This window comes from Phragmites australis, chromosome 8, assembly GCF_958298935.1.
Source record: "Phragmites australis chromosome 8, lpPhrAust1.1, whole genome shotgun sequence".
NCBI lineage: Eukaryota > Viridiplantae > Streptophyta > Magnoliopsida > Poales > Poaceae > Phragmites > Phragmites australis.
Genome location: NC_084928.1, coordinates 25298219 through 25370307, shown reverse-complemented (window position 1 = coordinate 25370307; position 72089 = coordinate 25298219). Strand labels below are relative to the sequence as shown.

The 72089-nt window shown below is 46.4% G+C and overlaps 2 protein-coding genes and 1 pseudogene across 2 annotated transcripts; 2 read left to right on the top strand and 1 right to left on the bottom strand.

Annotated features, from left to right (window-relative positions):
• Positions 1 to 8710: 8710 nt before the first annotated feature.
• On the bottom strand, positions 8711 to 9503 carry LOC133927682 (adenylate isopentenyltransferase 8, chloroplastic-like; annotated as a pseudogene).
• A 33654-nt stretch (positions 9504 to 43157) lies between these two features.
• Positions 43158 to 46918, top strand: LOC133926845 (GDSL esterase/lipase At5g45910-like). The gene is made up of 5 exons (XM_062372982.1): positions 43158 to 43587; positions 44403 to 44618; positions 44719 to 44867; positions 45927 to 46203; positions 46424 to 46918. The coding sequence occupies exons 1-5, from the start codon at positions 43272 to 43274 to the stop codon at positions 46642 to 46644; spliced, it is 1179 nt and encodes a 392-aa protein (XP_062228966.1). The 5' UTR covers positions 43158 to 43271; the 3' UTR covers positions 46645 to 46918.
• A 7595-nt stretch (positions 46919 to 54513) lies between these two features.
• Positions 54514 to 58091, top strand: LOC133926844 (GDSL esterase/lipase At5g45910-like). Its single transcript, XM_062372981.1, has 5 exons — positions 54514 to 55366; positions 55464 to 55679; positions 55805 to 55953; positions 56029 to 56302; positions 57636 to 58091. The coding sequence occupies exons 1-5, from the start codon at positions 54649 to 54651 to the stop codon at positions 57860 to 57862; spliced, it is 1584 nt and encodes a 527-aa protein (XP_062228965.1). The 5' UTR covers positions 54514 to 54648; the 3' UTR covers positions 57863 to 58091.
• Positions 58092 to 72089: the final 13998 nt, after the last annotated feature.

Sequence of the window (72089 nt, the reverse complement as noted above, 5' to 3'; positions counted from 1 at the left end):
CAAATGCAACCAAACTAAATCACCGAGGTCAAATTTTATTTCCTTCCTACCTTTACTTCCAACAATCTTATACTTTTCATTCATGCTCTCTATATTCTTTTTAGTTGTGTCATGCAACTTAAGAATAAACTCAGCACGTTTCTTAGCATCTAAATTAAGTCTTTAGGAGCACGGGGATTAAATCCATACACTACCTGGAACGGACTTACCTTGGTGGTGGAATGTACTGACCTATTGTAAGCAAATTCAATATGTGGTAAGCACTCTTCCCACATCCTCAAATTCTTCTTTAGAACTGCTCGCAACATGGTCGGTAATGTGCGGTTGTTGACCTCTGTTTGACCATCAGTTTGGGGATGACGCGTAGTAGAAAATAGCAGCTTTGTCCCCAATTTATTCCAAAGTGATCTCCAAAAGTGACTAAAAACTTTGTGTCATGATCTGAGATGATAGTATCAGGCACTCCATGTAGTCGAATGATTTCCCTGAAAAACAAATCAGCTATGTTTGTAGCATCATCGCTCTTGTGACAAGGTATAAAATGTGCTATTTTAGAGAATCGATCCACAACTATAAATATGCTATCCCTTTCCCTCATTGTCTTAGGCAATCCTAAAACAAAATCCATGAAAATATCCTCCCAAGGTACACTAGGAACAGGAAGAGGCATGTAAAAGCCATGTGAATTTAAGCGAGACTTAGCTTTATTTCCGCTACTTGCTGATTTTTAGATTCATTCTCAAGCTCTTTTCTCTTATTTTCAGCTATCTCTTGTTCACATTTCACAATTTCGGCAGGGGTTAAAGGTAGAAAAATTATTTTCTTTCCTTTATGCATAAGAGTGTACTTATTACTTCTACCATGATGTGTTACATCAGTACCAAACTCCCATGGTCGTCCTAGCAAAAGAGAGCATGTGTGCATGGGAACTACATCAAAATTTTGCACAATCATGGTATGAACTAATAGAAAAATGCACCCAAGCTGTTTGCATTACCTTCAGCTTACCGCTATTGTTGAACCACTGAATGTGGTATGGATGAGGATGTGTTCTTGTCGACAAGGAAAGTTTCTTGATTAAATCTGAACTTACCAAATTGTTGCAGCTTCCTCCATCAATAATGACTCGAACACGAAAGTCCTTGACTATGAGGAACATCTGAAATAGATTATGGCATTGTAACTGTTCCGCTTGCTCCATTTGAATACTTAACACTCGCTGCACAAAGTGTCCTATAATTTTCCGTAGCAGCTGCACTCAATTCTTCCTCATGGTCGATATCCGTCTTGAGTTTGTCCTCTTTACCTGCAAGGTTAGCTTTAAGAGCATATTCATCCTCAACATCACTAGCACTTACAAATCCACCATCCTCTGTTGCAATGTATGCTCGCTGACTTGGGCAATCCTTCATGACATGACCCATTACCTTGCATCGGTGGCATATAATCCCGGTCGATCGGCCTGTAGAGGCAACCGAAGTAGAGCTCTTGGCTGGACCCTGCACATTTACGGATTTGCTTACTTCGGGAGCGTGTGACGGTGTTGAGGGTATTGCTGAATGCGCCCTACTCGAGAAGGGGGCAGCAGATCGTGAACCTGAATGTGGGGCTATTTTGTCTTGACCCGATGTTGATTTTGAAGAAGTCGAGCTTCCAAAATTGTTCCTTAGCCTCTGTTGTCGTCCCTGCAATTCTTTTTCTGCCAAACACGCAAGTTGGAACAATCTAGGAACACTATCATATTCTTTGTAATCAACTATGTCCTGAATTTCACGCCTTAACTCTCCATAAAAGCGTGCCATTGCAGCCTCTTCATCATCAATAATATCACAATGCAACATAATAATTTGTAGCTCCTGATAATATTCTTCTATGGATCTATCACCTTGGTTTAAGCACTGCAATTTCTTACGCAAATCACATTTAAAAGAGGGTGGAACAAATCTGTTATGCATAGCAACCTTTAAAGCATTACATGTCGTAGGTGCTAATCCATCGATGCAAACTCTATTCTACCATATGATTGCAAAATCTTTAAATTCACTAGTTGCTTGCCTAACTCTATGCACTTCAGGAACCAAATGAGCATTAAACTTCAGTTCGACCGTCATCTCCCAATCTAAATACTTTTCAGCATCATAAGCACCCGCAAAAGATGGTATAGTAAACTTAACCTTAGCAAATGGATCATCATTAACACGTGGGTTATGTTGCTGAAAATCATTACCTCTCATACCTTGACGGTTGAAGTTCAATCGATTCCGTAGTTTTGCATCAAAGGCATCACGTTCTTTCCTTAAAATTTCTTCATCCACGACGGACTCCTCTTGTTCATGAGTTGCAACATGAGGATCCAGTTGACCATTGTTCGGTAGAAGATTAACCAATCAATCAAAGCGTGTATTGAGTATTGCAATGCTTTCATTGAGTCGTTGCAATGCGGTATTGGTTCCCACAAGCTTCTTGTCAATGTTGTTACTAATAGTTTGCCGATGATCATCCAACAATATTGTGAGTTCTTCTCTCAAAACACACTCTTTCGCATCCGATATTTCACCTGCCATGGTTAGTAGTAGACAGAAGATAAAAAAATATATTATTCCTATCAACTACTAGGTGGTGGAGGTGAAGTCACACACTCTCAAGCATCTTACCACGCTCTTGCAAGTGTTCTTACCATACACAACAGTTGGTACAACCGATGGCTGGTTCGTGATATCTTATCGGGTGCGAGTGAGGTAGTTGCACGGGGAGAAACCGTTCTGATCGAGAGAAGGTGTGGCTTGGACAAGCAATATTTAGTACCAAGGAATAGCAATAATTAAAATCAGATTAGTAAAGCTGAATAAAAGTCCACAGTACTCATCACAGTTGCTGGCCCAAACACGTTCCTAGAACTAGCTCAAGCAAGCCGAAAGCTATAACAGACAACAGCACAATGGAACAAAATTCGCAATGCAAACTGATTTCTTTTTTTAATTCTGTCTCTTCTTTTTTTTTACTCTTTGCTTCTTTTCTTTTTTTTTCTTTGCTTCTTGCTTTCTCTTCTTTTCTTTCTTTCTTTTTTTTGCGAATGTGACACAAACTCAAAACTGTTCTACTGCATTTTCTAAGACCAGTGAGATATGTGGGTCACAAACTTTTTTTGTAGAGCAGGGGTATAAAGGTAATAAAAAGATCTGAGAAGATGGACGACTCCAACTAAGTGGTCGGATCTGAGAAGGTGGGCGGAGCGATTGGTTGGACAATGAGTGGATGGTCGGAGTGACTAGTCGGACCCCGAGTGGTTGGTCGGAGTGACTTGTCGGACCCCGAGTGGGTGATCGGAGTGACAGGTGGGTGGTCAGAGTGACTGGTTGGGACTCCGAGTGAGTGGTCGGAGAGAGTGGTCGGGACCCGAGGGGTGGTTAGAGTGACTAGTCAGAGTGAGTGGTCAGGACCCGAGGGGTGGTCGGAGTGACTGGTCAGGACCCCGAGTGGGACAAAAACTCAGCTATAGCAAAGACTCGATGCTAGAAACTAGAACATGATGACTCGACCAGTAACGAGACACCAACGATGGACTCAAACTCAACAATGCAAAAACTGAAAACAAAATTGCGAAAGGCACAAAATGGCTTGGATAGCGGAAAACTAAGATCTAAATTTTTTTTTGTGGGGTAATTTTTTGGACTCTGGGTAAAGGAACTCGACGAAACAAAAGGGATAACTGAGATTACCTAACGGGCAACCGATGCTCTGATACCACATGATGCGCGTTTGCCCGATCTTCCGAAGGTAATATGATAAGTCGATTAGTAGAGTTTTGACGTTGATGATCCAAAGGCTTTGATCAAAACAGATCAAGAACCCTCGCAACCAATACACCACTACTCCATGGTTATCAACCGTGCCAAGATATAGTTGACCTTACCAAGAAGGCTTTTCCTGCAAGCGAATCAAAAACACAATCAAGAACAGGTAATTGCAATCAGAATATTGCTAATTACCAATGAAGTACTTGAGTTTGGGGTTCAACAAACTGATAAACGATGAAACTGTATTAAATAGAATAATCTAAGCTAAAACCCAAGCCTAAACTACGACGGCTACTGTGTATATATAGGGGGACGTGAGGAGGTCGACCTAGGGTTGTGCAATTGTGGAGAGGCGTGCACAACCTGAACTCCGACTCCGACATGATTACAAAACCCAGTAGAGTTCAAAACGGTGATACAGTACCTTATTCCTTTTACTCTGACTAAACTATAAGGAATATTTGGTCAACCTCATATCTATTGAAAAGGGCTCGTCGTAAGCTTTCTAGAATGTCCAAGATTTCCTAAAACGGGCTTTGTATGAGAGAGTTATGCCCGTTTTACTGACGAGCTATCCTGGAACTCGACCTCGACCACGACCATGACCACGACTAGAGCTCAGCCTTGAGTCCGAGTAGACTTGGCCTTCGAGGAGTGACGTCCGAGTAAGATTGTAGTGCTTCTCCCACGTTCCTATACAATAAAAATATCACAAGAATTCAGTAGTAATGCATCCAAGGAAACATAAACAGCAAGGAACGAGTTGACCTGATGGTCTAATTATCGTGCACGTGCTCTTGTAATTGGTCCTTGTATGATTTGAGCATTATTCGTGATATTGATCTTATCCGAAGGAGCCATGGGCCCATCAAAAGCCATATGTAATATTTATACAGACGGCTTTTACTAAAAAGTTGTATGTACTAATGATATTAGTACAGACGGCTCGAAATATATTTATACAGACGGTTTTTTATTAAAAGCCATCTGTACTAATAATATTAGTATAGACGGCTAGGAGTAAAAAGCTATATGTACTAATGCTCTATAACTACCATTTCGTCTCCTCCCCATGGCGCACCAAGTTCTTTCCTTACAACCCTAGCTGCCTTGTCTCCTCCCTGGCTGGCCCTCCTCCCTGACGACTCCTCTACGGCCGGCCTTCCTCCCCGATGGCCCTCCACACTCCCCGGCAACCCTCCTCCCTCCCCAGTGGCCCTCCCCGTGAACTCCCTCCTCAGTGGCTCCTCCACCCCCGGCAACCCTCATTCCTCCTAGGTGGCTCCCTGGACGGCCCCCTCCCCAACAACCTACCTCCCCAATCCTCTCTTCTTCATGCACTCTCAAGTGTTTTGTTGTGAGTTTTTCCTCTCCCTTCCTCTGGACAGTAAGTGGCTTGCAGATTATTGCTCTGGACAGTAAGTGACTTGTAGATTATTGTACTAAGGTTGGGCATAATATCTAAGTACAATAAGGTATAGTCCTATGTATGCTAGCCCTGGATACCTGTGTTGGTGATATGATCTAATATTTACTTGTGCAATGAGGAACATATGTAGTTGGCTATCAAAGGGCTATCTATTTTGTTTCCTGGTTGATTACTGTTGTGATTCAGAGGCAGTTTGCTATGTTGTTTCTGAATGCTTATATTGAGTTAGCCCTTTAGCTTTGCTAGTCTCTGTCTTTGGCTATTTTGGTTCAGTTTGTACAGTCTTTTGGTCACAACAGTATTATCCAGGGAGATATTTGAACTGTGTCCAGGATATACTTACTAGTTGAGGATTTAGATAATTGCTCGATCGATGATGTGTTCAACTAGAAATTTAGGGGCCAGGACATCTAATGTCTTGGGGATAATTGTCGGGAAATAAACTGAGAGCAATTTTGATACATGTTCTGTTCTTACTATCAGCTCTTTGAAGTACACATGATGTCTATAATTATCATTGTTGTGTTACAGTTCTTTTATTTCCATATCATGTGTAAAGATATCTCTATGTTCTGCTCTTCTCATTATGCTTGTGGAATATTTTTCATGCTCATGTTATCGCAATTTGAACAACAATCCAGTGATGCATGTGTGTATTGGAAATTTTCTGGTTTTGTGAAAACTGGACTGTTATGCTGTTTTTTTCTTTCTGATTTGCAGTGTGCTCTGTTATGCTATCTTTTCTACATCAAGTAGACCATGTGACGCTACCTTCTAATTCCTTAAGCAAATTGTAGAAAATCCACATGTTGTATACCATTTAGATGCAAATACACTAAGTCATTGCAATACACATGTTGTAGAAAATGACTTGTTTCAGTGCTTTCTAAGAACATTGTGTCTTTCTACAGGGGTATTGTCATCACAATACATATCAGTGCCACATAGTGGCTTAGATTTCCTTGTCAACTTTATTCTAGTTTTGTTTAATGTATTCACTCCCTTTTTATCACATCGTTTGCTTCCAGAAGATGCTTGACTTGCTTGTCAAACTAGCTAACTTCTACTTGAGTCTTGCCTCCACCTCAATGGAAATTGTAGAAATATTATTAACATGGGTAATCACCTAATGGAGGGTTTAAAATCTATGTACACCATAACCCATAATAGCCAAATTGTGCGGGCTTGTTGTATATGCCTGAAAAACATATCCTTTGTTCAGTAATTTAGCATTTGTAAGCTTACAGACTTAAGCCATATTTAAAGGAGACTTGAGAAACCCATATGTAATACCCTACCATCAAATAACTTAAGAAATAAATCTAAACCAGAGCTGCATGATCTGCAAGCAATAGTGCCATATCATATGCTATCAAATATCCCCAAGTGTGATTTTGCAATGAGAGGAGACTTATGGTGTGCTAATTGTAACAATTTAACTTGTGCGGGTTTTATTTGCAACGAAGACTGGTCCCTATGTGTGTGCATATGCAATTTTCCCAAAGGTTAATATCTATCAATATGTTATTATGATTGATTGGTACTAACTAAATATGAATGTACAAAGTATGGTGGCTGTAATTTTTTATACTATTAATATTTGTCATTCTATCTCTTGACATGCATGATAGGTTTTCCATGTGTATGTTGGTTTGATTTTATTTTTCTGAATCACAAAAAAGATGTATACGCACATGCCTGTGTTGTGGCTTTCGATTCCTATTTGTCTGATGTGTTGATGATTAAGAAGAAGCTAATGGAGATTCACCTAATGAGGGTGTTTTTCATACGATGCTTGTAGTATTCCAATTGAAGAAGTATTCCAAAATGACCATTTTATTCTAGCACTCTCTGTATGAGGTGAGGCTGATTTACAATGGAGTATCTAGATACAGAGAGTAAGGACTGATTGTGTACGGTCTAGTGTTGTCTTCTTGCTATTGTATGTGTTGTACGAGATGCTATTTAATGAACAATGTCAGTTCAATTTACCTTACTGAATATCAATTTTACTTGCCTTGCCTGATAGTTTCATGTATCATCACTTCATATTTTTTATGTCATTTAACAAACACAGTGGGCACGAAAACGCAGCAACAAAAAAAGGAAAATCGACATTTTTTCTGATCTTGAGTTGTTCACAAATAATTTTTTATTTTTCTTTTATTTGTCATTTATTTTTCTCACCTTAGAAGCACTAGAATAGGAATTATTGTACAATTTTGGTCAAGTTTGATATAAGGAGTGGCGGCTATAGACACAAACGCACGTTCCGAAAACTGTGCAAAAACTTCTGGGAGTGAGAACTCAATCTTCCAAGGTTTTTTGGCCTCAAAAAATTATCTGAACCCGACAAAGTCGGGGAGTATCGGATGTAACTTTTTCTATAGATGTTCGTAGAAAAAAAACATCGAAATTGGAGTCTGTATGCAAAAGTTATGCCCGTTTTGTCAAAGACACTCCGGGTCACCTATTCCAATAACACTTTATCGTATAGTGTAAAGTAAACTAGTTCAGGTCGTACAACTTGTGCAGTATACTCTGGCTTACAAAACTATACTCCCCATATTTAATAGAGTTATAAAATCCCAAATTGTTTTGTCTATGGCTAGGATGCTACCTTAGCATGCAGGAGTCTGGTGTTTTTTTTGCCATACAATTATGATAATATGAACAATTCATTCTGATACCTAGTTTCAATATCAATAGAACACATTCGCTCTTTACCTGAGACCAAAATTACCTAAATGGAGGAACAATTTACGACAGGGTTGGTGAAGCAATTAAACGGCAAAATTAGTTTAGTTTCATATTCACATTAGGTACGCACCACCATGGTCCAAAACAACAGCATGGACCTATCAGAGTTAATGACACTGGATGAGTTGATGCATCTACTAAACATAATCTATTATCAAGTTTGAGCAACAAATCTGAATAAATCCAGCCCACCCATCATTGACACTATGGGCAAACTCACTTGTGTCTAGCAGCAAGTCTAGAGGCTCTCACCTCACATTCCCATGCCCAAAACTGAGTGTCCAGTTATAACTTTGGCATATGAACTGATGATTAGGATTTGAAAGAGACTTCAATCTCCAGTGAATAATGGCAAGCATGATGTTAAGGTACATAAAGCTATATCGAGCACTGGGAGTAATACATAGGATACAGTCATGGTAAGTAGAAGGTTTTCATAGCATATACTTATACAAGTCAAAAAGAGGTACTGAAAATATCCATGCATACTACGATCAATATAATAACACTCTAGATACTGATATGCAACCTAATCTATGTGTATTAATAACTCAACTCACAAGAGCAGCCAACCTAGACATCAGCTATCCAAAAACTCATTTATAGTAGTAAGTGCAGGACCACTCACATCACGTTCCCATGCTATGGCCTTCGCAGTATAGTTTGATCCAGTGAGATGCGCGCATATGGTTTCTGTGGCATAAAGGGAGCAAACAGGCCAACCTCAAACATTAGCAATATGTTGAATCTTTGCAGTCTGTGCTTTTGCAAGGGCATGCATATTAGCTTTCATCTCATTGATGCAAACACATAGTCTCTTGCGTCTGGCAAAATATTCACTTAGTTCCGACACACCGACTGCCCTAGCTAGCCCGATGTCCTCGGCAAGCTTGCGAATGGACATAGAATCAAAAAATTATTTGAGTTCCTCCACCAAACTAGCATCAACCATATCTTCAACATGGCGGTTGAGATATTCCTTAAGAACTAACTCATGAGCATGGAGCCATAGGAGGCAACTTTGGAACCTTAAAGTTGGATGATACCTCATGATTGCAAAAGGATCAACAAGGGAGGGATCAAAATTATCAACAAGGAATCCATGGATCAGTGAGTTTGATCCACCTACAAGAACCGGTACATGACCACGCCTTACAATAGACCTTGTAGTAATGGTTATAATAGAGTGGAAGAAAGATACAGGAAAATCGTTGGTAATTGCTGAAATAGCCCCCAATAAGGTGATGAGGAATACCACATTGATCATTTAGATGGATCTTGTTGGTTGCGATGTCAAGCCCAGCATAGATTTGCATCTTGTCGGCATTCACCACTTCGCCACTAATCACCTTGGATACATCAATTGATAGCTTCGTCTTACCCGTGCCCGTAGCACCCATGATCACCACTAGTTTAATCATCAACATCTGGGGGATGTAGTCGGGGGAAAGAGAGTGTAGGGTAAACTAGGAAGAGGAAGGGGTAAGTGCTTCGATCGCTGTTGTCGGAGGGTGATCTCCTCAAGCGGGGATCCGGAAGGAGCCCCTTTGAGATTCAGCCGAGGGGATGATTCTGAACCCGCTTCGTAGGTGAAATAAATGGGAGTAAATGAGATGCAGGTGGAGGTGGAATGATCGGATGCATGAAGGAGTAAATGCTCAGGGGATTTTTAGATAGGTTCAGGCCGCACTAAGCGTAATACCCTACACCTGTGTGTATGCTATAAATGCTTTGAGAATGTCTCTCTGAGGATCTCTCGTGTTACAAGAATATTTTTTAAGTCTAGAGCTTTGTGCTCCATGCTCTTCGAGACTCGTCGATGTGTTCTGTGCTTTGGTGTTAGTCTGGTTGTTGGTTGTCTGTCTAATCCTCGATCTCCTGATGTCCCTCTTCTCCGGGGAGCCCGCCCTGCTTATATACCCGTCAGGGCAGTAGCGTGCCCAGAAAGAATGACGCGACTTCCAAGACACCATAAATGGAAAGCAACCATCATGGGCTGCCACGCGAGGTGACGGGGAGGGTTGAAAACGCACCCCCGTCCGGTCTTGTTCGTCATCATTTGGCTTTTCGGCGAGTGCCCCGGGGAGGGCCCACTGGGCAGCCACTGAGCAGCCCACGTGCCCGCCCGGTCAGAGCAGGCCTAACACAGTAGGGCGACAGGCGGTGTGCCTCGGGCTCTGCAACATTATCCCGAGGTACGCCGGATGACGCACGATGGGACCTGAGCATTAAATGTCCCCACGCCTCCCTGCCAGGCCGTGACAGGGACTGATAGCAGGCGTGGGGGGAGTGGTTGGAAGTGACAGGCCATGCGCCCTCTTAAATGCAGCATCGGTCCCCTCACCAGCAGACACCTCACCGCTGAGCCCCTGTGGGGACCACCGACGAAGGACTTCTCAGGCCCTCGGGGAACTGTGAGTGCTCGGGGGCTACTATTCGCAGCCCCGAGCACTCTCTCCCAGATATGCCCTCTCTTGGTCCTCGGGGAACTGAGTGCTCGGGGGCCAAAATTCACGACCCCGAGCACTCTCTCCCAGAACTGACTTCCCTTGGGTCCTCGGGGGACTCGGGTGCTCGAGGGCCGCTGTTCGCAGCCCCGAGCACTCTCTTCCGGAACTTAGCTTTTCTTGTTATCGGGGAACTTAGATGCTCGGGGACCAGTATGTATGGCCCCGAGCACCCTCTTCCCGGTACTTGGTCTTCTTGGGTCATCGGGGAACTCGAGTACTCGGAGACTACTATTCATGGCCCCGAGCACCCTATCCCGGAACTTGGTCTTCTCGGACCTCAGGGAGATAGCCCCCAAGGGAGGGCGCCACGTGGCACTCTACTATTCTGGCCTCGGGACTCAGGGACCCCCGGTTCCTGTGTCACCGACAGCAGCCCCTGGGCCCATTGGTAGGCGATGGCCCAGAGACTACGAATGGGGCCCTCATCTTCATCGAGGCCGATCCCAGCACCGATGCCACATGGCCTATTCTCAGGAGCTGGTCTCTCTGGCCCAGGCTTTTGGTTCGGCCCAGCGGGGAACCGAAGGGACGCGTGTCCTCCCAGCTTTTGAGGCACGTGATAACGAGGCGGGCGGCACGCATGTCGACTGCGTAGATCGAGGATAGTGTGCCTGGCAACCGCACGAATCGAGGGAGATTCGCCTGGCACCTACGCCGAATGAGGAAATGCGCCTCGCCGAATGCACCGCGGAAAGCGCCGTTTGAAATCCCCAGGATATAAAAAAGAGAGGGGAGCGAACCGTTGCCCCCTTACACCATTCTTGCGATCATTGCCTTTGCTTTGTTCTTCCTTGCGCTTGAGAGCTCTCGCCCTTCCTTTGGCCCGTAGCGCATTCTCTCCCCCACCCTTTCCGGCACAGTCCCCACCCCCGAAAAATGTCGAGGGCAGGAAGCAGCCACCGAGACAAGTGCTCCGACAGTGTGCTACCGGAGTCATGCATCGTCAATGAGGAGGGGGCAGAGAAAGTCTGCAAGCTCATGGTGCCTGACGGCCAGCGGGAGGCATCGGTGGTGTCGCCGGTGAGCTTCCCGCCCACCACGGACCAGCCGGCGCGCATCGTCATCTTCGCCTCCTTCGTCACTGCCGGGCTGGTGACGCCCTTCTCCACCTTCTTCCTCCAAGTGCTGGACACCTTCAGCATCCAACTCGTCCACCTGAGTCTGAACTCAGTGGTGATCTTGGCCATCTATGCGCACTTCTGCGAAATGTTCGTGGGAGTGTGTCGGAGAGTGAACTCCTGTCGCAGGGATCCCGAGAGACCCCTTTTTAAAGATTCGACCAGGGGGATGATCCTGAACGAGCTCTTCGGGGAAATAAATGAAAACAGAAATAAATGCAGCGGCTGGTGGTGGGGGAAGATCGACCTAGTGCAAAAGAGATAGATGCACCGGGGTTTAGACAGGTTCGGGCCGCACGGGGGCGTAACACCTTACTCCTGTGTGAGTGCAATATCTTTCCTTGAAGGGAATTCTTCAAGGATGTGCCTGGTTACAAGGGTGTGTTGTCTACAGAGAGCTTGAGGCTCCCGTGTTCTAGCTCTGCTCGAGCTTGTCTGCGATGTTCTTGTTCTATCGTGTTCGTCGCGCTTCTTCTATGTCTCCTGTTTATGCTGTCTTGCCTGACGTGTTCTTTATGTGTTCTCCATCCTTTCCTTTTATAGGCGCGCCGACCTCGACTTATCCTGAATGGGAACGAGGGGGCGCGAGTGCCAAGGTGCCACGGAGAAATGTGCCATCATTCCGTCTTGGCGAAGTGACAGGGGCGGTGGAAAAATGCGGCGTGCATCCGACCACCCGCCACTGTGGATGTCCTCCAGCGCCATTAAGAGGGCCCACCGGGCAGCCATAGAGGTGCCCGGTGCGCCCACCCTGTCTTGTTTTTCTGCCGGGGCAGGGTGGCAGGCGGAGCGCTTCGATTCTGGCAACGTTATCCCGAGGCACCCGGATGAAACGGGACGGGACCCGTGCATTTAATGGACCCATGCCCCCCTGCCAAAGCATGGCAGGGTCTGACACTAAGGCGTGGGTAGCTGAGAATGTCAGGATGTCAGGATGTCAGGCCGCGCGTGACTATTGAATGCGGTATTGGACCTTTGACTGGCTGACACCCCGCCGATGGGACCCTTCGGGTCGTCGGGCGATCTTGCGTGAACCTTCGGGGAACCAGGCGCTCGGGGGCTGCCACGTGCAGCCCCGAGCACCCTCTCCCGAGCACTTCGGTGAGACCTTCGGGGAACCGAGTCCTCGAGGGCTGCCACGTGCAGCCCCGAGCACTCCGGTGAGACCTTCGGGGAACTGAGTCCTCGGGGGCTGCCACGTGCAGCCCCGAGCACCCTCTCCCGAGCACTTTCTTCCTGGTACTTGAACTCTGCGGGTCATCGGAGGACTGGGGTGCTCGGAAACCGGAGGTTGCGGCCCAGAGCGCCTTCTCCCGGAACTTAAGTTCTTCTCATCGTGTAGGGGGTCCTCGCGGGATGGTGACACGTGGCGGATGGTCGGCCCGGTCTCGTGACTCAGGGACCCCTGGTTCCTGATACACCAACAGAGTGCCACTGTCGGTGGCCTTATTCTGGCATTTCTTCGTTTTGAAACCGGCCGGGAAGAAGAGAGGATCCTCCAGCGTGGACGTCACCGGCTGCTGCAACTTTCGGCTGCGGGACGGGCACGACGAGCTGTACATTCTGCAAGTGCTGCAGAGCAAGTGGGAGGACTGGCGCCGCGACTAGGTCTACGTCGATGTCAGCCCCCACGATCGCCTCACGCTACCCGAGACGGCGGCGGAGCTCCACAGGCCGATCTGGGAGGTGTTCCCTACGGAGGACGAGCGCATGCGCCCGGTGCTGAACCGCATCGATGATCTCCACCGGGTGGGGCTGACCTCGGTGATGGTTGTAGCCGACTACCTGTGTCGTCATCTGGCGCCCCTGCGGGAGCAGGCCCACCCCTCCTGGATGTACACGGGTCCGAATGACATCACGAGGACCCACATCGGCGTGGAAGGGGACCTGGAGGAGGGAGCGCTGGAGACCCTGCTAAGGGTGGTGACCGGCGTTGAGGACCTCACCCGGGCGGTCCTGCCCTGAGAGGAGCTAGCACTCTGCGCGGATGCGAGCCGGGTGGCACTGCAAGCGACGCTACCGGAGTTCGACGCCCAGGGCCTGGTGGACCGTCTGAGGCGCTAGAACCCCGGGACGATACAAATCCCCGGGGTGGACAAAGAGGCAGGTGGCGCGAAGCAGACCGACGGCAGGGACGTCGCGGGCGACAGGCTGCAGGCCCGCAGCAGGGACGCCGCGGGGGGCAGGCAGCAGGCCAGCCGTAGAGACACTGCAGGTGACAGCCATCAGGCCGAAGGCAGGGGCGCCACCGGCAACGGAGCGGAGGCCCCAGGGGACAAGGGGAAACGCCCCCGGTCGTACGTGCCCCAGCCGTCGTCCTCATCGTCGCCGTCACCTCCACGACAACGGCCAGCGGCGGGCGGCGCGAAGGAGGGAGGCCGGGGCGGCCAATCATTGGGCGCGGAATCCGGGACGGAGGCCAGGTCCAGGGCGCAGGAGCCCGAGGACCAGGGCCGGGCCGGCGGAGCAACAGCTGGCGCCCAAGCTGACCCACCGCCGGAGGCAGGCTCCACGGCGGCCCCTCAATGGCCCGGGGGCCAGAGCCCTCCGCCGAAGAGAAGAAAGGCGGATCCCGAGCCAAAGCTGCAGGGCCCAGACTTCATAATCCCCGAGTCCCAGTGGTAGTACCGCGGACCGAAGTCCACGTAAGTTCTTTCTCTGTCTCGAGCATGTTTGCACGGATACTAGTTTGGGTACTAACTTTTTTTATTTTCAGGCCGCCGAAGAACCCCGCTGGAGGCCAGAGGCAGCCAGAGGAGCCGAGGTCGGCTCCCGCTCCGAGGCCGAGCGCGCCGGTGGAACCAGAGCCGCAGGCGCCGCCCTGCCCTGAGCCGAGGGCAGCGGCCGCACCCGAGCAGCCAGCGCAATCCAAGCCAGCCCCGAGCACTACGAGGGCGGAGCAAGTGGCCGCGGTGGAGGTGGTCGCGGCGAGGGCGGCGCCGGCGTGGTAGTCATCGGGGACCCTGAGCACCTCTGCAAAGAGGGCTCGCAGGGGACCCAGCACCCGGACGACGTCAAGCCACGCCCCGGAACCCCTTCCAGATGTGCTCAGAAGAGCCCGAGAGGTTATCGAGCGGCTTGAAGCGGCCGTGGCGATGGAGCGAGCCGAGCTCGACAAGGACTGCGCCACCCTCGTTGAAGAGAGGGGGGGACTGAAAGAGGTCGGCAGGCTCCTGGAGGCCCGTATCGCCTCGGCCCACGCAACCCACGAGAGGTCGATGCGTGCGGTGGCCGAGGAGCGGGAGGCGTTGGAGGTGGCGCGCGACGAGCCTGTCACCACGCAGGAGAAGGCCAGCCGCATGGAGTGGCAGGCGACCGAGCGCGACCAGGCTTCGCGGAGGCGGGCCGCGGAGCTGCTCGCTCGGGAGCGGCTGCTCCTTGCTCGGGAAGAGGTGGTCGACAAGCGCGAGAAGTCCGTGCAGTCCGCCTAGGCAGACTTAGCCCGCTAGAACGACGAGTTCGAGCGTGGCTGCACCGAAGTCCTTCGTCGGGAGGAGGACGTCGAGATCACGGCGACGGCTCAGGATGCCTAGGAGGAGCAGATTGCACGGCGCAAGGCGGAGGCCGCCTCGGCATCATCAGCCATCAATGCCCGGGAGGAGCAGGCCACCAAGTGGGAGGCCGAGCTGGCTGCCCAGGAGCAGGCCATCGCAGCCTTGGTCAAGCAGGTGAAGCAAGCACAAGCTGAGGCCACGGCCGCCAGTGGCGTCCCGGCCAGCGCAGCCGAGGGTACCAGCCTATAGGAACGGCTGCAGATCGCGAAGGATGAGCTCGAGACCGTCGTGGCTGAGCAGACCAATGTGAAGCTGATGATGCGAGATATCCTTTGTCAAGCGCGGAAGTCCATGAGGGTTGCCAGGCTCGGGCGCGTCCACGTGGGTGAGCAAGGGCTTGACAAAGAGACAATCGGCCACCTCGCCCTCGGCTTCCAAGAGATCGCCTAGCGCCTCAAGGCTCTCCCAAGGGCTGTGCAGAAGTTTGCGTCCTGGGAGGGGCGTACTCCAGCCCAGGCAGTGACCGAGCATGTCCTCGCCTGCTACCGCAGCCGAGACCCCGCCTTCTCGCTGGAGCCGGTCCAGCAGGGAGTGGTCGAGGCCGAGGAAGCGGCCAACCGGGAAGCTGTTTGGGACATCGCTGTCGAGGTGGCGGCGTGCTTTACGCGGGAGCCACCGCCGGAACCGAGCAGCGGCAGCAGCAGCGACGCGTCCTCGCCCCTGTCGGAGCCTGCCGATTAGATTAGATTTTTTGTTTTTTGAATGTTGTAAATATGAGAGTGATCCCCTCCGAAATGGTTCTTTTTTTAAATATAATAGAAGCCTTTCTTCGGGATCGAAACTCCACTGTGCTTGTATTGATGTCGTTTACTTTTCGCTTGATGTCCCGAGGAGTACTTAGCCGAACCAAGACTGGCCTTCCTTCCCCGAGAGTGAATTCGCCCCAACCACTCATTGTCTGAGTAGTGGGACCACCCGAGCGTTCAGCCCCCAAGCCCTCGCGAGTCCGCAGCAGCTAAGTCAAGAGACAAAGGCACGAATTTCCTTGCTTGGGAGATAAGTCCAACCAGCACAAAGCACGCCACAACCAGTGAACGCTTTTCCATTATGCGACCTTTCAAACAAGCAGACGGGAGACACGTGCGGGTGGAAATGCGACCAAGAGTCCCCATGGTTTGGTGGTATCTGGGGTAGGACTGACCAGACCGAGCAGCGACAGCCCACCCCTGGGGTCTAGGCGGTCCTGACCATTCTTTGCTCAAGTGGTAGGATTACCCGAGAACCCCAGAGACTCGGTAGTGCCCGGGGTAGTGCCAAGCCGACCGAACACCATGGCCACCATAAAGGACTTCGATCAGCCATCGCTGTCTGTACGGTACACCTGACTACTATCTGTTTATGTCGTTCCAGAAAAAGCGAGCACGTGGGGCAGGGTTTTGTGCGAGAGGAGACCATCTCGCCGAACAGATTAGAATGCGAGGGTCCCGAGGATAACTTGGGAACAATAGTTTATTGCGTATGGAAATTCATATGACTTTAGTCACTCATCGGACAGCTGTCAGCCTTTCGGCCGACCGATCCAGGAGGTGTACGCGCCCCAAGCTTGGGGTACCCGGGAACTTGGTTCCCTTGTACGGAGTGCCCGGGCACTGGAGAGCAAGTGAGAGAGCCAGGGGCTAGGCGGTCCCCACCACTCAGCTCGAGTGGTAGGATTACCCGAGGACCCCATAGGCTCGAGCAGCGCCCTGGCACTGAGGCCCTTGCGGTCAGGCTGCTTTATTCTTGATCATTGATCTGTAAGTATAAGAAAATAGGAAAAGACTCTTTGTTTGGTGCGCTCTGTCAGTGTGGTACTCATTATAGACTGCTCTCATTTTTGACCCGAGACCTCTCGAATACCTGGACCGGCGAAGTGTACAGACAGAGGCATAACCAAGAGGTCCAATGGTTCGGTGGCGCCCAGGGTAGGACTGGCCAGACCGAGCACCGACAGCCCGGCCCTGGGGTCTAGACGGTCCCGATCACTCTTTGCTCAAGCAGTAGGATTACCCGAGAACCCTAGAGGCTCAGTGATGCTCGGGGCACTGCCATGCAACCGGACACCACAGCCTCCACAACAGACTTTAGTTAGCAGCAACTTCCTGCGCGCGTACCGACCGAGATTCATTTTTATCAACAGGAACAATGAGAGAGCGTGTTTCTCTCGCACAATTGAACATCTCACCAAACAGATTAAACATATGGATTCCAGAGAAAGAACTCGAAATAAGAGAGTATATTGACAATTTTGTACAGAAGTGTTAACTTACATGGTTGGTGGCAGCCCCCGGGTAACTTGGGAAGGGGGGACCCCCGGCCTGGTTGGCCCGAGCACAAACATGTCTGCTTAGGGATAGAATTTGCGCAGATGCTCAACATTCCACACATTTAGGAGTGGCTTCCCATCCTCCGCGGCCAGTCGAAACAAGCCTTATCGCGGGACACCGATCACGGTAAAGGGGCCTTCCCACATAGGGGACAGTTTATTCTTTCCTTCGCGCGATTGATCATGTAGGAGAACTAGATCCCCAACCTCGAGTGACCGGGCCCGGATGTGACACTGATGATAACGCCGTGAGCTCTGCTGGTATCTGGCTGCTCGGACGGCGGCTCGGCGCCAGCGCTCCTCCAAGTAATCGACGTTGTCGCGTCTTCGCTGTTCGTGTTTGGCTTCGGACTAGGCATTCACCCGAGGTGAGCCAAGAGTGAGCTTGGAGGGGAGGACCGCCTCAGCGCCGTAGACGAGGAAGAAAGGAGTCTCCCCGGTGGCGCAGCTTGGCGTGGTCCAGTTGGCCCATAACACAGTAGGCAGCTCGTTGATCCACCCTTTCCCGTGCTTTGCGAGCACGTCATAGGTCCGGGTTTTGAGCCCCTTCAGTATCTCAGCATTTGCACGCTCGACCTGCCCATTGCCCCGAGGATGAGCGACAGAGGCAAAGCAGAGCTTGATGCCGAGGTCCTCGCAGTAGTCCCCGAACAGGGCACTTGTAAACTGAGTGCCATTATCGGTGATGATTCTGTTCGGGACGCCGAAGCAACTTGTGATACCACAGATGAATTGAAGCGCCGTGTTCTTGGTAACCTTGATAACTGGGACCGCCTCCGGCCACTTGGTGAACTTGTCGATGGCGATGTAGAGGTACTCATAGCCCCCAATTGCTCGGGGGAATAGACTCAGGATATCCAGCCCCCAGACTGCGAAGGGTCATGACAGGGGGATGGTATGGAGAGACTGAGCTAGCTGGTGAATCTGCTTTGCGTGGAACTGGCACGCCCTGCAGCGCCGAACCAACTTGGAAGCGTCCTGGAGAGCTGTAGGCCAGTAGAAACCTTGTTGAAAGGCCTTCCCGACCAGCGTGAGGAACGATGCATGGCCACCGCACTCGCCCTTGTGGATCTCAGTGAAGAGCACACCGCCTTCTGCCCGGGTGATACATTTCAGGAGGACACCGTCCGTGCCGCGCCGATAGAGATCCCCATCTACTATGGCATAGCGTTTGGACTGCCGTGCAATCCTCTCGGCAGAGGCATCATCCCCGGGACGGATATATTCTTTTAAGTACCCTCAGATCTCGTAGATCCACGAGGCATCTTGAGAACCGCCAGCAAGCGTAGCGCAATCATTGGGCGGCGGCACCCTGACGGGACTTCCCACTGAGGGCACCGCCTGGGTTCCCTCCACTAGGCTCAAGGGTTCCCCTTTGTCCTGGTCGGCAGGCAGGACGGAAGGCCGTGTGAGCCTTTCTTCAAAGGCTCCGGTAGGGACGAGCGCCCGGGAAGAGGCCAGGTGAGAGAGGTCATCGACTAGAGCGTTGTTGCGGCGAGATATGTACCACAGCTCCAGGCCATCGAAGTGCCTCTCCAGCCTCCTGACTTCCGCCACGTACGCTGTCATCTGAGGATCCGTGCATTAGTATTCCTTGGATACTTGGTTGACCACCAGTTGGGAGTCTCCCTTGACCAGCAGGTGATGAATCCCGAGGCCCGCCGCGGCTCAGAGGCCAGCGTTGAGGCCCTCATACTCCGCTATGTTGTTGGTTGCTCGAAAATGCAGCTGCACGACGTACCGGAGTATTTCACCCGTTGGGAAGGTGAGAACCACTCCAGCCCCCGTGCCTTTCAGTGTGAGGGAGCCGTCGAAGTGCATGACCCAGTACCTGGGCGCATCATGCCCAGGGAATGCGGAGATCTCTTCGTGGTCGATCTCGGGGACTGGCGTCCACTGCGCCACAAAGTCAGACAGGGCCTGGCTTCTGATTGCCTGGCAGCTGACGAAGTGCAGATCAAACTCTGCCAGCTCCACTGCCCACTTGATGATGCACTCAATGCCTTCTCGGTTCCGAAGGATCGGTCCAGTGGATACGTAGTAACCATCAAGACCTTGTGCGCCTGGAAGTAGTGGCGCAGCTTCCGATAAGCAACGAGCACGGCATAAAGCATCTACTGGGCTTGGGGATACCTTGTTTTGGTATCTCGGAGGACTTCACTGACGAAGTACACCGGTCGCTGTATGCGGCGGGCCCGGACAGTGGCTTCACCTGAGGGCTTGGCACAGCCCCCGAGCTCGGCGCAATGGTCGGGGCCGGCCGAGTGCTCAGGCTCGACTCCCTGGTCAGGAGGAGCCGAGTGCTCGGTCTCGACTCCCTGGTCGAGAGGAGCCACGAGAACTAAAGGCTGCTCAGGGGCGGCTGGGAGCTGGGACCCAGCACCTTGCCCCGAGCACTCGTCACGCTCCACCACCAGCACCATGCTCACGGCCTGAGGAGTGACCGAGACGTAAAGCAATAAAGGTTCGCCCTCGGAGGGGACCACCAGTACGGGTGGTGAGGTAAGGTACTTCTTCAAGTCTTGGAAGGCCTGCTCGGCATCTGGTGTCCAGTAAAAGTGACCGGTCTTCTTCAGGAGTTTGAAGAGTGGGAGCCCTCGCTCCCTGAGCTTGGAGATAAAGCACCCCAGGGCCGCCATGCAGCCGGCGAGACGCTGGACTTCCTTGAGTTGAGCCAGGGGTCGCATCTATTCGATGGCCCGGATCTTCTCTAGATTGGCCTCGATTCCTCGATTAGAGACCAAGAGACCAAGGAGCTTGCCCACGGGCACCCCGAAGACGCACTTCTCGGGGTTGAGCTTCAAGCGGGTAGTGCGGAGACTGTTGAAAGTCTCAGCTAAATCTTAAAGCAAGGTGGCGCGGTCTCGGGACTTGACCACGAGATCGTCGATGTAAGCCTCGACGTTGCGGCCAACCTGCGAATCAAGAGTAATGCGCACGGCTCGCTGGAATGATGACCCAGCGTTGAGCAAACCAAAAGGCATTGAAACATAATAATAGGTCCCCACCGGGGTAGTAAAAGAAGTTTTTTCCACGTCCTGTACGGCCATGCGGATTTGATGATAACCCGAATTTGCATCTAAAAAATATAAAAGATCACATCCCGCAATGGCATCTACAATTTGATCTATGCGGGGTAAAAGAATAGGATCTTTCGGACAAGCCTTGTTTAAGTCGGTGTAGTCGACACACATGCGAAGCTTGCCATTGACCTTCGGGACGATGACTGGGTTTGCCAGCCACTCTGGGTGGAGGATATCTCGAATGAAGCCGGTGTCAAGGAGCTTGCTGACTTGCTCCCGGATGAATTCCTGGTGCTCGGGCGCCTGTCGCCGGACCTTCTGCCTCACCGGCCGTGCATCAGGGCGCACAGCAAGGTGGTGCTCGATCACCTCCCTAGGGATCCCGGGCATATCGGACAGCTGCCATGCAAACACGTTGACGTTAGCCCAGAGGAAGGCAACGAGCGTGCTTTCCTATTTGTCACCCAGGTCACCACTGATCCGGACGACCTGGGAAGCGTCTTCGCCCACCGCGACCTCTTTCGTAGGAACGGAGGTGTCGGCGGCGAGTTGGGGTTTGGATGAAGAGGGTCCCAGGCCCCCTGGGTGTCCTTCGACCTCAGCCCGAGTAGAGACCAAGGCCGAGTATAGCTGCTCGGCGCAAGAGACGGCGCTGCCAGTCTCGACGGGCACGGAGATGGGGCCTGCAGGGCCCGGCATCTTAACCGTGAGGTAGGCATAGTGCGTGACCACCATGAACCGAGCGAGCGCCGGGCACCCGAGTATGGCATTATAGGGGAGAGGGACCTCTGCGACATCTTAGATGACGTTCTCCGTCCGAAATTTGTCCCAGCTCCCGAATGTTACGGGCAGCTCGACCTGCCCAAGGGGCAGGGTATGCCCTGGTGTCACCCCATAGAAGAGGAGCGATGGCTTTAGGTGCCTGGACGGCACCTGCAGCTTCTCGAAGGCTGCCTGGGAGAGGAGGTTAAGGCCTGCACCCCCATCAATCAGTACTCTGCTGTCCTTTACATTGCAGATAGTGAGGGACACTACCAGGGGTAGTCGCCCCATGCCTGCAGTACTCGCGGGGTGGTCCGCCAAACTGAACGTGATCGGGGTGTCCGACCACTTCAGGGGCCTTGCGGCCTCCGTGCTCGGGGTCGCCGAGCACACCTCGCGCCGCATGGTTTTGACCCAGCGACGGGAGGAGGGCGTGTACACGCCCCCGTCGATGAAGGCGACAAAGTGCTAGGACTCCTGGAACCTGAGCTCTTGATTCTCGGGGGCGGCCCTGTCATCACCGCCCCTGCGGCGTTCCTCACGCTCCTTCTGGCGCCGCTCGACAAGGCCCTTGACCAAGCGACACTCCGTGAGGTTATGCCACTCAGTCTGGTGAATCTCGCACCACTTTCCCGGCTCGGGCTTCGCCGGAGCGGGAGCCCTTGGGGGAGCAGGAGCCCTCGGGGGAGCTGGAGCCCTCCCAGGAGCGGGCCTTCTGTTGGCAGCCGCTCGGCGTGCTGGCCTACGGTCAAGGCCCTCTGCCGGCCTACGGGCAAGACCCTCCGCCGGTACAATCGGGGCAGCATCACACCTTCTTTTCTTTTTCTTTTCCCACCTATCAAAGCGGGAAGAACCTGGTTGGTCGGCAGCGGGTTGCTCAGGGCGCGGGACATGCCAAGCCCAAGCCCCTGCCGCCTTCGTGCAGTTGTCGGCCAACGCGAAAAGCTCCACGGTGGTTTCGACCTCGTGCGTACCTAGCTTTTCGAGCATCCGCACGTCGCGGACGCCCTGCCGGAATGCAACAATGATGGCATGGGGGGTTATCCACGGGATGGTGTTGCGGACTTGGCTGAAGCGCTGCAGCGTCTCCCCCTCCTGTTGGTTTACGGCGTGGAGGTCGCACTCCAGGCCGAGGCGCGTGAAAGTACCCTGAAAATTAGCCACGAACTGGTGGCAGAGATCATCCCAAGAACTAATATATCCTGGGGGTAAGTTCATAAGCCATGAACGGGCAGAGCCCCTCAAAGCTACATGGAAATAATTGGCCATCACCTTTTCACTGCCACCCGCCGCTTGGACGGCGGTGGTGTAAATCTGGAGGAACTCGACGGGGTCGATGGACCTGTCGTACTTTTTTGGCAGTTCTAGCCTGAACTTCGTGGGCCAGTTCACCCGGCAGAGCTCACTGGTGAAGGCGTGGCAGCCCGTGCCGTACCCTGCGGTGCGGGCAGCGCCCATGGGAGGCGAAAAAGCTACAGAGGAAGCCTGGTCCTCTGCCTCGGCCTCATGCCGGGACTCCCGATGGCGCTCGAGGGTGACGCGCGCATCTTTGGCAGCCCTCCGCTCGTTTAGGTGCAAGCGGAGGTCCTGAGCTCCGGTTGTGGCTAGGGAGGCGGCACTCCGCCTGGAGGCCCCCCGGCCAGTTCTACCGCCACCCAAAGATGGACCGGCTTTGGTTGCGCCGCGGTGGGAGGTGGCACAGGAGCTTTCGGCCAGCACCTGCCGGTGAGCTGTGCCCACCAAGGCGGCCACCTCTTGAAGCCAGCGGCCTTCTGGGGCTTCCCCCGCTGCCTGGACAGGCGGGTGCCTGAGGAGTGCTTGCGCAGCGAGCAACGCACTCCCAGGACTGGCGTCGCCGAAGGTGAGCCTGCGCCGTAACGGCGCCCGACGCTGTCCGAACGTGGATCTCACGGCAGGAGTGTCTGCTACTTGCTGAGGGTTAGGCGGCCCGCCTGCAACGGTGGAGGCGGCCCTGCTGGCCCAGTGCCATTGTCCCCATGAGAGGGGAGTGCTGTACGGGCGGACCGTGGCTGCTGCTGTTAAGGAGCAACAGACACTGGGGCCTCCTGAGCGACGGGCTCCACTTTCTTCGCTGGAACTGGAGCTGGTGCGTTGGAGACGATGTCCACCTGCCATCTTTTCTGCAGAGAACAAAACAAATTCAGGGATCCAACCTCCCTACCTAGCGCGCCAGCTGTCGGAGGGTGAACTCCTCAAGCGGGGATCCGGAGGGACCCCCTTTGAGATTCGGCCGGAGGGATAATTCTGAACCCGCTTCGTAGGTGAAATAAATGGGAGTAAATGAGATGCAGGTGGAGGTGGAATGATCGGATGCAGGAAGGAGTAAATGCTCATGGGATTTTTAGACAGGTTCGGGCCGCACTGAGCATAATATCCTACTCCTGTGTGTATGCTATAAATGCTTTGAGAATGTCTCTCTGAGGATCTCTCATGTTACAAGAATATTTGTCTAAGTTTATAGCTTCGTGCTCCTTGTTCTTCGTGACTCGTCGATGTGTTCTGTGCTTCGATGTTGGTCTGGTCGTTGGTTGTCTGTCTAAGACTCGATCTCTCGATGTCCCTCTTCTCCGGGGAGCCCGCCCCGCTTATATACCCGTCGGGGCGGTAGCGTGCCCAGAAAGGATGGCGCGAGTTCCAAGATACCATAAATGGAAAGCAACCATCATGGGCTGCCGCGCGAGGTGACGGGGAGGGTTGAAAACGCGCCCCCGTCCGGTCTTGTTCGTCATCATTCGGCTTTTCGACGAGTGCCCCGGGGAGGGCCCACCGGGCAGCCACTGAGCAGCCCCGCGTGCCCGCCCGGTCAGAGCAGGCCTGACACAGCAGGGCGGCAGGCGGTGTGCCTCGGGCTCAGCGATGTTATCCCGAGGCGTGTCGGATGACGCGCGATGGAACCCGTGCATTAAATATCCCCACGCCTCCCTGCCAGGCCATGGTAGGGACTGACAGCAGGCATGGGGGGAGTAGTTGGAAGTGACAGGCCATGCGCCCTCTTAAATGCAGCATCGGGCCTCTCACCAGCTGACACCTCACCGTTGAGCCCCTATGGGGACCGTCGACGAAGGACTTCTCAGGCCCTCGGGGAACTGTGAGTGCTCGGGGGCTACTATTCGCAGCCCCGAGCACTCTCTCCTGGATACACCCTCTCTTGGTCCTCGGGGAACCGAGTGCTCGGGGGCCACAGTTCACGGCCCCGAGCACTCTCTCCCGGAACTGACTTCCCTTGGGTCCTCGGGGGACTCAGGTGCTCGGGGGTCGCTGTTCGCAGCCCCGAGCACTCTCTTCTGGAACTTGGCTTTTCTTGTTATCGGGGAACAGTGGTCCCCGAGCACCCTCTTCCTGGTACTTGGTCTTCTCGGGTCATCGGGGAACTCGGGTACTCGGGAACCACTGTTTATGGCCCTGAGCACCCTCTCCCGGAACTTGGTCTTCTTGGACCTCGGGGAGATAACCCCCGAGGGAGGACGCCACGTGGCACTCTGGTGTTCTGGCCTCGGGACTCGGGGACCCCTGGTTCCTGTGTCACCGACAGCTGTGAACCCTAGGTCTATTGGCCCATGTTATACCAGCCCATGTTATCAAATCCACCCATGTTCTGCCACACATTCGCATGGCAGGCATCCATAGTGAGTGGGTACATTTACTGACCTAATATCTGCAGATATGTCAGCTAATTTCTTTATGTTTTCCGTAGATGCAACGACTAACATGAGGTTAGAAATAAATAAAAATATATAGGTATGTGTGTGAGTTAGCTGATATTTAATGCAAAATGCTTTATTTGCAACTTTAAACTAGAAAAAATAGATAGATTTCCGTTCTATTCATTTATAAACAACTTGTTCAACATTAATATTGTTTAGCCATGCCCTTTCACTTGAGATGGCAAATAAAACTAACTTTACCAACTGGTCACCTGCAAAGCGCGAGCATCAGTTAGTTATTGTATGTGCATTTGCAAAAAATAGTAAAGTAGTTTACATACTTTTAATGTGAGAATGTACATGGTTTGTTATATTCTAATTTATTAAAAAACAAGTAAAGTGTTTTCTTTCCTAAAGTCACCCAAATCTAAAACCTAATTTCAAAATCTAATTTCAAAAAATGTTCAAACTTCTTCTCTCTTGGGCCAGCCCAGCTCGCTCCAGCCAATCCTAACTCCACCTCCCTCTCCTTATCTTCTACCTCCTCTCGCCTATGCAAGTCCTACACATACGCACGCGTGACCGTGAAGCACGGAGCACGCCATTTTCGCATCCGACCACCGCTGCCACATCATCACCACACCACCGCCCATGTCACTATGCCCCACCACCCACCTTTACCACTCCTTTACTGACGCAGACTGCCGGTCACCGCACACGCCACAGCGGTGATGACCCATACGCGAGGCCCCTACTCCCTCCTCCTGCCTATAAAATTGAATTTTAGGAAGCTCCCCGGCCATCCCAAAGCTCACCCAACTCCACTACCTTCCCATCGAGCCTCTGTCATCTAGTTTCTCTCCCTTAGCTCTCTTACATAACTTTGGCCGCCTGGCCGATCTCCCTCTCCGGCCACACCCTCGGCAGGGTGAGCACCTGGTGAGAGCCTCCAAAAACTCTTACCCTCTCCTCTCTATTGAAGAAATTTTTACCCATCCTTTTTTCTGACATATGGCAAAAGAAGGATGGACCACCAGTTACTGCTTGAACAAGAAAGGTTTTCCCAAGCTCCTGTACGCCGCTATTGTAAGACTTGGTATTCTGGACCACCTGGAATACGTGTGTAGAGAGTACGAAGAGTATGGCACAAAATGGTGTGAAGTGATCATCCATGTCGGAGCAAGTAAGGATTTCCCTGACATAAAGCCGTGGAGGGTGTCCACGACAGGCTTCTGGTTCAAGGACACCTACCAGGCTATCACCCACAAGGCCTTAAGGTACCTGTGCCAGATATACGAGAAGGACATTTGCCGTACACCCATGAGCTTCTTTCCACCCTTGGTAAGGAACCACCAATGGATGGCCCAGATGAAGACCCTAGAAGGACCCGAATTACGAGAAGATGACCCAGTTGTGGTGTTCATGTCCGGGTACTTGCTTACCATGGACGAGCAATACGACAAGCAGGCAACCAAGATGAGAAAGTGCATCCACATGGCAGAAGAAGGTGAGACGTAGATCAGAAAATTACGCATGTAACTTGTGGAGGCTAAGGCACAAGCCACTGAAGCCGAGAGCTGTGAGGCAGCCGGCCGTGATTGAAGCATTGCAACAGGCGGAGGACCGCCACACTCAACAGCTGAAAGATGCCTACCGTGTCACTAGGGCCAAGAGAAGGACCCTTTCCTTGGAGGAAACAGAGTGCCCGATACTAGATGGAATCCCAGTTGCAACAATTCAAAAAGGCAAAAGGAAGTTCTTGGACGCCCCACCAGCACCCCCACCTACAGAAGTCTCCTATGGGACTTCTGACATAGAGTCCATTGAGGAAGAAGAAATATTCCCTCTAACTCATCCACCGCCAAAAGATGATGCTTTCCCTCCTCTCATCCCCTTAGAAGACCCTTCGACCTCAGAAGAATGATGTAATCAGCCGCTCAGACATCTCAAGTAATGAAGCCGCTCTGGTCCGAAGCTAAAAGTCTAGAAGTAATTCTAACCATCTCCCCCTTACGCTCAAGGGAAGTGAAGGCTACTTCACTTTATGTATACCTTCGTGTAAAGGAGATATATCCATATTGTAGTGTGTGCTCTTTCTGCCTATAATGTATTATGTTGTGATAGCTATTGTGATAATTGAGTGCTTTGTGTGTATAATCCATTATGGGATATCAAGACGTAAACCTTGCATTTTTCAAAAATAATGAACTAAACCAACAAACATCACTTCATAGTCCTAACTCTCAACTCACTTCCTCATCTTGACCAACAAATGCCTCCAAAGCGCTCCGCTCGGATTCAGCAACGTAAGTGCCAAGCTACTGCTCCCCGTGGTCGAGAATACCTGAAGACCCTAGCACAAATTGTGGAACAACTTGAACTACACAAACAAAAAATAACATATGAGGAAAGGGAGAATGGGATGTTTCATGCTGCCATAGAAGTAGACCTTGTTAACTGGATATCTATGGAATTTAGAGGCCCATGAGAATTCACAGGGAGGGTATCAATTTCTACAAGCTGCTGCAAACTTTGGCCCGTGCAGAAGAAATTTCCATGAGATGAGTTTAGACCTCATATTTGGTTTCCTCCGAAATGTATGTTGGCAGAACCATTTCATAGTGATTTCATAGGAAATCCGATAATCCGACCATTTATTCAAAATGGACACATAGGAACTTTTTCCACAAGACTTTTTCCCAGTAAAATTTCTTCAAAAATCATATAAAATTAAATACTCCTAGCGGCCTCTGAGCATAGTCACATTAGTCTCCTTTAGTTTCTCCATTTGATATGTTTTATATAGTCTAGATGCAGGCTTCCTGTTATTTTACTGTGACCTTAGAGTGACAGCTTATGTCGGTCTTTACAGCAGCAGCAGTGACAATGTCCTGTTAGACTGTAGCTTTATGTCTTGTTGCTACTGTCATAAGTGCAGCAGCAGCTTATGTCAGGCTGCAGAGTGACATTGTCGTTGCTGCTGCTGTAAAGGCCAACATAAGCTGTCACTCTAAGGTCACTCTTATCATGCAAACATATATACACCAATGCACATTGATGAAGCTGCTGCCCGAGTCAGTACACATTGATGAACCTGCTGCTTACAGTGTTCCTTTATATCACATCAATTTGCTATATCTAATGCTCCTTCCTATCACATCAATTACTAACTATTCATCTTTTGTAATGTTATTCTTGACGGTACATGCAGAGCATGATGCTTCTCTTGGCTATATTGTACCTTCATTCCATTGCACCTTTCATCCAGTACTTGACATGTATGCTTGATATAGTGCATACTTAAGGTACCAGAGTTATGTAGTTGTAAGGTTCACACAGTCACAATTATTGTTTATGCTAACAATATTTCCACCGCCCAATAAAATTTAGTAAAGACCATCTGATGAAATAATATGAAGTTGTTCCTCATATCGATAGGATAAGACTCTATTGTGGTTTTGTAGGAATGATTGATTTTAACATAAGAATAATTACTATGAGCATATGGACTTAATAAATGATTATGGGTTAAAAGGACATTAAGGGCCGAAAGGACATGTTTTGTGGACATAATTTGTAGTGACCTGCATGCAGAAGCCACTGCACATATAGCCTGTTGTGACCACTATATTAAAAAAAAGATCCCTTCATTGATAAATCACTTCACAATAGCACTTCACAATAGGAATAAAGGTTTACCTATCTTTTATAACCTGATCAGATATGCTTGATGAGTAATTTGAGAGATTGTAACTATATTTATGATTAGTCTATCCCAAGGTCACATCTGTGCAAACCATAACACCTGAACTCCTCCTACTGTCATAATCTTGTAATTTATTATTGTTATACGCATTTGTATGACAAATTGGTTGCAGTGTGTCCCCACCCACTTTTTAGCACTTTTCTCTAACTTTCAATGCTACTCTTTTTTTTATTAAAGCTTTGCATGTTCATGTAGGGAATACTATTTCAAACAAAAGATACAATTAGAATATTATATTTTACTGCTATACCAGTTGAGTCACCTGCAGCAAAACACGGGCATCAATGGCTAGTATTCATAAAATCCAGAGCAGGCAACGGCCGAATTCATGTTGATCCACTCTACCGCATCCACAGCATTTCGCCGTTGATAGGCTGAATATGTAGATCTTGTCAGAAATCAGGCAATGGTGACCAGATGATAGCTCTTTCACGTCGTCCTATCAACATACCACGTAGACGTCGAGTCATGCATGCAAAGCAGTCTCCAATGGATTAACCCCACTAAAACCGAACCCACACGAACATCTGAACCCCACCACCATATGCAACCACGTAATACGGTGTCGATCATGTACATCAACTGTACGTGTACATATATATTTTCAAGTGGCTCTTAAACTTTACAGTTTCTGAAACGATAACTACAGCTAAAAGTAAAGGTTTTTTTAAGTGGAGAACAGATTCTATTATACCTCAGGCTTAGCTAAATCGCTTACGCACATGATTGGTTACAAAATTTCACTACTACAAAATATGTCTTATATGTCGATCTATTACTGCCGGATCGCCAAAACCTAACACTGATAATAGTATCACGCCGGTTCATAAAAAAATAGGTATTACTACTGGTTTTAAAAAAACAACCGACAGTGATAATAACTGCCAGCTCGTATTAAAAACCGGCAGTGATAGTATCATTACCGGTAATTCGAGCCAGCAGTGATGGTTAGACCGAAATTTTGTTCAATCGGCCTTTGGCTTACATCGGCTCGGCCAGCTCATCTCTCCGCTCACATCTACACTCTCCAACCTATCCGATCTTGTCCTACAATCTCATCAGCTCATCTCGATCTCTCTCTCTCCCCCCCTTCTCGCTCCATTTCCCTCCTGGCCTCTGCACCACCTACGCGTCGTGGAACACCACACCTAGCGCCATCGTCCTCTGTTCCCCCCCTCCCCCCCCCCCCCCCCGACCTCTTGTCATCTCGCTCTCACATGCAGTGAGTAATGTGTGCTCCTCTCACTTGAGCATGCGTCTATGCCCCATACGCTCGAGTGTCGTCGCCGAAGAAGGCTCGCGTGCTACTCCTCCTCTCCACCTCCTCCACGCGGGTGGCAGCGGCAAGGACAAGGGGCAAGAGGCCGGCGTCATGTGCTACTCCTCCTCTCCACTGACAAGGGGCAAGAGGCAGGGCGTAGTAGCAGCGATGGTAGTGCGTGGCCGAGTAGCTGTGACGGTGGCCATCGCACACTCAGGCAAGGTCATTCATGGTGGGTCCCAGGGCTCTTGAGTTCTCAGCTTGTTCTGTGAATGTTCTGTGATTTTTTTTCTAAGTGATTTTTGTGAATGTTTTTCTAAGTGTTAGTGAGACCGGGAATTTGACCTCATGTTTGCTAGTTCTGTGATTGTTCTATGATTGTTTGTGAGCAATATTATCATAGTGGTGGTGCCCGACGACAGCGGCGATAGGAGTGGCAGTCGAGCTAGCTCGGAATCAAGCTGGCTCATTTTATTTATTTATTTATTTGAAAGAGGCAACACCGCTGGCTTAGGAACTGATAGAGATAGTCCTCCAACTATCTGCATGTTAGCCACTACCGGCTCTAAAATCGATAGTGAAGACATTTTATGTAGCAGTATCCGAAAAATGACCCAGCCATATATATAAGAATCATCTTCACGTAAGCTAGCACCATACTTTGCTAACGCAAATTACAAACACCCGGTGCAACACTCACTTCTTAATCCATTCAAACAAGATTCGATCGTTGGCGGTCAAAGATAATGTGTGTTAGTGCATATACACTCTCAGAGTCAATTTAGCAAGTATAGCCTTTATGACAGATATATCTCACCTCTTACCACCAAAGTTTTCCTTCTGGAGTCCATGAGCGAACAGGGATTCGACAGGATAACGAGGGCGCTGCACTAGTTACACTAAACAAATGGTTCAGGATAAGCTCTTTCACGTCGTCCTATCAACATACCACTCTGTACATATAGCTGTGGTAGTTTTCTTTTGCATGTGTTTAATTAAAATCATCCTAAAGGTGATAATAAATAGTGCACAATGACTTAGGAATTTTGCTGCCTGGGACAACCATCACAGTCGGCTCCTAACTAGGACTGTGGTACCCTTGATTTATCACTGTCGTTTGATTACGGTCGGTTTGGAAACCGGCTGTACGAACCGTTTCGAATCGACTGGAATTGGCCTTTGTGGTAGTGCGAGGAAAAGTGGAGGAATTGCATTGGAAAGGAATTTTGGAGGAAGTAGGTGTTTGAAATGGAGGTTGGCTCATTCCTTTCCGTTTTGAAGGAATGAAAGAAATGAGGTGTGGGCTCATGGGAAATTTTCCTTCGAAAATTCCAATGCAACGAGTGAACGACTGTGGTCGAGGTTTCAGACTCGGTTAGGCCAGGGCAATGAGACGAGCTTAGCCGAAATGGGACATAACGGCGACAGACCTGGTCTGAGAGCGTGCGACTACACAGGTACGTACTTATTACTGGGCCGATCTGAATTGTTTCGTTATGATTTTGAAGGGCATATCACTAGAACAAAGGTAAACATATATATCCAGCCAAGAAAACACACAGCTTTGAGATTCGTGGGCCTGCATCCACTGGCAACCGTGATTCCATCGTTCACCGAGGTGGCAGGCTCTGATTGGCCGGCTGGTAAAAGGTGGGGTGGTGTGATGAGATGGGTTTTGATGTATTTTTCAAACTTTGAATGCATTTGAACGGTATGATGTCGTAAGATTAATGTCACAAAACAAGATTTATATATATATATATATATATAGAAAAACTAGTCTGTACTCTCGGAAGTACATACTCACTACTACGATATACCACATAAATGAACTGGATATACTCATTTATCACCATGAGTATATTTATATACTCACTCTAAGATACTCTAATATGAATTATATGAAAAAAATAAAAAGAAGTCCATCAATTTTAATAGATTTTGATAATACCTTCATATTTGTACATAAAATGAAATATACTTAAAAAAAAATATGTACAAACCACCTAAAAAAATGATGTATACTACTTAGATGATCTTGTATACTCACATGCTTCATATACATATCATTTATCACATAAGATACTCCATATGTTACATATGTTATGAGATACGTATGTGAGAATACATACTCTCGGAAGTACCAAATATGATATATATATATATATATATATATATATATATATATATATGAAAAAAATCAACAATTCACATATACTATTTAACAATTTACTTACACTGTTTAAAAAAAATATTAGAGAAACATTTAACATGTTCTCGCAAATTATTGAGATAGATCTCACAAAATGTTGAACATGATTTTTTTTTCCTTCAAAATGTTGAATTAAATCATTACAGTTGTTGAATTAGATTTCATAAATTGTTGAATCTATTATTTGGAATTATTTAACGCATTTAAAAAGACAAGGAAAATGTAAATCTAAATCTCATGGATCAAATTCTCCATGGAATAGAAAAAAAAATCGAAGGGAAAAATAAATAAAAGAAAATTGTTGCTTAATGGGCCTAATGGGCTGAGTGATGAGTCGGTCGACTTGTAAGTTAGGCCGGCTCACGGTGGACACTGGACAGTGTGGAAAGTGTTGGTGATGCCCAGGACCAGTTGTTGCGAGGTGTTTTTTTCTCTAAGTAATACCTGAATTTATACAAAGACTCACACCACATACGTACTCATCCACACACACCCTCCTATGCAAGCTAAAACTTACATCCTATATTTTACACGCGCCTGCTTAGAAGAAATATCTCGGATTGTAACATCCAACACGAGTGAGGCCTAACCTGGGCATCCCGGGCTCTACCTGGGAGAGCAGGGGAAAACCCGCGGTGAGGCACGCTGAGTCGAGCTGTTATGCATGGCACCAAGCCATCTGCTTGGGATCAGTTGCGAGCTGTGTGTCCTCAGCTCCACATGGCGTTGACGTACGTGCGCAAAGCATTCTGAACCGAAGCATCCTGAAAGTAAATTGTCTCAAGTTCATGGGCCTGAATTTCAACAAAAACAGACGAATTCCTCCTGAATTCCTTATCACTTTCCGTTTCTAGTCACTCGTGCGTCAGGCGTGCAAAAGGAGCAAAATGGAAAAGGGCACAATGATATGAGACGAAAGGAACCATGTCTCCCTAGATTCTAATTTCTAACAGGGTTCTCTTCACCTTAAAAAAAAGTACAGGGAAGAGAAGGAAGGATAGACTAGGGAGTACAGACTACAGAGTGCAGAGTACCCCGGGATGCCATGCGTTGTCCCTGGCCCCTGTACTTTTTTTAATAAAGAAATATCTTTATTCCGGTCTCTAAAAAGGTGGGTAACTAAACACTCATTATTACACGTTCTAACTATATGTTTAAAATAAAATACCAACAGATAGTATTGAGTTATAAGCTAAAACACAAGGAGAAAACATCAGAGACATAATCTATTAAAACACCATCACCCATACTTGATGAAAATCTTTATTCACCCATACTTAACAAAAATCTTAATAATGGTTAGCCCCTTTACTGTACTTGACATCTATCCGTCCCGTCCTCTCCCCATGGAGGGTGGATACCAAAAGGCAGCAACATCTCGCCGTTCCATGTTTGAGATCATCTGCGGTTGGTTTACACGTTCCAGTTGGCTTCAGAGTTGCTTTTCACGTGTTCCACCCCCTACCAAGTAGCGAAGCGTCGATTGCTGATGGATGGACCTGTGCTGTTACTGTTTCCATGTGCTTGCATTGGGACGGGCCGGCCTTGAGATCTTGGGTGGCCAAGTGTGTGCTAAATATCTACTTGTCCTTCTTGGATTTGAAGGGATGGAGTCCTTCATTTTTTAGGATTTTATACATATGTTCCTCTTATGGGTAGTTGAGGAATATAATGGAATTTGCTATACCAACAATTAGCCACTGTCATTTTAATTGGTAGTTGAGGCATCATCCGACGTACATCGCCATCTGGACCATCAAGTAACCATTGAATAGCAACACCATTAACAACTGCTTGGATGGTAACCAACTATCGCCTCTTGGTTTATAGCACTTTCGCCTATTTTTCTTTTACGAGTCTAGGCGTCAACTCGTGCACTTTTCAGAAAAAGAATGTCGAGATTGCATCATATATTAGCAACATCGATTCCTGATTACGACACTTAACTACATTAACAAACTTTATCCCCCCGAAAAGCACCAATCAAATTGACATCATTCTACCAATAAGTCCAACATCATCAGAACAGATCAGACGATCGAAAACACCACAGTAGCTCAGCTCGATCAGAATAAATTAAAGATCCTGCCAGTTGCGTCCACTTTCTTATTTCCAGGTCAGCTGTAACCAACACATGTTTTTCTCCCAATCCCAGCATCGATCACTGTATTATTTTTCCTCAAATATTTTGGAAGTTTCCAAGGGGCCATGAGAGGTAATTAGTGGTACTGTGCGGTATTTTATACTTTATCAATATTACTGTAGCGATTCGTCTTGACGGTTGCTACCCAATCGGAGGGTGCAGATTTAGCATTACTTCATAAGCTGTTCCCTCTCTGCAGCTGCCACTGCAGACGATCCAAGTCGCATGAAAGGGGGCTGCAGCTTGATAGATTTGGCTCACCTACTGCGACTGCTGAATCATGCATGCATGAGCATCGCATCGCATTATTCTCAGCTTTTTCGTTGGCGTTCGATGCCCACGCGAGGAAAAGGACCCTCTGACCGGTGAACCGATTCCGTTCCAGGCTGGTGCACCGTGCGTGCTTAGTTTGTTTGTTACCTATGGTGATCGGTTGATCCATCTCACCAAGAACATATTCTTGCTAATTCTAGCTTAGTTTAATCTTCTTTCATCACGCTCAGTGTAAAAAAAAAAAAATAGGTGCTGGCATTTGAAGCAGTGGTGTTTTTTTTTCTCCTTATTTCTTGCAGTGAGCTCTCTTATCTTTTGAGTATCAAGTAGACATGTGGAGCTGCATGGCTTCTAGTTCCCTGAACAAAATATTTTGCCTACACGACACTAGCTAGCCGTTGAGGTTCTGACGGTGGTATGTTTTGGAAATACTACTACTAATCAACTTGAACTTAGTACCTAATATATGTTAGAATATATAAAATTTTAGTTTAATTTAATTTATAAATAATTCATGAGTGTAAACTGATAAACTAATATATTTATATTATCATAGCATAATCTAGTTATGTATAAAAGAAATACATATATCTAAATCTACTATATTTAAAATTAGAAAATGTAGGAAATAAAGTACGAGCAATATAGTTTTTACGTATTTGTCATATATTATGGAGGTTGCTGCCTTGGTCATATATTATGGAGGTTGCTGCCGATGCTAGTTGTACCGTGTTGGACGGCACGATCGATTCTGCTGATGACGTATCAAATTTATTGATGATGACAGCGGATAGCACCCAAACAACTTAGGAAAACGAGCCATGGTGACGATGACAACGGGTTTCGGAGACTTTCTCTATTTATTAAAGGTTATTCTCAATTAGCAGTCTATTTATTTTCCACCCAATAAGATGGCGGGTCATTGCATACATATAGGAAGAACTTCACATCTATTTCTATTAGCAATATGGTACTAATAGAGTGGATCTCATCCTAAGCCATCTCTCCATAATATATGCTTTTAAGATTTATTGAAAATTATTATGCGGATTCTCCCCTATAATTCTACCCATATAATCTGTCTAATATGTTTCTCAAGAAAAAAATTATATTGATGTACTTTTTTCTTCATTTTTTTAAGTACAAACGCACGCACTACAACTACTCTCCCTGTGCGCACCGGCGTCGTTTAAAACCTCGATCACGGGCGGGCAGCGTCGTGCCACAGCGACGCAGCCAACCGAGCCTACGCTCAGTTCGCGTACTTTTTTCTTCATTCATGTGAGCATGTCAGTGCGTTCGCAGCCAGTGCATGTTGTCCCTCTCGTCCTAGCATTGATCAGCATGCAAAAGTTAGGTTGACCTCACATGCATGCAAATATTAATTTCAGCAGGTTTTGATTAGTTAATACTACTAAGTATCATATTGCCACCGTGCAAAGGCAGTGAGCTTCTCCGACTTTTTCTATTCACACACTGTCTTGTACATGCATCTCATTCACTCAGATCTTAATAATTTTTGGTCATCAACGGTTAAGGTACTAGTAGCAGTACTTACATATGCATTTCAAGCTATGATCGAGTTGTTTGTACTTTCAGCCCTCTTTGCTAGTTTGCCAATAATATTTTCTGGACGACAATGTTGTTACCCGAACTTAGCTAGGACACCTGAAAGTATTCTTACTCTTTTTTGAAACCCAGGAGAACTGTTTATTCATTTATTAGTATTGATAAAAATAAAACACCAAAACACATCCGAAAAACAAACCAATAGCCTACAGATAGCCCGATATAAGTTATCATTGTCAAACTTATCACAATAGCAACACAACAGCATCCACTTTTTACGATAAACCTTAGTCTATGTTACAATATCATTGCACCCGCACATAACTACCATCGAAAGAACCTCGAAAAAGAGTGTATTAAGTGTCATTATTGCTAAACTTCATCGCACTCTAACGATGAAACAGCTCTGACTCCACACTAATACGATCAACACAAACCTATTAACCACCCGCTGTGAAACAGCGGCCGTGAAGCATGAAACTTAACTCAAGAAAACAGAAGTCTCATCATCACCAGGCCCGAACCTCATGGCTCGCCGTGAAGTATTCTAACCTTGCTTTCTAAAAAAGCTTTGGATTTCTCGCAAAAAGAAAACCTCATCTTTGGATTTTGATCTTTTTTTCTTCTTCTAGGGCATTCTCTAGGATTTGATCCGGACATCCAGCATGTAACCTCAACGTACGTAGGTGTGTGATGACTGACTGTAATAATTTATCATCTTGTAAAAAAAATAAAATGAATGAACTGATCAATGATCAGGTGCATGATCCTGATCCGACGGTGCGGAAAAGCATAACACCACAATACCGTGAACGAACCCCACCGTGCACTCTGAGGTCTCCTTTGGTTCCTTTTTCCAGTCTTCTGCTATTATTTTCTCTACGTACACGGGAAGAAGGAAAAGTGTATATATTTGCATCTGTGTGTCCGGGCCGTGTGGGTCCCGGAAACAGTGTGTTTTTGGACAAGCATCTACCACCATCACACGGACTCTTAGTTTAAGAAGACTTTTACAGTACACTTAAATGAGTGTATGCCGTCCATTTTTTTTATCCAGTGGTTTAGATTGGTCTAATAATACTCTATCGCTCACCAGTATCATGAGTACCATTAAAAGTATCATGGGTATCATAAAGGTAGGATTGAAAAAAAAATGATAAATTTGTAAATTATATGTTTAATTAGGGAAGGTCAAAATGTTAGTTTATTCTTCGGATAAGCTTTCACTTATTCTGTTCATTTTATTTATTAGAGTTTTCACCCTCCGTCGGTCGGTCGATGATAGATGGCGAAGGTCCGAAGTCCGGTCAGTCAATAACGTAATTACCCATAAGGGTACCAAGATAATTACAATAATACCTACTAAAATAGACGGTTAGATCGCAATAATAATATTCTCCACCATCTAGTATTATGATGTACTGTAAAGGTTCTCTAGCTTAAAAGAGTTTTTCCAGCCTTGTTTGGAAATAGTATACTATATAAGTTGTGTATGCGATCATATTGATCAGTTCACTCCTTTTCCCCTCATTTATCTTCCATCACTCTCAGGAATTAGGAGTATTACTGAGACACTAACACAGGTATATTATGATATGTTTTACTCTGCCATTTCATTGATCTTATAATATACTCACTTAATCATGTGTCTAGCCAAATCATATGTTATAGTCTTATTTGGTAGAGCTCTAGCTCTCAGCTTCACTTCATATTTGGAATTTGTATACTAAAATAAAATAGTTTAAATATCTATTTTTAATCTATAATATAAATAAGATGATTCACCAAAACAAGACCAGTGTATTTCCATCTTCAGTCTAAAATTATTTTGAGTAATGATACCGTATTCTAAAAATCTTTAGAGCTAAAATTCGACTAAACAGCCCTAAACAGACCGTAAGAAATAGTACTGTGCTAATTATTTAACTGGCATGGACTCCTAGAGTTCCTTCTTTTTATCCGATTGATCTCCAACAAGAAGCTTCGGCCACATATACTACTACACTGTACTAGTGGCAGTACTATCTTGGGGCGATACATTCGTTGTTTCGCACTGTGACCAACTAATAGTTATGGCTCAAATACCTGTAGCCATTGTGCATGTCCCGAATGAGCATTGGGACAAAGAAACATGGGCCAATGCTGAAGGCACCGGATTGGAGCACTTGTTGACTTCAAGGATGCAGAGATCCTTCTCTACCGGGACCTCCACCTTCTCTGCAAATTGCACAAGAGCCATGTAATCCTGTAGTAGAAAGAGCTGAGAAAATGCCACCGTTGGCGTGCCACATTTCTTGGCTCCAGCTTTTAGCTCCACCATGATGCCGCCCGGTGATCCACAATGGCTAGTGCTCCCTTGGGTGGGTCTAAATTAGATGTCGTTCTAGGGAGTTGATTTTGGCTTCTATGGGATTTTGAGGTGAATCATCCATCAAATTGATTATCTTGCTGGTGTTATTAATGGAGAGACTGATGGGTATCAGTAAGGGCAAACTATTCCAAAAACAAAGCATATTTGTTTCGTAAAAACCTTAGAAGATGCCTTAGAAGCTACAGTATAAAGGAGCATCCAAAATGTTGATCGTATTCTAATAGTTTGGTCTAAAAAGATAGAGTGAGAAATTATTGTTAAGAAACAAATTCTTAATGTAAACATACGTGCTCTAGTTTCTCGTGGTCTTGTAATGTAATTAATCATCTCACAGTCGTTTAGGATAGTTTGAAAAACTAGTTTTTTCTATAAAGGACAAATCTTCTTTTTTTAAAAAAAAAAATCTTGTTACATCAGTTTTTTTATCTAGCTAGACACCTAATTAATGTCTAAAAAACTAACATTGAAAGATGCCTTATGGTGTTAGATAATTCTTCATGTTATCGGAAGTGAAGCAGGATAAAAATAGAGGGATGCTCTTGGATCAAAAGCTATTAGGCCACTCCAAGTACTTCATTATGGATAGTGTCTTTCTATAGACATAAGTTGAGTATAATATCCAACACAAAATAATAAGCTAAGAAATACATTGGAATGTTAATGTCTATGTTCATGTGTTCTATGAAACAACTAACCAATGGGAAGCAATAGAAAATTAAATATAGCCTAATATTTTGAGATGTAGAATAAACTATACACTGGAGAGCTAATTTCTACAACAGTATCTATGCGATGTGGAAGTAGATATTTATCGTTTTAAGACATTTACATTAAGAGTAACCTTAGTACTAGACAATGTACAACCGTGATGCGATGAGATGTATAGAGGAAGATAAACTTCACTGATATCATGATGAGGCGTAGAGAATGAAAATTCTAGAAATATTGCTAGCCATTAATACTTGGCCTAAGCATGTAAATTCAATCCGACAGGTAATATTACTTGCTCATGCTCTTCTATTTCGGGTCAACTATCATATAATAACTTCCAAATTTATTGTCTGTTTAAAATATAAAATTTTCATATGGTATAGTAAAATCGGGGGAAAAAAAGAAGAAGAGTTCTTGATCTTCTAGAAATATTGCTAGCTAGTTAACTTTTTCAGGAATAGAGAAATTTTCACGCCCTCCAAATATGGGTGAAAACAGGATGTATATTTCCCGTCCGTCCGCTCGATCGAAGGCTTGCAAAGTAAATATAGGATACAACAATGGTTATTCGATACTATTCGTATCTATCTCCAGATCTAAAGAAAAAAAGATAGGATATAAGATGATTGATATTCGTCCGAAGTATCCAAATATTAGGTGTTACGAGAAAACCTATTATAAATTTATTTAAAAATATGATAATATATATGTAGATTGTCGTACATCCGTGATAAATAATATTGAATGCTATTATTTTTACATCTCAACGATTAGTTTCTTTGTGCTCACTTTAATTGCACTTCTATATTGTTTAATGTGTTATGTGAGGATGCAAATGAAGTAAAAAAAAATTCATCTATCCGACTAACCGAAAGCCTATGATACTATTCGTTCTGACTTCAACTTAAAAAAATATAGAATATAATATAGAAAAAAATATAATATATATAAGATAAGATACTGAATAAGTTATATCTATCTGTATCCAATTCGTCTCCAAACTGAGCCTCTCTTGAAACAACAAAGAAAAAAATTGCTACAGGACACACTAGAAGTGTGACTTTTGCCTTAGGACATGATTTTCTTTAATGTATGATGTCGGATACTACTAAAATATAGTTATTTGCTGGAACACACCAAACCTATTAAAATATAATATTTTGCTGATTACGAGGGAGAAATTTTTCAAAATTCCCTTAGTACCCTTCCGCATTACTAGGCCCATGCATCATCATGTCTCTCTCGTTCCCTTTTTCCTTTCTTCTTCCGCCACCCTCCGCTCTCTCCTCTTCGTTCCATCACAGCAGTTGGCTAGTCAGCGAGAGCACGCGACGCAGTGGACAAGCTCGCCATTCTGACCGCCTCCCTACCTTCTCCACCGCCAGGAACCGAAGTAGCAGGCCACGACGAGCTCATCCACCACCTCACTGATCAGAGCCAGTCATGTGCCGCCTTCTTCTCTAACACCGGTCGCCGAGCTCTCCCTCTATTGATTGCCCTGCTCCGACCGTCCCTCGTACAAGCCAACCCTGCCACAAGGTCCCCCGTGAGCCGGTGAGCCTCCAACGCCCCTTCTCTCCCTCCTCCCATTGCTGTAATGTGCCGTCACCGGAGCTCGATGACTGCCATCCGCCATGGCCACTGTCAACCATGCTCCCGTCGCCGCATGTCACCGCCTCCACTCCAAATGGACTCCCCCTCACGCCTTGGTGACGTCCTCTTGGGCGAGACCCTCCATGCCACGAAGGAGGCGCGGGAGGGCGGTGGCTTTTTGCTGCTACTTGAGAGGGCCGCGATCCTCCTCCTGTGTCACCAGGTTGGGTCCTGCTCGACTCGCGCCACGCCGTTCACTCACGCCTCTTCAACCGGCCACCTCCCCACCCTGGCTCCTCTCTCCCCATGGCGTGTTGTCACTTCCCTCTCTCTTCCTCCCCTCCGGCCTCCTTCCCTTCGGTGTCTCTCTCTCCTTTCTCCATGAGTTGCACGAACAGAAGCCGCCAGCCTTATCTTGTGGCGCCTCCTCACATTGCCATGCAGTCCCATAGACCGACAAAAGGAGAGGAAGAAAAACTGATTTATAGGCCATACCTTAACCACGAGCAAAATAGACTTTTCACACCCTTTCTTTTTCCTCACAAGCACGAAATGACTATTTTAATAACTAGAGTGTTTTCTGATAAATAACCATATTTTAGTAGTATATGACATTATATATTAAAAAAGGACATGACTAAATACTGACCGTGCATGCTATAAGCGGATAGCATGCACACCCTTAATTAGAAAAATACTTAATTAATTGTTTTCCTAATCAGGGCAAATTAGCATCCGCACGCAGAGTGCGCCTGCGACAACACCTGGGAAAAAGCGAATTTCTGTGTTCATAGGCAAAAATCCTATGCATTGAAAAAAGCATTTTATATACTATGAAAAAACATTTCATATGCTGTGAAAAAGCATTTCATCTGACCATCTTTTCCATTTTTAATAATCTTAACAAAGACTAGCAGGACAATGCAACAAAGAAGACAGGCGCACCCAAAGCAGTCCAGAAAATCCAAAAAGCAAATTGTTTCAATTTGCAAAACTCAAATCCGTGTAAACTCATAAAAAATATATTGGTTCCAAATTACAAGCAATTCATATGAACCTAGAAAAGCATATTATGTGAATTTGAAAAGCAAAATTAGCATAATTAGGTACATATTTGAGAAACACATTTCGACGAATAAGCAATTTTTGTAAAGTTATGAGAAAGTTTTCAAAAAATTGTAAGCAAATTATAATACACATAGAAGCACTTTTTTAATATGAAGTTGATGTTAAAAAAAATATCATCAAAAAATACTGAACTGGGGTCTAGTTTTGAAACTCTTATCGCACGAAACACAATGGTGCAATCGGATTTTAATTTAAATGCTCGGTTTGGAAAATATAGTTTTTCAAAATTTTGAAATGGAGTTACATGTGAATGACGTCATCAATTTTGTCATCTTTCTTTTCTTCATACATGTAACAACACATGAGCTAATAACATCTGGTGCTCAATGAACGGCTAATGCGAACGTGCATGCCGCACCAAAAAACATGCACGCTCGGAATTTAGTCTTTAAAATTAAAAAAATATGTCCTGTGATAAAAAAAAAAACACACTTCTGGCGTGTGCTATAGCAAATTTTCCCAACAAACTAACAGGGCAAGGCGAAATAAATTCGGGAAAACAACCTATAGGACACGACTTGTACAATTCCGGAAAACTCCAAGGGCTCCAGGTTAAGAAGCTCGGAGGGCAATGAATGGACGGTTCAAGAACCGGCCAGGTGAAAGAAAAGCGTCCGGGAGGTCCCAAAGTTACCATTTTTTTTTTCTTTTCCCAAACGTGAAAAGCCGGCCCCAGTTGGAGTTGAACCTGGTTCATAATGGGTACAGGATCACGGAAAGAGAAAATAGCATCTCATTCTGATCGCCGATGTACCCCAGGAATATAAAACCACTCCTATCGCTTGTCAGTAGCAGGGCCCACACCGAAGTGGAGTTACAGTACTTTAATCCTAGTGTTAAGAACAAACATTGTTGACATGGTAATCCAGGCAAATCATGAAATACAGTACCCCGCAAAAAGGAGAGAAGTGATGAAACATTGTTGACATTCTCTTGTTTGATCATGTGGCCTCTCTGACTTCAAGAATGTGTTTTTGTTATTCTTTTTCTCAGTCTGTCTTACACTCTACTGCTTGAGATGAGTTACAGCTATGTCTTCGAACCAACAAATTTTCTGTAAAATTCCTCAGAAATTTGAGTTACTGGTTGTGTTACAGCTTCACCGGACCGTCATGAATCCTCCCATCCCAAAACAGTGCCAGCCACACCTCAGCACTGCACTGCAGCACCTGCCCAAAAAAAAAGAAAAAACTCGGCAAGCATCCAGAGCAACACCTCACTTCCCTTTACTCCCTGCTGTTCTGCTGCAGTTATATAAAGCAGAGCAGAGCAAGGCGCCACACAAGCAAAGAACCAACTCTTCTCCCTCTTACTACCGCACATGCGCGTTGGGCGCCTGCCGACACCCGCTGCAATGGCCGCCGTCCCCGCCCGTCCGCCGCGGCTGCTTCCCCTCCTGGTCGCCGCCGCGCTGCTGTGCCTATCGGCGGCGGCGCCCCGGTGCGCCGCGGCCAGCAGGAGCAAGAAGTCGTACAAGGCCATCTTCAGCTTCGGGGACTCGCTCTCCGACGCGGGGAACCTCATCGTCGACGGCGTGCCCAAGTCGCTCACCACCGCGCGCGCGCCCTACGGGATGACCTTCTTCGGCAAACCCACCGGACGGTGCTCCAACGGACGCATCGTCGTCGACTTCCTCGGTGCATTTCTCTCTCCTGCCTACCACCCATGGCTTCTTCTAATCCTCTCTCCTCGGTTCTTTCCAACATCAGCATCTATTTTTCTTTTTCTTTGGCCACTTCGTCTCGCCAAGCAGATGTATGCGGACTTTTGTAATATCTAATTGAAATGTCTTTGTTGTTAAAAGTGCTGATTTGGAGTGTGAGACCATGCTCTGACTTTGGTCAAGATGAAATTGACCTATTCAGTATTCTACTCAACCATCCAATTTCCCTTGCTCCATACTCTGTTTCCCTGTTCTTTATCTTTGATGGCGCAAAACTAAAATCAGGTCAAAATAGATAAGTTTTTCCCTTTTTTCTAAAAAAAGATGAAATTGACTACTCAAGTTCGTTGATAAAAAAACTTTTCTTTCCCCCCTATTCTTTATTTTCGGTGATGCTAACCTTTAATTAAGTCAAAAGGGGTGATTTCTTCTCCTTTTTGAAAAAGATGAAAATGAGCGGTAGAAAACTGCTGTTAAAAGAGTTGCTGCTTTGCACCGTGGATTATTGCCTCCCCCATTCTGCTAGGACAAAGTATTGATGTGAATTAAAGGCCCTTTTCCTTTTCTTTTTTGGGAAAAGATAAATCACACCAGAAAAGTTAGTGAAAGAAAACAGCGAGTACTACTGTATATTGACTATTTGTTCCTCACTCAGCAGCATTGTTTTTTTTTTGTGCAAATTTTGGTCTGCTTTTTGTTCAGAACTTAAATTGTGCAAGAGCAAAATGTATGATGTGAAGTCTCCACCCCCCCCCCCCCCCCTGATGGAAATATTTGGTTAATTTTCAGCTGAGAGTTTCGGGCTGCCGCTGCCGCCGCCGTCGCAGGCGCACGGCAAGGACTTCAAGAAGGGCGCCAACTTCGCCATCACCGGCGCGACGGCGCTGGAGTACTCCTTCTTCAAGGCGCACGGAATCGACCAGCGCATCTGGAACACCGGCTCCATCAACACCCAGATCGGCTGGCTCCAGAAGATGAAGCCGTCGCTCTGCAGATCGGAGCAAGGTCTGTCCGAGGCCAATGCTTAAGACTGCGCATGTTCCTTGAAGTTTTTACCAACTATCTCCCAGTCGAACATGCTTGATTGGTTGGATGGTAATTGCAGAGTGCAGGGACTACTTCAGTAAGTCCCTGTTCGTGGTGGGGGAATTTGGGGGCAATGACTACAATGCGCCGCTGTTCTCTGGTGTCGCATTTTCTGAGGTGAAGACTTACGTGCCGCTTGTTGCCAAGGCCATCGCCAATGGCGTCGAGGTATATATCCGTGATCTCTGAATTGTATATCGCTACCAGTCGTAAGAGTTGGTGATCCTTGCATTGCATCATAACTTGGATATACATGGCTGAAGTAGTAAAGTAGTACAATATGCTGCATTTAGATATTCAGGGATTTAGAGTGATGCAGCGAATGATACTGAAGATTTCAGGCAGCTCTGTTTGGTCGTGACTAGAAATTTTCGGCATGAAAGTGAGAAGGTGGAATCCATGACGAACACTAAGAATCGGTGTGACATGATTAGAAAACATGGTTTCGAAACTGTTCTTCAAATGCTTTCAGTTTGTGGGCTTCAAATTTCACAAGGCAGTATCCAATTGATATGAGTTTGTAGTTTACCTAGTGGCTACACATTAGCAGCATGCACATTTCCTTGAGTTGGATCTGTGGATTTCAATGAGATGTTTTTTAACGGTAACTGGGGTTGTCAATCTTTGTAGACATTAAAACAGGGGGAGAAATTGTGACTGATATGGTGTCCTCCTAAAGGACAGAATCTTCTCATGAGGCAATTAACATGAAGTCTCTATAGCTGAACTGTTTTCAAAAGGAAAAAAAATTGTTTTCACCAGAATCGATCACACTTGCAAATGTTGTGATGACATGGCGTTGTACTTTGTATGCCAAATTGAGCTTGTGCACAGCCCATCAGATTGTTGCTTAGCGTAGCCACACCCATGTGATGCGAGGATGGGGACTTCAGGTAAAACATGATTGCTCAATGAAGAGAGAATGGGCATGCAAAAGGTACGGCAGGTAAAGATAACGAGGGATCATTTGTTATTTGCATGCCCATCATGAAATGGCTGTCACATGACATGGTTCTAAAAAATTGTTTGTTTCCACGTGTTCCAAGATGGCTGATCAAGATCATAGCCATGCTATGTGCAGTGCATTACTAACTAGCTCAACACAGTGTAATTCGTTCTATTACTTTGAAATACACATGACAGTTTGGCACAATATGTTCTTAAGTAGACCTCCCTAAATTTGAAGTCACACTGAGAAAACTTTATGAAAATGATTTTTTTTTTCAGAAATTGATCGAGCTTGGGGCGACAGACCTGCTGGTGCCCGGCGTTCTCCCGATCGGTTGCTTCCCATTGTACCTGACATTGTACAACACCAGCAACAAAGCAGACTACAATGCCCGCACCGGGTGCCTCCGGAGGTACAACCGTCTCGCCTTCCACCACAACAGAGAGCTCAAGCAGCAGCTTGATGAGCTTCAGAAGAAGTACCCAAAGACGAAAATCATGTTTGGCGATTACTTCAAGGCTGCAATGCAGTTTGTCATTAGCCCTGGGAAATTTGGTGAGTTCTCCCTTTCTCAGTAGCCTGTAATGCTTCTGTAGTACACCTTGGTGCATTCAGAATTTCAGACCACATGTTTAACATAAGACTTCATGGAAAACATGTTAACAATTTGATCGATACAGCACTACTGAATTCATCGTTATTTTTAATTTGTAGGACTACATTTTATGGTTCAGATCTATGAATCATGATATGAACATTTTGAGCTATATTGCAGGTTTCAGCACAGCTTTGCAAGCTTGCTGCGGCGCTGGAGGGCAGGGCAACTACAACTTCAACCTCAAGAAGAAGTGCGGTGAGCAGGGTGCAAGCGTGTGCTCAAACCCGTCGTCATATGTGAGCTGGGATGGCATCCACATGACCGAAGCTGCATACAGAATGATCGCCAGTGGCTGGTTGAATGGCCCTTTCGCTCAACCCCCAATTCTGAAGTCATAATTGAGATGGTTAGCTGTATGTAACACTGCTGCTGCTGCTAGAGATATATATGAGTAGTGCTTCAGGCACTGAAGAAGAGATTAAGTTATGATTAAAGTTGTTTTGTTTGTTCATTGGAGGATTGTATAAACTGTGCTGGTATAGATATGTTCCCGGCTGAAAAGCTGTAGTACAGTAACAGATGTACCATGTGTGACATGTTCTCTGTTTCTTTCCATTTGTCAAGACTCGGGTAATAATATGTGATAATAAGAAGAAAATCAAATTTATGCAACTGCGTCTCATGGTATGCACCTTTTTGTACAGATTTTTAATTGTCGATGCAGTCATGATTAATATACTTATCAATGTATGAAAAACACATGTATATGAAACAGAATTACCAAAATCAGAATGGCCTGGCTGGATGGAATGGGTGACATATACCAAAAACTGCATGATTACGACGGCTGCTCAATTGCTGCTTGACAACTCAGTAAGGTTGCTGGATCTGAATAATTGGTGAAATGGTCAATTTTTAAACATCAGTCATACACTGTAGGCAACAAACAATCTTAAAGTACTTTGAAAGCTGCACGGAATTTAACAACCCACTTCTGGGTGCAAGAACTTCATGCCCACGGAAGCCTTGGAAAATTTTGTCCAGGACATAGTGGCCAAACATCCGGCATTCATCTGAATATTTTTATGACCGGAGGTTACATGCCTTTAGTAGGGCATATAAAATGGTACAAATGGCTGCTGTATGTAATACGATTCTATAATATATATATATATATATATATATATATATATATATATAATAATAATAATAATAATAATAATAATAAATAAATAAATAAATTATTATGTGAGTTTACTACAAGTAATCTAAATAGCACCTGATTGTTAAATGACACATACAAAGTTAAGACTACAAATAACATACGGCATCCATACAATAGAGAAAATACTATCTATAAGAGTGGTTATCTAATGTTTAGACTGTCTGTTAATTAATAGATGATATTTTTCTCTGTCTTGTTTTTTTCTCTATTTTTTCTCTATATCAGATAAAATTATAAGTGGCTTCTTTTCTAGATAGCTGATGTTATCTCATTATACATGCTCTTAGACGAGGTAACTGATGTATGCATTTGGCCACAGTTTGGACCGATGTTGGATGATCTGCTAGGCATTGGAAACGCCCACAGTTCAGAATGCATTTCGAATGAACGCGGATTTAACGAGGGAATGTGTTGGATCTAAAAAGATGGTCCAGATTGAACCCCACAAGGATAAATCTCAGATGCGATTCTGAATAACTACGTCCAGAAACTTATTTGCTCTGTCTGACCAGCATAATAGTATATATCTAGTTACTCGAGTTAAAACAACATTTGAAAAATGTAAATTCTAGTATTGCAAGAACATAATCTTTGAGCAGACATATAATTATGGTCTGGGAGTACGCATTGGTGATTTTTGTATTTAGTACTTCTTCCTGTTCAATATTGTTAGAGGTCATCATTAAAGACCTTGACGTCCCTAGCTCCACTGGCGTTTGCTCATGGATCTCAGACCTACCAAGCCTCTCGAGCTCCTAGGCTCTGGAGTTACCAAAACCTGCGGACCCCGGAGCCTACCTACCCTCGAAGCATGAGGAAGGGGAGTCATCAAGTCTCCATAAAGATTAGCCAGAGAGAATCCGTTGATCGTCTTTTGCCTGCTACGAAGTGACTAGCATTAAATGTCGGTCACCTCGGTAGCCAGTTTGACACACAAGGTAGGGTCGGTGCTGCATTCGGCGACCGATCAAGTTTGCCGCCACTTGATGTCCATGCGCCTACCGTGTAGATAATATTTTCTAGGTAGGGTTAAAAGTACTTTACCTAGGCCCGGGTCATGTAATTCAGCCGATCCTAAATCCTTGTTACCTAGTAACAACTTGTATGCCTCGCATCAGATAGCACTATAAATATCAAGCCATGCCTATGCGGTCAGGGGACCGATCTTTGAACAATCAATACATTTGGTGTTATCCTGCCTCACGTCTTCTTCTCCAAGCTTGAGTCTAATCTCTAGAAGAGGCTCTCACCGCGCTTTGTTCATGAAAGACGTCCTTCTTCTACCAGCAATAATAGTATTGGTATCTTTGATAGATACAACTGAGAAGTACACTTGGTAACTCCTTTGATACCATACCACCACTACTAACCGTTGCAAAAATAAGTAGATTCCTTTAAAATTCCTTTTTTTTTTTCAAATGAAAGGAGAACAGAGGTCCCTTCCAGTGCCAGCGTCGGGGCTCGAACCCGGGTCGCCAGTGTGGGAGGGGGCTCTAGGTCCTTTAAAATTCATGTGTATCAATATGGGCCTATTTCATCTAAAACGAAATTATGCCTATGCAATTATGCATCAGGCCCCGATAAAAGCTTCCACATTTGATAGGACATGTGTCACTCTCTGATTGACTATGAGATGAGTGTTGGGAAATGGGGTTGATTTGCAAACTTTTCTCGTATTTTTTCGATCAAACCGTGAACCCGTTTTAGAATTCGTTTGAACAATAGCATTGTATATAACTCAATATGAATATATTTTTTATTTTGATTTTTTTATTCAACATTTTAGATGTACTTTTTCAATATTTTTAATATACTATTTCAACAATTTCACACAAAATGTTAAAATAGTTCCTCTAAATTGTTGAACTAGGTATCACAAAATGTTGAATCGACTCTTTTAATATGTTGAGTGGATATAAAGGCAAAACAAGGAAAATCAATAAAAAAGAGTGGATTAATAATAGGGATTAGACAAAAGGAAAGGAAAAAATGGTTGTAGTCTGTGGGCCATGGCCCTTTTGTTTCTGGGCCACACTAGCCATGCGTTGGGCCTCTGTGGGTAGTCCATGTGGGGCATTTCTATATATGCGTCGACTGAGTCGAACTCTCATCTGGTCACCTTTAAGATTAGTGCTACAAATATATGAACGGTGCAATGAACCTTTCTCATGTTCCTCCCTACACCCTCCTGAGCCGGACCTCTCGTCGCTTCATCCTGTGCTACCGTGTTCCCTCTCCTTTCCTGCCACCATGACCCGATGAGTTAAGGTTTAGGGTTAGAGTCAGGTTGTGGTAAAATTAGGGTTTGTCAGGTTTAGAGGGATGGCCAGCGAAGGAAATTGTCCCAATGGTGGCATTCGATAATGGCGTTCCATCGGGCCCAATGTTGGAGGATTGGCGATGGGTAGTGTTGGTGACATAGGAACTAGGGGTCCCCGAGTCCCGAGGCCAGATCAGCAGGTTGCTACGTGGCGTCCTCCCGCAGGGATTATCTCCGCGAGGTATGAGAAGACTAAGTCCCGGGAGAGGGTCGGGGCCATGAACAGTGATCCCCAAGTACCCGAGTTCCTCGATGACCCGAGAAGATCAGATGCCGGGAAGAGAGTGCTCGGGGTGACGAACAGTGGCCCCCGAGCACTCGATTCCCCGAGGACCCGAACACCCGAGCACTCAAGTCCCCTTGACGACATGAAAAGCCAAGTACCGGGAAGAGGGTGCTCGGGGCTGCGAACAGTGGCCCCCGAGCACCCGAGTCCCCCGAGGACCCAAGGGAAGTCAGTTCCGGGAGAGAGTGCTCGGGGCCGTGAACAGTGGCCCCCGAGCACTCGGTTCCCCGAGGACCCGAACAGCCAGTTCCGGGAGAGAGTGCTCGGGGCCGTGAACAGTGGCCCCCGAGCACTCGGTTCCCCGAAGACCAAAAAAGGGCATATCCGGGAGAGAGTGCTCGGGGCGGTGAACAGTGGCCCCGAGCACTCGATCCCCCGAGGGCCTGAGAAGTCCTCACCGGTGGCCCCCACAGAGGCCCAGCGGTGAGGTGTCAGATGGTGAGAGGCCCGATCCTGCATTTAAGAGGGCGCGTGGCCTATCACTTCCAACTGCTCCCCCCACGCTTGCTACCAGTCCCTGCCACGGCCTGGCAAGGAGGCGTGGGGACATTTAATGCACGGGTCCCATCGCGGGACATCCGACGCGCCTCGGGATAACATCGCGAAGCCCAATGCGCCCCACCTGCCGCCCTGCTATGTTAGGCCTGCTCCGACTGGGCGAGCACGCCGGGCTGCTCGGTGGCTGCCTGGTGGGCCCTCCCCGCAGCGCCCGTTGAAGAACAGCATGATGACATACAAGACCGGACGGGGTGCGTTTTCAACCCTCCCCGTCACCTCGCGCAGCAGCCCATGATGGTTGCTTTCCATTTATGGCGTCTTGGAACTCGCACCATCCCTTTCTGGGCACGCTACCGCCCCGGCGGGTATTTAAGGCGGGGTGAGCTCCCCGAGGGAGAGGAGGTCAAGTTCGGACAGAAGCCAAGTGAATTACAGATAAGCCGGACGAGCACCAAAGAACAAGAAGCATGAAGCTCTAGACTAGACGAATATTCTTGTAACCCAGCAAACATTCAGAGAAACATTCTCAGAGCATTTATAGCATACACACAGGAGTAGGGTGTTACGCTCAGTGTGGTCCGAACCTGTCTAAAAATCCCCTGAGCATTTACTACTTCCTGCATCCGATCCTTCCATTCCACCTGCATCGCATTTACTCCCATTTATTTCACCGGCAAAACGGATTCAGAATAATCCCCCGGCCGAATCTCAAAGGGGGTTCCTCCGGATCCCTGCTAGAGGAGTTCACCCTCCGACAGGTAGAGTCCGGGCAGAGGTGAAGAACAACATCTCGTCAAAGGTGGGTTAGCTGACGGTGGGAGCAGCCAGAGATGGAGGACGGGGATAAGGCAAGGTTAGGACACATTGGAAGACTCACTGGAGGTGAGAAAGAAGAAGACACGGGATTGCCGGTGGTAAGGAAGATGACGACAACAGCCGGACTGAACCGTGGTATTCTGACCAACGTGATGATTCCACTCGGTAAGCCGATGTATAGGAAGCCTCTTCATGTGGTGGCCTCCTATCGGACACCCTTTGTATAGGGAGCCCCGATCAGCGCAAAGAGGACTAGACTGCTGAAATGCATGTAGATGACTTTGTGAAATGCGTATCTGATCATGTTGCAACTCTCTCCCCTGACACTGTTCTGTGGTGGTTGTGGGGCGGGACGAGAGGATATCGTGACAGAGGCTGAGGTCTGTGTTGGGAAGTTGGAGTTGCTTGGCCGATTTTATACAACGAGCTAGCAACGATGACCTGGTTTGGTTTTGTTGTCCGAGGGCTCGCGTTGTTGGGTATTTCGCCCATTAGTCCTAAATCAACCATACGGTTATTAAGATTTTCGAGCTCAATTTTTCTCGTAAATTAGATCAACTCTCTTCTTCTTATATAGCGTTTGTATCATAGGTGTCATTTCGAGAAAAAAAATCGGCGGGAAAATGCTGTGGCTACTGCCTACTGGAGAAACTGAAACACTGGTAGCAGTGCACTACTACGAGTGCAGTTGTACTTGTGGCAGACTTGATCAAATTACAGTCAGCCCAGCCCAAACCTGGGACTCGGCCCGATTTACACCCGATCTAACAGAGAAGCTGACAGTTGTTAGCAGGTCTTGGGTACCGTCCAACATTTCGAAAGGAATTGAGCCAGGCCCCGAAATTTAGTTTTTATTTAAAATAAATTATATAAACTATAAGTATTGTATCATTTATAATAAAAAATTGTAAGTATTGTGACTAGCAACATAAAACTATAAGTATTATGTACTAATTCCACATAAAACCTAATTTTAATTAGATTCATCCAAAAAATAATCTTATATTTCTCCAAAAATCCTATATAGTTTTGTATCTATTCCACAATCTATGTGCAACCCAGTTTAATAGAATTTACCTAAAAAACATGTGTAGAATTTAAACTATAATTCTCTAAAAAACTACTTTATAACTCATAATAATTGTTAGGGACTCAAATAAAATCCTAAAAATATGAAAAAATTTACTAATATTCTTCATATATTATGGACTAAGTTTTAAAATTATTTTCAGCCCTAGTTATATTATGAACAAGTGAGTTCCTTTATAATGCCCCATTTATATGCTCTATTTATATACTTACAGATGAACTCACCTTTTTCACCATATAAACTAAGGCTAAAAATAATTTTATAAATTAGTCTATTATATAAGAAGACTATTAGTAAATTTTCTCATATTTTTGAGATTTTATTTGAGGCCCTAACAATTGTTAGGAGATATAAAAGCAGACTTTTTGGATAATATTAGTTTAAATTATACACATGATTTTTATATTAATATAATTAAAATGGGTTACATATGAATTATGAAACATGTAAAAAAGTTCTATGATTTTTAGAGAAATATAAGACCATTTTGGATGAAGTCAATTAAAATTGGGTTTTATGTGAAATTAGTGCACAATACTTGTATTTTTGTGTTACTAAACACAATATTTTTAGTTTTATATGATAAATAATATAATACTTTTAGTTTTGTACAATTTACTCTTTTATTTATTTGTCATTGTCAAATTGATTGGGTGATTCAATCAGGCCCAGAATTAGCCCAATATCATTATCAGGCCGGGCCTAGACGATGTTTTTCTTTTTTGCCTGAAACAAATTAGGCATTTTCCGTCCCAGCCTAGAAAATGCTCATATGTACCTCATCAGCGTCCTAAAGAAAAGCATCCTCCATCCTATTTTTTTTAAAAAAAACATAGCGGATGGTATATCTCCATCTTCTGTTTGAACTTTTTCCATGAGGAACTGCTCTACGAAGTTGCTAGTTGCACCAAAATTAAGGTAGATGGTTGTTGGAGTCGCGAAGTGCTCCATGGTCAGGGTTGATGGATGGGGAGGGAAGAGAAGGTGTTTGCATGTTGCGTTTTTTTTTTTTTTTGCTCGAGGGTAACTATCATGGTGCCAATGACATTGCAAGTGACAGGCATTATGGTAAGGACTTGGTAATTAAAAAAAGAGTAAGACACATTTTTTATCGTTAAACTTGTTCGCATTAACACTCCAACACAATCACATACCTTTTAAAGTGTTTCACTGAAGGTCCAAAACCTCCATTACAACATTTGTACATCTGGTTTGCTGACTATGTACTAGCGTAGCACTTAGGGAGGCGCAGTTGTTAGCGACGAGATGGGGGAGAGGTGCAGCAGACAAATATGGCTCATGGTCATCATCCACAATGAGGATCTCTACCTCCACCATCGGATATGGTTCCAACGATAGATCTCTTGCCAGCTAGATCAAGCCCTGGTCACACGGATCTATTCGCCATTGCTAGTTCTCCTCGCCCTTAGTTGGAGCGCATAGTCTCCAGGATCAAAGTTTTTCACAATGCCGCCGCCCTTGGACGCCATCGGACTGACCTAGCCGCTTCTGCTTCATATTGGTTTCAGCAGCAATTCGGACCAAAATCGACTAGGTTAGAGACCTTAGAAGTCTTTGTTGACCATTGACTCAGATACCTCATTTAGAGGATGGGGACCTGGTCCCTGTTGCCCTTGCGTTCTCCTACCTAGGTCGAATGTCATCCTTGGGTCGCCATCGCCTCCCAATTGGATACGCGCACTGCCAACACATATCCGTATGTCTAGGGTGGGAAGGTGTTAAAAAGAGGTTTTGAATTTCAAGTGAAACACTTCAAAAATTTAAGAGCATTGAAGCTACGTTTTTAGAACAGCCAGAACAAGTTCAAAGCCACTAGTATACTTGTCTATGTATAGAAGATGCCTTGCAACAAGGTAACAAGAAGTGAAGAAGGTATGATCAGTGAGCCACAAATACAAGGCGGAGACAAAGTGGACGGGGCTGGAGGAGCGGACGGACGTGTGGGAACTAACAATTAGACATGACCGTAAATTGTAAGGACAGCTCTAATAATTAGAGCTACCCTCACGCCGATCTCGAGCACCAATCCATCAATCTACCGGACGCGACGGAGGGCGACGATCTCTCCCGAATCGGAGACGAAAGTACGGACACGCCGCTTCGACGCCATTTACCTCCCTCCCTCCGGCCGTCCCACCCACATTCAATGCCGCCACACCACGGTCGCAGTCAATGCACCGCCCCGCCCCGCGTCGCGTCGCACACCCTGTCCCCAGCCAGCTCCCACACGTCCGTCCGCTGCTCCAGCCCCGCGCCACCCTCCCTCGCCACCGCAACACCTCCACTCCCAAGTGACCCAACCCCCAAACGCCCAGCGGTTCTGCGCCGTGCAAGCATCCAATCAATCAGCCACCACGCGCAGCCGCGGCGGCCACGAGGGACCAAAGCTCCCACCCAGCAGCCCAACTCCACGGTCCATGCTCACTCGCTGCGCCCCTACAAGAGGAGGAAGCGGGCAAGCGCCACGGGTAGCTACCTGCCGCGTTCCGGAGCCACGCCAAGCAAGAAGCCAAGCCGAACCGCCCTTCTTCTTTCTTGTTTGCTCCGCGCGCGAATTCCCCGGGTCCAGGCCATGGGGAAAGGAGGGCTACTAGCGGAAGCGAGGGCGAAAAGGAGGAGTGGCGCGGCGTGGCGCGTCTGCGCGGTCCTCGCGGCTCTGCCGCTTCTCACGGCGGCGGCTGCGGAGGCCCCGGGGAGGTACCGCGCGGTGTTCAATTTCGGGGACTCGCTGGTGGACGCTGGCAACCTGGTCACGGAGGGCATCCCGGACTACCTCGCTACCGCGCGGCTGCCCTACGGCCAGACCTATTTCGGGTACCCCACCGGCCGATGCTCCGACGGCCGCCTTGTCGTCGATTTCATTGGTAAATTTTGCGGATTGGGCTCCTTTAATCTGTTGCGTGCGTTCTCGGGACGTGTCTTGGTTCAGGATTTGACTGATTGGTGCGTTCCTGGCTGCAGCACAAGAGTTCGGCCTGCCGCTGCCGCCGCCATCCAAGGCCAAGAACGCCAGCTTCGCGCAGGGCGCAAACTTCGCCATCACTGGCGCCACCGCACTCGACACCGAGTTCTTCGAGAAGCGGGGGCTCGGCAAGACCGTCTGGAACTCCGGCTCCCTCTTCACCCAAATCCAGTGGCTCCGCGACCTCAAGCCCTCACTCTGCAACTCCGCCCAAGGTACAACTAGGAATGGAAAATTCACCAATTCTTACTTTGTTAAGTATATTTCCGTTGTTTTATGTATCTTAATATGTGATTTTGATTTTGATGGCTTTTCTTTCCCCCGTTCCTTGGTACTGAAGATTGCAAGGACTTCTTTGCCAAGTGCCTGTTTATTGTTGGTGAATTTGGCGGAAATGACTACAACGCTCCGCTGTTCGCTGGCAAGGACCTCAATGAGGCCTACAAGCTGATGCCTCATGTAATTCAGGGCATCTCCGATGGTGTTGAGGTAACTATTGCGTCTTAGCTTGTGTTCCATGCTTGTTGTGTTGATGTTCCTCTAATTCCATTGTGTTTGCTACAGCAACTGATAGCCGAGGGGGCAAAGGATTTGATTGTGCCTGGAATTATGCCGTCCGGGTGCTTTCCGGTGTACTTGACCATGTACACCGACCCGAAGGAGGGGCATGGCTCACGCACCGGCTGCCTCAAACGATTCAACACGTTCTCGTGGGTGCACAATGCGATGCTCAAGCGCGCGTTGGAGAAGCTCCGTGCGAAGCACCCTGGTGTGAGGATCATGTATGGCGATTACTTCACACCAGTTATCCAGTTCATACTTCACCCCGAGAAGTTTGGTGAGTTTCTCATTTCTCTGTTTTGTTATATAATTGAATCATAAAGATATAATTATGTGGATTTGTTGATAAGATCGGTTGAATCACTGGGGAACTCATAGCAGTCTGATATCACTAAGGATTAACTTTTTAGTGCTAATTGTCAGAGACAAGCCTGACATTCTCTAACGTACTTGATTCAACCTTGCTGTGGAGTCAAACTGTTGCCCTTATTAGTTTTTGTGAGATGCATTAAATTATTGCATGAGAATTCAGATCTAGATGGAGGTTCCCCGAAGTCTTCTCCAGTGGAGTACCATTTATCTTCGATGTGCCAAATATATGGCAGATCATACTTTACAATATACAAAATACAATTGAATGAATTACTTAGCTATCAAGTAAAATCTCTCATCCGCTTCCAGAATGACTAGTTGTTACTGTTCATGTTACAAATTGTCTGCAAGCTCTACGAGTTCTTGTCTGTGCAATTGGTCTTCTTCCTCTTTTCTGTATAGCTACATGGAAGATGAAACAAGAGCTCACCTGAAAATGAAATATATATGGAAAGGTTTATGCCACTTTTGGTATCATTTGCAAGAGCAAATTTAACCTAATGTCAATTTTTTTTAAAGAGCTGTACATATTTTTGTATTATGAGGTAGTACATTAAAGAAATGTGTGCCATGCCCGTACCGATATTTACTGCATAACTGTACTATTAAATTGGGAATTTTAATCAGAAACATGTAAATTATTCAAGGCAACATCTTGATTTCGTTAATTGAAACAATTGGGAAATGTAATCCTGGGACTAACTGCTCTCTCTTAATTTTTAAGATGTCTGAAAAACATTTTTTCTTGAAGTCCTTGTCACAAGAAGTACAAAGACTAGGAAGTAATTAAACTACCTGACCCCATCTGTGACCGACCTATATTTTTGGTATCTTGGTTTCTTTCATATGTCTTGTTTATTGCTATTCCGTAAGCTACTCATTGAGGCATTGAATCATGGAGGTCCCTTTTTCTCCAGAAATTTCTGAGCATCATTCCCAATAAATAGAAAAGCATGGGCACATATTCAGTGACACATCTAAAATATGTGATTATATTGGTGAGACATCTTGGTTTTTTCTGGACATCAAGAGATGGGTACAAATTCTTACATCCTTATCATCTGTGTATGATTGGCGCAAGAGCTGTGTGGCCATCCTTTATTTTCCGTACGATAGAGTTTGTGTGACCACAAGATGATAAGTGTATTTATAAAAAGGATATGCATTTACATCAAGCGATTGGCATATGATCCCCGCAAAGTGAATAAAGAAACCTAACAATTCTGCTTTCAATGCAGGGTTTTACAAACAACTACCTAGAGCATGCTGTGGTGCTCCAGGTATGGGCCCTTACAACTTCAATATAACAGCGAAATGCGGTGAGCCTGGTGCCATGACATGTGCTGATCCTAAGACACACTGGAGCTGGGATGGCATTCACTTGACGGAGGCTGCATATGGACACATTGCCAGAGGTTGGCTGCATGGACCGTTCGGAGACCAACCTATCGTACAGTCATCTTGAGCAAACAGCCGCTTCTGTTTTACCTCTAGGGTGTATCAATATAGCACGCCAGAATGGAGCTGATAAAGTAGTTCCATTTAGTTGCACATGTATATGTGCTTCCACCATTGCAGTCAGGTAAAGAGCTTAGATAGGGCCTATTAAAGCATGATTTCTTCATTCGTCAGGTGGTATAAGTATAGATCGAGTGTAATGCACAAAGCAATTAAATATGATACAGATTGCCTTCGTCCGTTGTCCATGACTTCCTGATTGAAAATCACTATGCTTCTTAACTGCAACTTTTGCCTGAATATATTCTGTACCCTTTATCCACTTTCTACACAAAGTGGCCACAAGGACTTCCTCTCGAAGTATTTGGAGAACATGGCATGATTCCTTGAGAGGAATCTAAAATAGTATATGTACACAAAGTGGCCACAAGGATTTCCTCTCGAAGTATTTGGAGAACATGGCATGATTCCTTGAGAGGAATCTAAAATAGTATATGATCGCCAACGACTTGTATCGAGATTGTGTGTATGCATGCTGTCTAGTTGAAAGTTAGTCTGAACATGATCTGTATGGTCTCTTTATTACATTCCATGCTTGCTTGCCAAATGTTGAACAGCTCACAGGCCCGAGGTTAGTGCTAAGACAAGAAGCTTCAGCAGCAGACTACCGTGGATCCCAACTTTTTTCTAAGTGATTAGTTGTACTGAAGTTTGTCATATACTCTAATGATGCCCCGATAGTTGAAAATTTACCTAACACGCATGTTGGTGTTGTGCTTCCAGAACCAAGACTTTGTGGGACATTTGGATGTTTGCCACTGGAAAATGCAGCCATAGTTCGCTGTCACACGTGCTGTGATTTGCCACTGCTAAAGACGGTAGGATAAGTAAACTACCACCGTCACTGTTTTTTCTTTCTTTCAATAATTACCAGAATATCCAATGTCAAAGTTTTGAGAACCTTCAAGCAAACTGACAAATAAAAGGTTGAGAGCACATTAGCGTCGATTTTGCCCATTTTTGTAAAAAATACCCAATAAAAGAGTGACAAGCCCTTGTTGTCAAATAAAAGGGCAACGATACCTATTCTTGTAAAACTTAGGACCGCCTACTTTTTAATATTAATAATTAAAAATATATGCTTAAGAAAATCCGCTGCTCAGTGCTACACATAGCTGGCCCAGTCAATTCTGTCCAAGCAAGTACGATGAGATTTTTTTCTTAAAAAAAGATCGACCAGACAAACACCAGCGGGTGGAAAAAATGAACATTTTTGAACCGTAGCCCGTATAAATGATCCGAGACCACGGGTTTGTAGGTCTCGTAGACGTATCTGTTTTATTACTCATCTGCCTCAGGCTAGGTCAGACCAAAAATTAACTTTTTATCCGTGTCCCATGCATTGGATAACTTTTTGATCGGAGACCCTAGACATGTAGATGAGTACTACTCATATGCCCCGAGCAGAATTGTAACAGGCGGAAATTTGATTTGCCGAACCATAGCTTCGATGACATCCGAGACCTCGGGTGCGAGCTCATCGGAGCAAGTCTGTTTTACTATTCATTAGTTCCGGTAATCCAATGCATGGTCGTACATCTGAGGGCACATGATTTTTTCCTTGATACGCGAATAAACAAGGAAGCAAAGCAACGAGTTAAGATCTATTTAGCAGAGTTTTAGAGTAGCTTTCTAATTAGAATTAGAGGTTCTATTAAACAGCAGTTTTTAGCTTTTAGTTTTCTGATAGAATTCGTATAAGTGATTCTTTAAATGAACTAGAAGCTGAAGAGGTGAAAAAACAGCTTCTCCTGATTCACTTCCCGCACAGAATCACTTCCTCCGTATAGTTTATTTTAAAGAATCACTACAGAATCAGTTTTAACTATAAAATCACTTCTTAAAAAATTACTCTTAAAAAAAATTAAATCAGAAAAAACTCTATCAAACAGACCTTAACCTTCACATCAATGGATGTATCCACATATTTTATTCAAAGAATAACAAGAAAGCAAAGCATATTTAAACATGGGTCATGTACGTACATGTTCCAGTTTGAGCTAGATAGAGTAGATGCATGTACAGGTACTTAGGAAAGCCATCTTCAAAATACGTACATGTATACGTACGGCTCGGCGGGGTAGCATCTGATTTCGGCCCACCAGTCAGCCTGCATGCATGACCAGTGTATGATGAGATTTTGACACGTCTGGATAATATGGAAGGCTAGTTCATTTTAAACATAGCCGGGCCAAATAAATACCCACATACACATATGATAGGCCCCTGGGCTGGTGACTACACGCATAATTATAATTGGGTCGTACGATATAGGAATAGGAGTTTTTTTATTTTTATATTTTTTTAGTTAAAATTTAAATAAATAGATTCTTGACGAAGATATTTGTAAAATTAGACGCCTGCAGCCCTCTGAAAGGGCGGTTACGGGTCCTAACCGCCTCCTGAGAGGGCGGTAGGCCTAACCGCCCCCTCAGAGGGTGGGTAGGGCCTTCCCGCCCGGGCCGGAGCCTTACCGCCCCCTGAGGGGGCGGGTACAGGTCCTTACCGCCCTCCCAGGGGGCGGTAAGGGGTCCTCCTTGCCAGCCGCGCCGCACCGCCCGCCCGGCGCCCTCTGCTATAAAAAGGTCGAAAATTAGCCAAAAAATCATAAAAATCTGAAAAAAGGAAAAGTTGAGAAGAGAGAGGAGAAGAGAGGAGAGGAGAGGAGAGGGGAGGAAGAGAGGTCGGCAAAGCCCTGCTGCATTTGGGCCGCGGATTTGAAGGAAAATTTTGGGTAAATTTTTTTTTCCTTTTTATTGTTGTTAATTAGTGCAGTAGTAGTATATGACATAGATTGTAGATATTTATGACCTAGGGTTTAGAAAATTGTCAAATTTAGTTAGAAAATGGCACGATAGCAGTTCAATATAGAATATTATTTTTAGTATATCATTTTCAGTATGTTATTTGTAGTATATTATTTTTAGTATATTATTTGTACCTGCGGACGTAGGAGGCAACAGTAGATGATAATTTGCGAACCTAGGGTAGCATTTAAAAATTATTTTATCCGATAATCAGAAATATAGTTTGTTGTCTTAACATGGGTTATGTTTGCGGGTGTTTTCAGGGATGACAGATAAATTAATTTTTCAGATATATTATGGTGAGGGTGAAATTAGGTACGGTCCCAACGGTTTAGATCCGTCTGGATTTTGTTATGTCATGAATGGGCTTAGTAAAGCTAATGAGAGGACTATTATGGGTGTGTGCAAATGGCTCATGCGGTTTTTCCAACTGGATCCGCAGCAATATGAGCTGAAGTTGAAAGCTGTCCAGAGCCGTGCTAGTCATGGATACTTTGGTGAGCTTGTTCCCATCAAAGCCACATCAACTTAGAGGCAGTATGTAGATATATGCTGTGAACATGGCCTGCCACTTGTTTTGTTAGCTGAGGCGTACCTGAAAGATCAAAATGAGGTGAACTCTGCAGAAGCAGTAGCAGGACCAAGTGAGGCAGTGGAAGATGAGTCAGAGGCGGCTAATGTAGGGTCCAGGGAGGAGGTTGGTGATGTTCCAGAGCTGCAACCGATGGGTGTAGCTGATGAAGGGGAGCACATCCCTAGCATCATTGAAGATATGGATTTGGAGGATGACGAGTTAGAGGAAGGCCTTGCCGATGGGGATTCTTCTAATGAGGAGGGTAATGCTCCAGTTCCTACAGAGTGGCGGGATCATGAATTTTCGAAGTTGGTAGTTAGCGAGGCTGACTAGACACCGTGGCAGTACCATGAGAATGAGGTGTCACAGGGTGCTATGTACCCTACAAAAGAGGCAGTTATTGATGCAGTGAAATTCTGGTCGTTGTCTCTTCGTAGGCAATTCAAGGTTGTTAAATCAAGTAAAAGAGAGTATGATGTGAAGTGCTTGGTGCCTCAGTGCCCTTGGCGGGTGCACGTATTCAGAGGGAAATGGGCAGACTATGGGCAATGCTCAATAGTTAAGGACATAATTGTCACATTTAGGAAATAGAGTTCGCCCACCGGAACCTGTCTTCTGCTTTCATTGCAAATGTTATATACGGAGAGATTGTGAACAACCTAAGGTATGAGCCACGATCAATAATCCGTGCTATTGAGCAAAGGTTCCAGTATACAATAAACTATGCGAAGGCATGGAGGGCGAAACAAAAGGCTATTGAGATGAAGTTCGGTACATATGAAGATTCGTATCACAATCTACCTTATCAATTAGCCACAATTTGTGCAAGAAATCCAGGCAACTACTATGATATCAAGCATTACCCCTCTATTGATGTGGAGTATAGCGGAAAAAGAGTGTTGCAGCGTGCTTTCTTTGCATTCGCTGCAACTATCAAAGCATTTAGATATTGCCGACCCATCATATGCCTAGATGGAACATTCCTGACTGGGAAGTACAAAGGGCAGATTTTGTCTGCAATAGGGGTCGACGGTAACAACCAAGTCCTGCCACTAGGGTTTGCGTTCGTAGAGAGTGAGAACGGGGATAGCTGGTATTGGTTCCTAAAGCGGGTTAAACATGCAATTGTTCTTGACCGACCAGATGTGTGTCTTATTCATGATAGACATGCAGGATTGTTGCAGGCTTTGCTGGATATGCAACATGGTAGTGTGCGACGGGGTGTCCCAGTACAGTGGCCCGATCTCAAAAGCAGGTGGTGCATGCGCCATATGGGTGCGAACTTCTACATACAGTTTAAAAATAAAGAGTTAATGAAGCTCTTCAAGAAGTTGTGCAATCAGAACCAGCAACGTAAGTTCAATGCATTATGGGCAAGACTTGATGAACTGACTCTAAAACAAACTGTGGAGGCTGCACCTAACAGTGATGAACCAATAGCTCTCGGTCCTCTCCCAACCGATACTTCGCAGATTGTAAGGAGATCGGGCTCATCTATTAGGACCTTCTCACAGTGGATACGTAATGAGCCAAATGAAAAATGGGCTCTGCTGTACGACAGTGGTGGTGCAAGGTATGGAGTAATGACTACAAACCTTGCAGAGGTTTATAACTGGGTCATGCGAGGAATGAGGTCCCTACCACTAGTTGGAATTGTAGAAGACATTTTGCATAGGACCTGCAAGTACTTTATTGATCGGTATGCAGCTGCTAAGGTTGTAATGGAGGACAATCGTATGCTTTACGGGCGGATGCTATGTGAGTATATGGAGAAGGCAAATAAGAAGGCCCACATGCATCGCGCAAATCAAGAGGGCACTGCAGCGCACAGGTTCAGTGTCCTGTGTCAGGATAAGGGTCGGAGGGGGGTAGACGTGAGCGGCATGTTCAAGAGTGTGTGCTAAGGAGTGGGACATGCATATGTAGTTGTCAGAAGCCACAATTACTCCACAAACCTTGTACACACATCATAGCTGCGTGCGCGGAGCACCATATGCTTCCCAGGCAATATGTGTCACAGTATTTTATGAAAGATCAAATACTCAACACCTGGAACCAGGAGCTGTATGGTTACGGCATTGTTGACACTTTTACAAGTAACCCAGGGCCTGCAAGAATATATATGCCTGATTTGGGAAAGATGAAGAACACACCGGGCCGAAGACAAACTCGTCGGATTCGCAACGATATGGATGAATCCGAGGCTGGCCCTAGGATTAAGCGATGCAGTCAGTGCAATGAAGTAGGTCACACTTATAAATATTGTCCCAAAAATGCAGGCGGTGATGCACCTGTTGTCTAGGTGAGATTTATGTGTGTTGTGCTAGTTTTGTACCATTTTAATATTCGTTAATTTCGCATATAGTTAATTTGCATTCAAAGTATATTGTTGTTGTATTTATTTATCAATGTATTAATGTACATGTCTTTCAAATGCAGAGATGGCTCACCCTCCGACCCCCGAGCTTTTGGACCCTGCCGTGGACAAGAAGCATCGCAGCTTCTTATCCGCCGAGCACCAGACGGAGCTAGGAGTGTTTCGCCCACGAGGCCCTGGAGAGCTGCTGACGATAGACGAGCGATGGAAGCACAGGTACTTAGAAAATTTGATACGAAATTGTCATATCACTGCTGTTGTTCCATATTATTGATATACTGCAACACTTATAGGTTGGCAGCGGCTAGACTCCTACCGCTTTGCCGGTTGGTCGAGGCCCGATCGACGGAGAACCCCGAGGTTGCAACCCGTCGTTTCTACTTCGATCGGTCGCTGATAGCAGCACTGGTCGACCGTTGGAGGCCGGAGACACATACGTTCCACCTCCCGTGCGGAGAGATGACCCCGACCCTGCAGGACGTCTCCTACCTCTTAGGCCTTCCTTGCGCTGGAGCTGCGGTTGGGGTAATCGATATGCAGGCTGACTGGATGAACGACATGCATCAGCGATTTGGCCCGGTGGAGCGAAAGGCGGACGCACCCCCTACGTGCCTGAGTTCTTATCCGATGCACGAGGGCCAACGAAGAAGTGGATCCTACAGTTCCAAGTACGGTAACATACAACCTATGGAATACTAACAAAGTATGTCGTAATGATCCTTTCTGACACCAGTCATATGTGCAGCCGGCGTACATACACCCACACGCCAACGCATACGCGGTCTCGAGACATTTGGAGGCCTTCCTGCTTTGGCTGTTTGGGTGGGTGATGTTCACTAGTGGCCAAGACCACTTGGTTACCAGGACGCTTGTGCCGTACGCCCGGTCGATAGCGGACGCTGATGCGGAGGACGTACCGCAGTTCAGCTGGGCATCCGCTGTTCTTGCTGCGACGTATCGAGCGCTCTGCGACGCATGCACGAAGAAGGAGGCACTAGCCACTTTCGCCGGGTGTCCACTTCTTCTTCAGCTATAGTCGTACGAGCATTTCGCCATAGGCAGGCCGGTGGTGGACCGCTCCCCGTACCCAGAGGAATGGTACGGCGAAACGGACGAGGACGCGCCTACAATGGTCTCGATGCGGTGTCATCGTCGGGTACGTATTGTACATTAACAGTTTCCTTCGTATTGTGTTTGTCTCTAAATATTTGTATTGATGTTTGTCACTCAGCCACACTGGGCGCACGAGCAGCCTCGCAGCGCGTACGAGCATTTTCGTACCCAGTTTGACAGGCTACGTCCTAATGATGTGGTATGGGAGCCATACAACGTTCCGTCCGTGCAGGCGCGTGCAGGGTTGGGTTTGTCACCCTTGTGCACCCGCGACGAGGAGTACTGGCTCACGAAGGCGCCCCTTGTCTTCGACATCTACGTCGAAGAGTACTCACCGCACCACGTCATGCGGCAGTTTGGCCGTCACCAGGCATTCCCGCTCGTCCCCATCCGTAGTGTCCCCGTGCAAGTCCACAGGTACATTTGCAAAATTATAGTTTTATCAACCTTCGTTAAACTGTGACTAACATTTACCGTGGTTTCAATGCAGGTACACGCGGAAAGGCCAGCCAGCTGGCAACCTCTGGGCGGAGCGCTTGGCCCCTTACGTGGCAACATGGGCCCAAGCGCTACAGGACGTCGTTGAGGAGGCTCGTCCCCACAACGAGCGGAACTTCAGGGAGTACCTACAGTGGTATGTACCACGCATGCGGACCCGTGTCACCTACACCCCTGAGGATGTTCGGCCCCATATCGCGTCGACAACGGAGACATACCCAGTGCATTGGGTCGAGGACGCCGCTTTAGCAGTAAGTAACTTTTTGAAGTCCGTACTCCATATTGAATGAACATAACCGTATACTTTAATTGTTCACTTCTGTTCGTATCCGCAGACAGATATCATTTATGACGTAAATAGGGATGCAGCTGCTGCCATGGACCACGTCCGGCAAGGGCACCACCTAAGTGCGTCGGATGTTGCGAGCTTCATTAGACGGGTTTTCAACAAGACGACGCGCGCCTTGAAGCTCACCTCCTGCCGATCTACCACAGATGTAGCAGGGCCGCCTCCCAGGTCGAGTGGTGTACACGCCGAGTCATCTCGGCCGTCAGACGTGCACCGACGTTCTTCAGTGTCGGCACCCACACGACCCCTTCTACCACGTCATGGAGGGTCGGAGCAACATGGTACGAATTATACTTTTGAATAATGTTGAACAATATCCTTTACTTATTATTATTAAACATTCATTAGGTCCGCCTGCACAAATCTCGACGTAGCCTCGTAGATCGAGCCCTGTGCGTCCACCCTCAGGTACTCCGGGAACCCTTCTTCCTAGTTTCTAATACTTTCAGCAAAATAAGTTAGTATTGTGCTCAGGTTACTTCGGTGACGAGGCCGGTGCATCTTCGGCGGCCCCACGCCCTACCCCACCCGCAACGTACTACGGCACGTCAGCGTGGCCTTCTTCTGCTGCACTGTCGTACCACGCAGGTACAATTATACATTTTTACTACTACTTTCAATACCATATTGTTCGTATCTAACGTGATTATTTGTTCATAAGCCCCTCCAGCCAGTACACATGGACGCCTGCCGAGCCTTCACAGTCCTCCTACCCTAGTCAGGAGGATGAGGCTGGCCCCGACACCGCATACGACATCGTCCGTGACTTCTTCGGGGGCACACCTGACTACGACGTCCTTCAACGGTCCCAGGTTTCCAGTGCTCCCCTTTGGACACAGCCCAAGCAGGACGAGCCCTCGACACCGGTGGTCTCTACTAGGCCTACTAGACACGTCGGTCCACCCGACCCCCTCACCTACTCCAGGGGTCACGTGAGGGTTAACCAGCGGCATCGGGACCACGATGGGGCACACGGGCGATAGCAACGAGGGAGGCATGAGTAGCATTTTACATTTTATGTAACTAACATATGCATATTCGCTTCGTGATGTACTCCTATGTATTAAGACACGTTTACTTTGTATGGTCGACTTAGCATTTCGTAAATGCATTTCATATTCAGACACGTTTAATGAAGAAGTGACCACAGCACTAAACTTTAACCATGACTTGACAACACATGCCTCCTGCCGCAGGCTTTAAACAAGATGTGACAACACTACCCAGCTTTTTCCAGTCAGTAAATGCCAACACGGGTACCAATAAACGTGGAATCTCTGACCATGGGCAATGACACAACTTTCCCATTCTTCAAGATGGAATCCGATGCTCCTCCCACCAGCTACGCCCATGCCCTCACTCCTTTCTTCACGAGCGAATCCAATGCTCCTGCCTCTCCCAACTATAAATAGCCAAACCTCCTTACGGTGAAGCATCGCTCATTTCTCATATCTCTCAAGTGCAATGTCTTCCTCAGCTCCATCGAGTCCACCAAAGAAACATTGGAGGACTATCATACCTGAAGGTCTCGAACCACCAATGTGCTTCTGTGGTGACCTTTGTAAGCTCCGCGAGTCGCAGGACATCTCATACACCTATGGGTTGCGCTTCTTCATGTGTGCCAACTACGAGTATGACAAGCCTCGCCATGCAACAACTGGTTATCGATCGGTACGGTAACAGATATCCGCCTCATCTCTTCCGATTTCGCACCCTCTTTTACTAACCGCTCATCTTGTTCCATTTGTTCAGTCCCCTCCACCGCTCTGTGATTTTATTCAGTGGCTCGACAATGAGCAAAATGACTCACAGAAGCAGTGGGTCGACATGAACATGAGGTGGAGAAGGGAAGCGTACGCACGTCGGGAGTATGAGTAACAGCAAGAGGAACTTCGCCTCAAGCGGGAGGAAGAAGAGCGCATGAGGAAGGCGGCGCACGACCGTACCGTGGCTCAGGCTCGAGAGGCTGAGAGGGAAAAGAAGCGGGAGAGAGCCCGCCGTGCTAAGGCGGCAGGTCCTGATACCCTCCGAAAGGGAAAGTATCCTAGATGCACGCAGTAGAGAGTATCTAATGTAACCCGACATACTTTCCCTCCCTAAGGCATGTTATGATTAGGATCGGCGCACTAATAAGTAGATCTTAGTGCGAATCGTACATGCCACCTTTATTTCCTCATCGTGTCGTCGCGGTTACAGTGTATTGTAATATTTTCACCCTATGTTTAATACTATGTTTGTCCTCATTCGCACTCCATACCTACGTAAAATGCTGCGACTACTAATTACTGATTTTTTTCACCCGCTATTACATAACCTACTTCAAATTTAAATTCTTAATTTCCTTACACCCATTTCTTTTTATTTCTTTAATTACAAAAAATACATTTTTAGAGGATAAAATGGAAAAAAAATATTTTTAGAGGAAAAAATGCCCCTAACAGCCCCCTGAGAGGGCGACTAGGGTCTAACCGCCCTCTTAGGGGGCGGTTTCCCTGAGAGGGCGGTTAGCCCCTCTTGCCGCCCTCTGAGGGGGCGGTTAGGCCTACCGCCCTCTCAGGGGGCGGTTAGGAACCGTAACAGCCCTCTGAGAGGGCTGTAGGCGCCTAGTTTTGCAAATACCTTCGCCGAGAATCTATTTATTTAAATTTTAACTAAAAAAATATAAAAGTAAAAAAACTCACAGGAATAGTTTGCTATGAAATATTTGCAGACTAATGTGAACCTTCGTGGGCCAGTTCAAAGCACAAAATAATATGTAATTGCTACGGCTAATCTAGAGGCTGAATACATGTTCTCGTGACCAGCCCACCATGCATGACCCATGCAAAAGTCCCCATACGTATTAGCCCGGCAGCAATTCGTATGTATATAGATGTAAAGATCTATTGTGGCCAGACCCATCAAGTCAAGTTGTACGTATGAGCAAAAGAATAAGCAATTACATGCACATCTCATTAGTACAGAACATATTATAAATAGCATTTTATTAGTGTCGATTGTGTAAAACCCGACGTCAAAGACGTATCAGTGCCGGTTGTTAAACTCATACGCGTGAATAACGGCTGAGACGCTAAAAATCGACACTGAAAAATCCCTATCAATACCTGTTCGTAGTTGTTAACTTTGGATAGAGATATTTTTTTTTCTTCAGAACATCAACATTTGAAACCGACTATCAATATCGGTTCCAATTAAGAACCAACACTAATATAATCGATGACTATTAGTATCGGTTTAAAAACCACCGTCCACGATTTTGAACTGGTACTGATAGCCTGTTATATGATAGTGTCTCAGCCAAGTCACGAGAGCTGGTTGTACTGGCTAATTAACCTCTAAAGCAATATGCATATACGTGTATCTTTTAAATCATCCTATACGTGTATATGTACAAGTAAAATGCTTGCTGCAATATCTGTTATGTTTGTGCCCTGAAGAGACGGCAAATGATCACGACGCTTTCCAGAAGCTTTTCGCTAGCATGCAGGTCGGCAACAACATCTAATACGCGTCAATACGAACTCTCGAGATGCAGTGGTAACCAATAACAGAAACATCTCTGTTAATTGGTTTCTAGAAGAAACACACGTATACATCTTTATCTCGAATCTAGCCCCCACTAGCCAGCTTAGCTGGGTACGTACGATTGGGTTTGCACGGTTCACACGAACTCAGCCACGACTCGACAACGTCCCAGCTGAGATACAAGCATGGATGCGCTGGAGTCCCGGTGCCTGTCACACTTGATTTTTATAAATAAATTAGATATATTCTATATATATATCAAAATCAAATTTTCATACATACAGTGATTTTATAAGTGATAATATAACAGTATCATTAAATAACAATAATATTTATTATAAAAGGATCCAGAGGTCTTAAAGAAAACACTAAGATAACTTCTTGCGGCAGCAGGTCTTTCATCCATCCACATGCATTATCTGGAGGAGCGCCAGTCTAGAATATGGCTTTCAGGTCGACATCTTCCCTCCCCTAAAACTCGGCTCCATCATCAGAAAGGTCTTTGAAATCTTCGCCTTCTAAGCAGAAACAAGGGGTTGGGAGAAGGCAAGCGTGAGTTTACATACTTTACCCACGAGTCGTGATTCCCGTTTTGCTTTACGCTTCCGGGGTGTAGAGCCGGGATCTCACTACAAGACATTTACAGAGCGCCTCCACATCCATATGCACCTACTAAGGTTTCACCACTAACATGGATTCCATCCACTGCAGAGGCCCCCTCTTGTGCCACTCAACCGTCCACTTGTGCGTACAGAATAAAGAGGACATCTAATTATTTGGTCAGGTCATACCCATATAAGCCTCGTGGTTGCGTTGTTATGCCGGGTAATAGACTTCACAAACCGGTCCTTAGGATCCCACACAGAAACAACCACAAACCTACTATGTATCACCACCTCAAACCAACAATCCAGTTAGGATCCCTATACCATGTTACTACAAGATTACCATACCCAATTCTTGTTGCATAAACATTAGTATAGATTAACATTTACCCCAACCATGATGGCACTAGCAGATCCACCCTTCGTTTCTCATGACTTATCAACGACGACAAAGATAATCAAACAAAATCTAATAAAACCCTAACCATTGGATTCCAAATTAGAAAAGCATGCAAGAAGGATAAATAATTACCATAAAAGTCCTAAAAAGAGGTGCAAGATACTCAAGGACACTTACTTTCGATCACGGATTGTTCAAAATCCTCGAACGTCTGGTCTTGCAAGCTCTCACATTGCTCGTCTCCTATAGCCATCGTGCACATCGGAAACAAAAAAACATAAACATCTAATAACAGTACACAAAACTTTAGCAAAGCACGATAAAAAGATTACTAACGGATAGTACTTGCTACTACGATTGCGGGAGCGTAAGAATCGTCTAAATCGGAGCTCGTATAAAAAAGTTATGAGGGTTTTAATCTACAGGGGCTTTTCTAAAAAAGTATAAGGGCTAAATTGTAAAAAAAAGTTCCATGGACTTATTTGTAAAATTCAGGGACCTATTTATAATTATACAAAAGTTCAGGGGGCTAAAAGTAAAATATAGTACTATCAGGGGTATATTTATGAAAACGGAAAAGTTTGGGGGCCTAAATATAAAATTACCTAATTTCAGAGAATAAAGGAATTATTTTTGTATTAAAAATTCTAATTATTGCGTCAGCAGGCTGATTGGGCTCGGGTGGGCTGATGTGGCATGACACGTGGGTATGGGTGCTGAGGTGGCTGGCTGAAGTGGACGCTGACTGGGCACTGGTGCTGACTGGGTAGAGTATTTATATCTGGGGTGCATGATCCAGATCCGACGGCTACGATTTAAAATAGGAAGGGGTATCTGGACTTTTAATCCTGACCGCACGCGCTACATCGGACGACTAACGACAAAAGGGGATAATCGGGTAGTCGACGATGGTGGGAACATGGCGGCGCCGCCTCGGACTTCGCTGGAAAATGGCGAAAACCTCATCGCTGAGAATGATCCGCGATGACGAGCGGCCAGGGAGGAAGAGGGGCGAACGACGAACCCATTTTGGTGCATACCTTTGGCGGCGGAGCACGGGAAGGAGGTCGATGGGGGTTAAGGCGATAGAGGTGCTCGGGTTGTCGATGGGGAGGCGCTCCGGTAGCCGGAAGGTGACGGGAAAGAGCCGACGACCTTCCTCTCGAGCTTGCGGTGCTGGCGACCTAGTCGGCGAGGGCAAAGCGTGGCACCAGAGCGGCGGTGGCACAAGCTCGGAGTGTGCGGCAATGGCGCTGGGCGGCGGCGGCTAGGGTTGCGAAGTAGATGGGAAATGGAGGGGGAAACGCACATATATATAGCGGGAGAACAGATGGACGCGTTGGAGTCAGATTCGGTTGAGTTTCTATTGGGATTTGGGTTCGGGACAACGACGCGCGTGAGCTCGAAACGGACTCAGTTGAAGCGGCACGACAAAGAAGATGGTGCTGACAGGTGGGTCTGGTGAGACGGTGTCACAAACCTACCCCCTTAAGATGAATCTCGCCCTCGAGATTTGGAAGAATCGGAGAAGAGATTAGGAAACTCAGCTTTTAGATCATCTTCTCTCTCCCAGGTGGCTTCTGATTCTGAATGATGCTTCCACTACACTTTGCATATTCGGACTCTCTTGTTACGGGTAACACGCTCTGATGTCTCGAGAATCTTGATTAGATATTCTGAATAAGAGAGATCCCCTGCACATTCAGTTCCTCCATCGATAATCGTTCTTCTGGAACTCTCAGGCATTTCTTTAACTGTGAGACATGGAACACATCTTCTACATCGGAGAGCTGGGGTGATAATTCCAAATGATACACCACTTCTCCTCTTCTTCCTAGCACCCTAAATGGACCAATATATCGAGGTGCTAGCTTACCCTTAACTTTGAATCTGCGAAGGCCTCTGATCGGTGACACCTTGAGATAC

Coding starts and splice junctions, on each gene's coding strand:
- LOC133926844 (XM_062372981.1), top strand. CDS start 54,649: ATGCCGCCACACCACGGTCGCAGTCAATGCACCGCCCCGCCCCGCGTC. Junction 55,367..55,463: donor CCTTGTCGTCGATTTCATTG/GTAAATTTTGCG, acceptor TCCTGGCTGCAG/CACAAGAGTTCGGCCTGCCG. Junction 56,303..57,635: donor ACTTCACCCCGAGAAGTTTG/GTGAGTTTCTCA, acceptor CTTTCAATGCAG/GGTTTTACAAACAACTACCT.
- LOC133926845 (XM_062372982.1), top strand. CDS start 43,272: ATGCGCGTTGGGCGCCTGCCGACACCCGCTGCAATGGCCGCCGTCCCC. Junction 43,588..44,402: donor CATCGTCGTCGACTTCCTCG/GTGCATTTCTCT, acceptor GTTAATTTTCAG/CTGAGAGTTTCGGGCTGCCG. Junction 46,204..46,423: donor CATTAGCCCTGGGAAATTTG/GTGAGTTCTCCC, acceptor GCTATATTGCAG/GTTTCAGCACAGCTTTGCAA.